The sequence below is a fragment of the Cyprinus carpio genome, chromosome B23, assembly GCF_018340385.1.
Source record: "Cyprinus carpio isolate SPL01 chromosome B23, ASM1834038v1, whole genome shotgun sequence".
Classification (NCBI taxonomy): Eukaryota; Metazoa; Chordata; class Actinopteri; order Cypriniformes; family Cyprinidae; genus Cyprinus; species Cyprinus carpio.
The window spans coordinates 27,479,812-27,551,900 of NC_056619.1; the positions used below are offsets into that span (position 1 = coordinate 27,479,812).

At 39.9% G+C, this 72,089-nt stretch overlaps 3 protein-coding genes and 1 pseudogene across 7 annotated transcripts in view; 2 read left to right on the forward strand and 2 right to left on the reverse strand.

Moving 5' to 3' along the window:
• The window catches only part of LOC122141901, a 2,640-nt gene extending 1,523 nt beyond the window's left edge, over nucleotides 1–1,117 (forward strand). The window contains exon 7 of the mRNA XM_042750569.1: nucleotides 341–1,117. Within this exon, the coding sequence (XP_042606503.1) occupies nucleotides 341–517 (177 nt within the window). The 3' untranslated portion in view covers nucleotides 518–1,117. The remainder of the gene's footprint in view (nucleotides 1–340) is intronic.
• Nucleotides 1,118–1,941: 824 nt separating this feature from the next.
• LOC109077977 (cGMP-gated cation channel alpha-1-like) lies at nucleotides 1,942–8,990 on the forward strand. The gene is made up of 9 exons (XM_042751041.1): nucleotides 1,942–2,175; nucleotides 2,585–2,709; nucleotides 2,819–2,881; nucleotides 2,964–3,008; nucleotides 3,090–3,212; nucleotides 3,406–3,510; nucleotides 3,601–3,707; nucleotides 4,063–5,213; nucleotides 8,115–8,990. The coding sequence occupies exons 2-9, from the start codon at nucleotides 2,624–2,626 to the stop codon at nucleotides 8,376–8,378; spliced, it is 1,944 nt and encodes a 647-aa protein (XP_042606975.1). The 5' UTR covers nucleotides 1,942–2,175; nucleotides 2,585–2,623; the 3' UTR covers nucleotides 8,379–8,990.
• A 13,205-nt stretch (nucleotides 8,991–22,195) lies between these two features.
• LOC109061347 (ras GTPase-activating protein-binding protein 2-like) lies at nucleotides 22,196–44,650 on the reverse strand. Of its 5 annotated transcripts, none has more exons than XM_042750157.1 (13): nucleotides 44,556–44,650; nucleotides 44,205–44,345; nucleotides 44,052–44,133; nucleotides 39,999–40,172; nucleotides 38,282–38,369; nucleotides 35,383–35,494; nucleotides 35,095–35,311; nucleotides 34,931–35,020; nucleotides 33,423–33,516; nucleotides 28,813–28,863; nucleotides 24,294–24,422; nucleotides 24,100–24,218; nucleotides 22,196–22,925 (listed from the first exon to the last, which is right to left on the reverse strand). In XM_042750157.1, the coding sequence occupies exons 2-13, from the start codon at nucleotides 44,297–44,299 to the stop codon at nucleotides 22,743–22,745; spliced, it is 1,434 nt and encodes a 477-aa protein (XP_042606091.1). In that variant the 5' UTR covers nucleotides 44,300–44,345; nucleotides 44,556–44,650; the 3' UTR covers nucleotides 22,196–22,742. The 5 variants fall into 5 exon arrangements, with proteins under 5 accessions (XP_042606091.1, XP_042606092.1, XP_042606093.1 ...); XM_042750158.1 differs by having other exon boundaries at nucleotides 44,205–44,339; nucleotides 44,556–44,627; XM_042750159.1 differs by having other exon boundaries at nucleotides 44,205–44,333; nucleotides 44,556–44,574.
• Nucleotides 44,651–65,296: 20,646 nt separating this feature from the next.
• Nucleotides 65,297–72,089, reverse strand: part of LOC122141902 — a 14,469-nt pseudogene continuing 7,676 nt past the window's right edge.

Consider the following 72,089-nt stretch of genomic DNA (forward strand, 5'->3'; position numbering starts at 1 on the left):
TAAATTTAACTGAACTGAACTGAACTGAACTAAAAATTAAAATAATCTTTTAAAGACTTTCTTCTGTGGAGCATGAGGAGATGTTTAGCCAAATGTTCATGCTGCTTTTTCCCCTCACATTGAAAGCAGACAGTGACTGGACAGTGCCATTTTTTCGTTATAACAAAGCTATCAATGAGTTTTTATCAGTTTTGAGAGCATCACGTTCTACTGAGTATGTACAGTAACGTAATTTTCATGTTTGTGTGAGCTATTCCCTGCACGTCTTCCCTAAAAGACACAGTTTATGGATTGTCCCATGATGAGATGTGTGTTATTACAACATCTCTCATTTTCTCAGGTGATCTATATGGTTCCCATCAGCGTGGGTTCACCCAGCATGGGTGTGATGGAGGGCAATCCTGGCCCTGAACCCCTGCAGGTCGTGGGCACCACCACCCCTGCTGTGGCACGGCTGGATGCTCGGGGACAGCGGGGACAGACAGAGATGCCCGCTCCTGGAGAGAAAGTCCTCTGACCACAAATACGCCACAGGAAAAACACCTGCTGATCAGAAAATCAAAGGCCTTTCACTGATGCCTTCTGTGCTGATTCCTAAAATAACTTCGGCTATAATTACAGCTTCAATTTCAGCTATAAAGCAGCTCTACAGACAATATTGGGTCATTATTCAGTTCTAATTATTCAGCAAGCTCAGTTGTTTCCATACAATGAATATTAATTTTCTTTTAAGCCCCAGATTATGTCATTCAATTCTCTTTACTGTCACTGTATTTCAGTAGCGTTCCCAACGATCATTGCAGTTTTAAACCCAACTCTCCTATAAAAGTTTAAACTGCAGAAAACAAGCGAGTAACAAAGAAACACTGAGGTTTTACTTTAAGGTAACAGAGGAGGTTAAATCTGTCTGATTACACACACACGAGACGAATGTTGTATTGTGCTTATCCTTTTTCTCTTATTTGCCTTGGAAAAACTCTGGAGTGAGATTGAACTGCTAATTGTCATTTTCAGGATGTGAGTTACTGTGAGAACTTGGCATTTCCTCTCATATGTGTGACCTTTGACCTCAGTATCATTTGCATTCAGTGGATTCGTTTATTTACATTAAAGTCTGGTGCCATCCTCTGTTTGTGAGTTTCCCAAGTCATTCAATGTTTATTTAATGATAACATTTTTTTCCTGTAGTAAATAACCTAGAAGTTTTAATCTGTTCTATTATTTAAAGAATTGTGGGTAAAAATAGTAAACTTAGTGAACACAAAGTGACACAAAGTTGTTTAAGATTCAGACTGTAGGGGTTGATGTTATATAACAATACAGCAAAGTACTTTTAAAAAATAAAATGCAGATTCCCTAACTATTAGATAATAACAATAGTTATTAGAGAACTATTTTCACATTCACAGGTAAAATAATGTGATCATGCTGTGAGAGGAAGACTGTAATGAGTAGTAATAAGCCTGTATCTGTTTCCTCTGGTAGAGTCTTTAAGGCGGATGAAGTGTTGAGTTAACCTGAACGCTGCAGGATTAACGGGTTTATGGTAATTAGTGGAGAGAGCTGACCTGGCACATTATCAGACAGATAATCTCTCAGCCTGCTGCACTCAAGGTGAATGTCGCAAAATAACAAACACACTAAACACACATATTATGAGAGCCAGATCAAGACACACAGAGACCAATGCTTCACTGTAAATTTGTCTGTGGCAGAGCGGATGCAAACTCTTACTCTGATCGACACAACCTCGAGACTGAGAGCTCAAACGAGGGCTGCATGAACTGTCTCTCAGTCTGCTGGTTGATATTGACTTCATTAGGAAGTCTGTGGTTTTTCTGTCTCAGGTTCTCAGTGGATTTGCTCAGGCCCCAGTGTGTGTGAGCGTGTGTGTGTGAGAGAGAGATAGAGAGAGAGAGAGAGAGAACAAGTGACCTGGTGGCTGTCATCTGTGTAATCCCAAATCCTGCTGTGCCAGTCTGAAATCCTCTCGTGGCCCGCGTACGTTGGGAATACTCAACAAAATTATCAGCATTCCAGGTTTATCGCAAACATATTCTCATGCTTTTGTGTGTGAGAGAATGACCTCATGCTTTCGCTGGCACACCTGTAATGGTGATGATGATGATGATGATGATGTCAGTACGACGCTCAAGTGTGTGAAGGCAGCAGAAGGTGAGTACCGACGGATCACCTGCTCGATTTGTTATTATTATTTCATTTTATTTACATAGATTTACACTTAATCTTTGTCCTTTCAGTTGAAAATAAAAGGGTTAGAAAATAAAAGATGAGGCTGCAGAGACCATGCTGCTTGTGTTCATGACATACTGAGAGATTTTTACTGTAAAAATTTCAGCAGAACGGAAATCTGGTACTGCATGTTGTCTTTCTTTTTTAAAACATGGGACATTGTTCATTTTGGTAAAAGTGTTTATTTGGCTTTTTCCATTTCAAGTTGTCCAGTTAAAATAAATTTATTATAACTGGTTTCTGATACTGAAGCATATGGAAGAGAATCACAATCTCAGTTGCTGTGAACACAGTTTCTAAAATGTGAAATTCTAAAATGATTTTTCTGCAGTACTGTGTGACGGACAGGTGGCTTGACCAATCAGCCGGTATGTCTGCTCGAGTGAGGCCTCTGGCCCCACCCACATTTCTTCAGGAGAGGTTGGAGCAGGTTGCGTTGGGCGCAGAGGACATTATGTGAGCGATGCATTATGGGTGACAGATAAATGGATTATTATCTCGGATAGAAATCAGTAGTTAATGATTGATAAGTTATCAGTTATTGATTTGACTTTTTTTCCTGAAGAGAAGAGAAGCACCCAGAACCTGGAACTTACTTCAACTCCAACAACAGCAATAACAATGAAGAGTGAGTTCATACACACAAACTACACACACTTATGCTTCAGGTGCTTTGACCGCTTTAATCTTTATGTGACTTATATTCACAGAGAAGAAAAGAAGAAGAAAAAGAAAGAAAAAAAGGAGAAGAAAGAGTAAGATGAGATGATTTTTCAAACATTCGCTTTATTCATTCATTCATTGATGGTTTACTCTACATATCTGTATTATTCCAGGAAAAAAGAGAAGGAAAAAAAGGAGAAGAAAGAAAAGAAAAAAGAAGCAGAAGAGAAAGAGAAAGAGAAAGAGAGAGAAAGAGAAAGAAAGAGAGAAGAGAAAGAGAAAGAGAAAAAAGAACCGTAGGTTCATCTTTGTTTAGACTCTCAGACTCCATCATCTTTGTCTCTTTGTTTTTGATATAGTATATTTGTTAAAGGTGAAGCATGTGATTTTTTATGCCATTAGAGAATTGTGATCTGTTCGTTGGGAGACTTGTTGGAACTGTTACTGTTCTGCATTTAGTCTCTATAACTCTATACTCTTGCGTTCCAGACCAAAAGAGATTGAGGTCGTGGATCCAGCGGGTAACATGTACTACAACTGGCTCTTCATGATCACGTGTCCTGTGATGTACAACTGGGTTCTCATCATAGCGAGGTGCCTGTCACGTCACAAAACAACACTCTGCTCTCCGATAGTTTAGTCCGTGGATCTCAGCTCGACTCTCTCTCTTTCTCTGTCTCTCAGAGCTTGCTTTGAGGAGCTTCAGTCAGACTATCTGATGTACTGGTTCATCCTGGATTTCTTATCAGATGTGGTGTATCTGCTGGACATGGTGTTCAGGACCAGGACAGGTGAGTTCCACCTGTTATTTCATGTATGTTATATGTGCAGCAGCAGTTTTTCGTACATGCGCACAGCAGCATGTTGTGGATGTATTAGCAGCAGCAGCAGCGTAGCAGATCTATTCCGCCAAGACCAAATAAATTAACATTGTCATGTGCATATTACCATGCAAATCCCTCTGAGAGTTGTCATGACAGAACTTACTTTACCTGAAAATTTAGTGTTTATTGTTTTGTATTACTACACACTATTTTTCTTATTTAATACTGTAAAGCTGCTTTTTAACCCAATCTGTATTGTTAAAAGTGCTATATAAATAAAGGTGACGACTTGAAACCTTGGTGTGTTTGTGCTTGTCTGCAGGATATCTGGAGCAGGGGCTGTTGGTGAAAGATGAGAAGAAACTTCGCGATCGCTACAAGCAGAGCGTCCAGTTCAAGCTAGACCTGGCCTCTATGGTTCCAACTGACATCTTCTACTTCTACTTCGGTCTGAACTATCCCGAGATTCGCATGAACAAGCTACTGAGAGTCAACCGCTTGTTCGAGTTTTTCCAGCGCACCGAAACACGGACTAACTTTCCCAACCTGTTCCGAATCTCCAACCTCGTCATGTACATTGTGATCATCATCCACTGGAATGCCTGCATGTATTACTCCTTCTCCAAGGCCATCGGCTTCGGGGCGGATAAGTTTGTGTACCCGGACATCTCGGACCCAGAGTACGGCCGTTTGGTTAGAAAATATGCATACAGTATGTACTGGTCCACACTCACGCTCACCACCATCGGCGAAACGCCACCCCCTGTCAAAAACTCAGAGTACTTCTTTGTGGTGACGGACTTCTTGGTCGGCGTGTTGATTTTTGCTACCATTGTCGGTAACGTTGGCTCCATGATCACCAACGCAAATGCGGCACGAGCAGATTTCCAGGCTCGCATCGATGCCATCAAACAGTACATGAGTTTCCGAAAGGTCACCAAAGACCTGGAGAAACGGGTCATCAAGTGGTTCGATTTCTTGTGGACCAACAAGAAAGCGGTGGATGAGAGGGAAGTGCTGAAGTACCTGCCGGACAAGCTGCGGGCGGAGATCGCTATAAACGTCCACCTGGACACTCTAAAGAAGGTGCGGATCTTCGCGGACTGCGAGGCCGGGCTGCTGGTGGAGCTGGTGCTGAAGCTTCAGCCGCAGGTCTACAGCCCTGGAGACTACATCTGCAAGAAGGGTGACATCGGTCGCGAGATGTACATCATTAAAGAAGGAAAGCTGGCTGTGGTGGCGGACGACGGAGTCACGCAGTTTGTGGTGCTGAGCGACGGCAGCTACTTCGGCGAGATCAGCATCCTCAACATCAAAGGCAGCAGGGCAGGCAACCGGAGAACCGCCAACATCCGCAGCATTGGCTATTCTGACCTCTTCTGCCTGTCCAAAGATGACCTGATGGAGGCGCTGACCGAATATCCGGACGCCAAGGCCATGCTGGAGGAGAAGGGACGACAAATCCTTATGAAGGTATGTGGTTCAGTAAACGGCCTTGAAAGAGTAATGCATCAAACTTTGTGTTGTGTCAACCGGCACCGCACAGCATGACGGTAAATAAGAGTGGGAACAAAAAATAAATTCTTCACGTTCTAATGTTTCATTATATAATGAAAACATAAATATTCTCTGAACATTCAAAATGTCAAAATTTTTTATATGTTTTAATATTTTTTCTTGGTTATTCAACCATTAAAGCAGTGGTCGCTTTAATGGTTGTATGTCATTTAATGTTTAATGTTATTTTCAGTAGCTAGTGAGTGATAAAGAAAAATACATCATGCACAGAAATTTAACAGAGGCCAGAGATGCTGAAGACGAGCACAAAGATGAGAAAATACTGTAACAGGCAGAGAACAAGCTCACTGTTCACAATGATCGAAACATAGGAAGAAAATATAAATACTGAATTGGGGGTGTGGGGTTATATTAATGTATCACTGAAGGGAACTGTCCTGAGAAAAGTTTTGATGGCAATGGCATTTTCTTCTCCTCTTATCTCCGTATAAAACTTAGCGCTGCTTTGTTTACAGCGGTAACCAAGTAAACACTACAGTCGTGGCCAAAAGTTTTGAGAATTACATAAATATTGGAAATTGGAAAAGTTGCTGCTTAAGATTTTATAATAGCAATTTGCATATACTCCAGAATGTTATGAAGAGTGATCAGATGAATTGCATAGTCCTTCTTTGCCATGTAAATTAACTTAATCCCAAAAAAACCTTTCCACTGCATTTCATTGCTGTCATTAAAGGACCTGCTGAGATCATTTCAGTAATCATCTTGTTAACTCAGGTGAGAATGTTGACGAGCACAAGGCTGGAGATCATTATGTCAGGCTGATTGGGTTAGAATGGCAGACTTGACATGTTAAAAGGAGGGTGATGCTTGAAATCATTGTTCTTCCATTGTTAACCATGGTGACCTGCAAAGAAACGTGTGCAGCCATCATTGCGGTGCATAAAAATGGCTTCACAGGCAAGGATATTGTGGCTACTAAGATTGCACCTAAATAAACAATCTATATGGCAGCTGGTTCCTAAGCGCCACCTGCTGCCAGAGAGTGTATGTGCGCCTCATTCAGACATGCTGTTTTTGTTTCATGCAGATATGTTTTATGTATGTATATATAAATAAATAAAACCTAAAGTAAGACCATCCTGTTTTTGCTTTAAATCCTGAAATAATACAGTCTAATTTAAAACAACTGCTCATGCAACATGTGTGAAGCATCTTTGTTTGCATCGTGATTAAAATGCAGTGGTTGCCTCTAATTTCAAATGGCTACAGATATTTTTGCTAAGGCCAGTTTATTTGTCATAAAGCAAATAGATAATAAATAAATTTGCTTTGAAAAAAAAATCAGTATCAGCCAATTTGCAAATCACAAATTAAAATACTAAATAAAAGGCCTCAAATTGGACGTATAATCTGGGCAGTCTTTTTCTATCAATTCTTCAATAGGTAGATCTTGACTTTCATAAAAGATGAGGTTAGGGATCTTGGGCCTAAAAAGGTTGGTGACCATTGCGTTAAAGGAACATGCTAATGTTATGGGGATGTTATTTTTGAATATTCTCCGGACATTTTGTAGTACAGCACAGTCAATGGCACTTATATGTGCGCTAAAGACAGCCAAATTCTGCATGCTGGCAGTTACTCAAAAAAGTATATTAACTAGTAAACCTTTTCTAGTAGTATAAGATCAAAGAGCAGTCGTGGGCTTCATTGCACTCGATATGTGTTGTGACAAACCTGGGCTTCTGCTCGATTTTGCAGCGCTGACAGTGTGTGCTGATATTTCGGTGTTTTCCCTTCCAAATGCTCTACTCAGGCATTATGCATGCTGTCTGAAATGCATTTATGTGACCCTGGAGCACAAAAGCAGTCATCAGTAGCACAGGTATATTTGTAACAATAGCCAACAAAAAATTGTACGAGTCAAAATTATCGATTTTTCATTTATGCCAAAAATCATTAGGATATTAAGTAAAGATCATGTTCCATTAAGATATTTTGTAAATTTCCTACCGTAAATATATAAAAACTTTATTTTTGATTACTAATATGCATTGCTAAGAACTTCATCTGAACAACTTTAAAGATGATTTTCTCAATATTTAGATTTTTTTTAAAACCTTAGATTCCAGATTTTCACATAGTTGTATCTCAGCCAAATATTGTTCTATCCTAACAATTCAATTCAGTTCAATTCAAGTTTATTTGTATAGCACTTTTTATGATATAAATGGTTGCAAAATAACTTTACAGAAAATTAAGTTTCTACAATATTTAGTAGTAGCTTATCAGTGGTGACTGTCAGTAAATGTACATATGGCAGAAATTGACGGAAAAATCCATTAAATATGTAATCAAACAGACAATGAACACTATTAACAGTAATTATTATAAGACACAATCAAACTTATACCAAAATGTGGTAGTTCTGTATGTTGTCTCTGGGTTAGCATCATCTGAGGTCCTCTGAGGGGTTGGCATCATCTCTTCTCAGGTGTTCTGGATCCAGACTGGAGCTTGTGTAAATCCTAGTTACCACGGGATGTAAATCCAGCAGAAACAGAGAAACAAACAGAGACATAATTAACATAGCTGCTGTTCCAACCAATTAAAATTAATTAATTTAACCCAAGCTAAAGAATAATAATGTGCATTTGATCCGATATAAATTTAACAAACCATACATCAATGGAAAGATTATTTATTCAGGTGTATGTACAATTCTCATTTTCAAAAAAAAAAAAAAAAAAAATTACCATTATGACTGGATTTGTGGTCCAGGGTCCCATAAACACTAACCGGAAGCAATAAAAGTGTGGATTCACTCTTTTAATGTTTTATCATTTTTATCCATAGGACAATCTTTTGGATTTAGAGCTGGCCAAGCAGGGTCCCGATCCCAAAGACATGGAGGAAAAGGTGGTGAAGATCGGCAGCGTGTTGGATGACCTTCAGACATGCTTCGCCCGGCTCTTAGCCGAACATGAAGCCACACAAGGGAAACTGAAGAAGCGCATGACTAAATTAGAAAAGAAGATGACAGACTCTGGTGGAGCGGCACTTTCTGAGATAATGGACCCGGATCTGGCGACTGCAGACAAGAAAGAAGAGAAGGAATAGGACGAATGCTGCAGTTAATCAAAAACCCAGAAGAAAAGAAAGCATACGTTGAAAGCTGCAGACAAACCTGATTAAACAAATTAGTTTTAGAACTTTGAACAGAAGCCTTGTATATTTTGTGGTCCGCCTGGTTTGGACTGCATTTGTGGGGATGGATAAAACCATAGATACACATCAGCTCTGTCCTGCCCAACATCAGATTTATCCTGAGCTGTCAGTCTACCACAGCAGTGTGTGAATAAAGAAGAAATCTGATAAATCTTTGTTTGGTTCTTCCGTCTACCTGCGACTGGTTGCATGCAAATGTAAAAAAAAAAAAAAATGATTGGTGTTCACAGCTTTTATCTGTGGTTAGTACTGATCATATCATGTGTCATTTATTCTGTCATGTCTATCATGAGAGAATATGAAGATAAAATGAATCTGTTTTGTTAGCAAAAGTCTGTATGGTCTAGTTTCACTCAAACCTCTTGTAATCAACATTTATACTTGAAGAGTATAAACACTAGTAATGATGCTGCTCTAGCAATATCAGTTAAAACTTAAATCAGAGAACCAAATGGGCTGTAAAAAAAATTCACATGCATCTCCAATAAAGAATTTCTGACCAGACCCTTTCATATGGCATTTGTGTTTTGACGCTCTTATTCTACATACACTACCAGTCAAAAGTTTTTGAACAGTAAGATTTTACTATTTTTTAAAATTCTCTTCTGCTCACCATGGGTGTCACTAGGCCATTTTAGGGGGACTATAGCTGAGTGTATAGCTGAGCTATAGTAAATGACTACTCAGCCCCCCTAAAATTTTGCGATTAGCTCCATAAACTGTACACAAATTCATGATCGCCACAGTCCCTTTTAAATTTCATAATGAAAACGGCGGCAGACTTCGCTCGACTCCTCCCCGTCTTTTAGCACATTCTTTTTCAATCCGCAGACCATGGCACACGCACAGCGAGAAACAGAGGATAAGGTGTGCGTTTAATGATAGATTGTTATAATATCTGCATCTGTGCAGTTTTGTTCTTTGCCATAAATACAGTTTACAAAATATCAATCGATTCCCCATCTACTGTAGCTTAAGTTTTCGCTGCGTTCACACATTTCCTTCAGTGAAAATGAATTACATGAACACACACTTTATAAAACAATCATGTTGCCACTTTCATTTGAAAATGTAACTTTCAGTGTAATACATTTTCCAGTGCATGTGGCAAAGAGGTTTGCATACTTGAGCTAAGGAAAGAGGTTTGTACTAGAAATGGAAACAGTAAAATTTTGTGTGTGTACAGTAAACAAGTGTATATGTGTGTGTGTCTCTCTCTGTGTGTGTCTGTGTGATCATGAAGACTTGTATTTGGCTTATTCAGTTATATGTTATACCTATAAATGCAATACAGTGGAATACTGCTCTTTTTGGTATATACATTTTGCAATATATATATATATATATATTATAACCCCCTAAAATGGAAATCCTAGAATCGCCCCTGCTGTTCACCAAGCCTGGGTTTGTTTAAACCAAAGTATAGCAAAAACAGTAAAACTCTTTTTTTTTTTTTTTATTTAAGTTTTTTTCTATTTTTTTATTTGAATATATTTTATAATGTGTTTTATTGCTGTGATTTTTTTGCTGTTTTTTTTTTCACCATTACACTCCAGCCACATGATCCTTCATAAATAATTTGAATATGCTGGTTTGCTGCTCAAAAAAAAAAAAAAAACACATTTAATGTTATTATGTTGCAAACAGCTGAGTAGAAATTTTTCAGGTTTTTCAACCATACTGACTCCAAGTTTATGAATGGTATAGTGTAGTGATTCTCAAAGGGGGTGGTATCAGGGCGTTCGGAGAGCATTGGGGGGCACTCAAAGAAATATTTTTAAAAGGGGGGTGCTGGGGGGTGTTTGGTTAAGGCGAGTTTTTACCAAAGATGTATGAGCTGAAACTTGCAATAGAAAATTAACTGCAACTTCCCGACGCAGTCTCTACACTGGAAGCATCAAAGTGAACTTTCCAGGTAGCGGCGCAGTAGCACAAGTGCGTGGAATGCATCAGAGAACACAGCACCCATTTACTGTGGTTCGGTACACTTTCAACTAATTTTTTTTGTCTCGAACAAGACTGTATGACATTCACATTACATGGTTTGACTGATTTTTATGTAGAAAGGGAGACAGCGCAGAACATTAAAAGAAATTATCATTTATGTTTTCATAACCGCTGACCTAATTCAAAAACTAAAATTAAATAATCTTTGAGAGCAAGGGGGCCCCCTGGTGTATTGGGGGCCCTAAGCAGTTTGTGTATTTTGCATATAGGGAGGATCAGCTCTGCTTATGAAACTAATGCTAATGATATTTCAAGTCCAGTCAAATCAAATGTCATGCATGTCATGTGGCATTCAATGACATGTTTTTTAAAATTATATATGGGCTAATGTGGGCTATTATATGGGCTTTGATCCAAGATCGCGCCGAGCATGGCAGCCATGTTGCGAGCTCTGAGTAAACTCTGCAATTTGTTGCAGGACAACAAACTCTGTGAACTGCGGGGAAGTATCTCATACCAACGAGAAACAAGGGACTAGTTCCAGACTCAGCCATCAAGCTTACGGGGTTCTCCGTGCACCGCTTGGACAGAACAAAAGTACTCACAGGGAAAAGCAGAGGTTTTTGTTTCTTTATCAACAGCTCGTGGTGTGAGCTCATTCTGCTCCCCTGATCTGGAATTTCATATGCTTCTGTGTCGACCATTCTGGCAACCGAGGGAATTTACAGCGGTCATAATCACAGCTGTTTACATTCCCCCTCAAGCCAACACAGACCAGGCACTCAAGGAACTGTATGGGAATATAAGTGAGCAGGAAACCATGTACCCAGATGCAGCGTTTATTGTTACGGGGGACTATAACAAAGCCAACTTCAGAACAATAGCTCCAAAATATTTTCAACACATCACCATCAACACGCGTGGTGATCGTGTACTGGACCACTGATACTCTCCTTTCCGGGACGCCCACAAATCTCTCCCCTGCCCACCTTTCGGCAAATCGGATCACTTTTCCATTCTGCTGCTGCCTGCTTATAGGCAGAAACTGAAACGGGAAGCACCAACCCTCAGGACAAGTCAATGCTGGTCGGACCAATTAGACGCTATACTACAGGACTGTTTTGATCACGTGGACTGGGACATGTTCCGGGCAGCGTCTGATGACGACATAGAAGCGTACTCAGATACTGTAACGTGTTTCATCAGGAAGTGTGTAGAAGATGTAGTGCCAACAAAAACAAACTGCATCTACCCCAACCAAAAACCGTTCATTAATATCAATGATCGTGCAGCCTTGTCAGCATGGACATCTGCTTTCAAATCCGGAAACACTGATGATCGCAAACAAGCCAGTTACAATCTCAGGAAATCTATTAAAGCCGCAAAAAGACAATATAAAAACAAAGTTGAAGAACAATTCACCAATGATGCAGGAAGCATGTGGCAGGGCATCAATAACATCACAGATTTTTAAGGGAATAAACCAGCTACTGTGAACATTACTGCCTCTTTACCGGATGAGCTTAATAACTTTTATGCTCGTTTTGAGGCTCACAACACTGCCCACACAGAGAGCACTCCCGAGGTTGCTGCAGAAGATGTGAGTGCACTCTCCGTCTCTGTCATGGATGTAACCCGATACAGGGTATAACTGTAAGTATATCTAATAGTACACTGTGTGTACTGAGTATATGTATGTGTATATTACACATCTCTTTAAGTCTGTATGACAATATTTAATTGTTTCTGCACTGTCTGGAGCACACTCCCAAGAATTTCACTCACCAAGGCACATGTGCTGTGGTGATGTGAAAATAAAAGTGATTTGATTTAAATACATGCTTTGAAAATATATATTATAAATAAAATATATAATATGCACCACCATTCAAAAAGGAGTCCAGTAACATTTTAAAAGTCAGGTCAAGTCACCTTTATTTATATAGCGCTTTATACAAAACAGATTGTGTCAAAGCAACTGAACAACATTAATTAGGAAAACAGTGTGTCAATAATGCAAAATGACAGTTAAAGCAGTTCAAAAGGGTTTGAAACAAATATCTTCTGCTCTGCAAGGCTGCATTTATTTAATAAAAAATAAGAAATCTACCATTTGAAAATATACTTCTATTTTAAAGGCTTCTTGTGTCAGACCAAGGCTGCATCTTAGACTAGAACACTTTGTTGGCATTAATGGAAGTGCATTAGCATGGTTTAAATCGTACTTATATGACCGCCATCAATTCGTAGCAGTGAATGAAGAGGTATCATATCGATCACAAGTGCAGTATGGAGTACCGCAAGGCTCAGTACTAGGGCCGTTACTCTTCACGCTTTACATGTTACCCTTGGGAGATATCATCAGGAAACACGGTGTTAGCTTTCACTATTATGCTGATGATACTCAGCTCTATAATTCTTCGCAGCCCGGCGAAACATACCAATTTGAAAAGCTAACGGAATGCATAGTCGATATAAAAAACTGGATGACAAGTAATTTCTTACTGCTAAATTCTGAAAAAACAGAGGTGTTAATATAGGGCCTAAAAGCTCTGCATGTAATGACCTAGAACGTTTTCTAAGCTTGATGGCTGCTCTGTCAATTCTTCGTCATCAGTTAGGAACCTAGGTGTGCTATTTGATAGCAACCTTTCCTTAGAAAGCCACGGTTTCTAGCATTTGTAAAACTGCATTTTTCCATCTCAAAATATATCTTAATTACGGCCTATGCTCTCAATGTCAAATGCAGAAATGTTAATCCATGCGTTATAACCTCAAGGTAGATTATTGTAATGCTTTATTGGGTGGTTTGTTCTGCATGCTTAATGTCAAAATGCATCCAACTGGCAACCTTAGTATGATCATATAGCCCTGTTAGGACACACTGCACTGGCTCCCTATCAAACATTGTGTTGCTTAGCACTGGCAATGTAACCAGTTCTGCATGTTAATAGCCCTCACCTGGTAAAATCAGCCTAGAGTTAGCCACCACTGGGACCAGGGCTGTCAGTCCTCAAAAATATACCTATCAAACATTGTATAGATTTTAAACCAGAGCTTATTACGTTATAAAGTCCTGAATGGTTTGCACCTCAGTACCCGGATCTTGTTACATATCAAGCCCTCCACGCCGCTCCATTGGATTGGCAACAGCACCTAGATCAAAGTCCTCTGCGGGCGGCCCTTCTCCTTTTAGCACAAACAGAGACTAGACATAACATTGTTCCGAGGAAGTAGACCACACAACCTGTCATCAATAAGATGATTTCGGGAAGCAGACCCATCTGTCCGTTTAAAAACGCCCCATTACCACATAACACACTAATACACTTCAATACCGTTAAAGGGACAATTAGGTTAAACCGGAAAGAACATTCCCATAAACACCCGATGTACTTGCTACATCGTTAGAAGAATGGCATCTACGCTAATATTAGTCTGTTTCTCTCTTATTCTGAGGTCACTGTAGCCACCAGATCCAGTCTGTATCCAGATCAGAGGGTCACTGCATTCACCCGGATCCAGTATGTATCCAGCCCAGATGGTGGATCAGCACCTAGAGAGGACCTCTACAGCCCTGAAAGACAGCGGAGACCAGGACTAGAACCCCAGAGACAGATCCCCTGTAAAGACCTTGTCTCAGACGACCACCAGGACAAGACCACAGGAAACAGATGATTCTTCTGCACAATCTGACTTTGCTGCAGCCTGGAATTGAACTGCTGGTTTCGTCTGGTCAGAGGAGAACTAGACCCCCGACTGAGCCTGGTTTCTCCCAAGGTTTTTTTCTCCATTCTGTCACCGATGGAGTTTTGGTTCCTTGCCGCTGTCGCCTCTGGCTTGCTTAGTTGGGGACACTTCATTTACAGTGATATCGTTGACTTGATTGCAAATGATTGAACAGATACTATTTAAACTGAAGTGAGCTGCATGATGACATCATTGAATTCAATGATGAACTTCCTTTATCTGTCATTTTGCATTATTGACACACTGTTTTCCTAATTAATGTTGTTCAGTTGCTTTGACGCAATCTTTTTTGTTTAAAGCGCTATATAAATAAAGGTGACTTGACTTGACTTGACTGAAAGTCAGAAGCACAGAATCCTCTATAATCTAACTGTGTATATATAGCACAAAGACTAATTTTCACTGGAATTACAAGAATAACCAGCCCAAAAATGACGGAAGTTGCATTTAAAAATGTTATTTCCAGATTCAAAAAATAAATCCCAGGTTTTCAGTGTACATTTCTGAACCTCGCACGCTTATTTAGCAGATGCTTTAGCATCAATGAGCAGGAATGCAGATGATAAAAGTGAGCAGCAGTCAGTGCTGGGTAGATTATTTACAAACTGTAGTCCATTACTGATTACAGATTACATTATGGAAATTGTATCCAACATAACATGTTGGATGACACATATTATGTAAAGTATTTAGAGTCTAAATTAGTATTAGCTTATGCACCTCAGCTCTTGAGTAAAAAAAAAAAAATTGTATATATTTTTGTCATTGTTCACTTAAAAAAACTGATGTTCAGATCAACGAGGCCTACAATCAATCAGCTCCAAAGAGAAAACAAAACCTGTGCTAACTGAAAGAAAACAAGTCCATGAAAAAACTGAATGCAATATTTGGCAATAATATAGAATAATGAGAGATTTAAAAGTAATTTCTGAAGAGAAACCAACAAGTGTAACATGGTGGGGGGAAATATCCTAACAAAGAACAAAAATTATCCAATTTTGGGGGGAAGTTGTCATGCCCTGTCAGTAATTTTTTTTCCAATGCGATAACATTAACTAGCATTTGATGGGGAAATGAAAATCCTCTCTGGGTCAAAATGACCCAAACAGCATTACCCACATGCAGCGCTGGCGTGTTTCTGCCACAGGACTCTGGTTCTGCCCTGTCAGTCGTTCTGCGAAGTGGCTTATGAGGGATGTGAGCCTGTGCTGCAGATGTTTAACGCATCCTGGCCAGAGTTCCTGCACTGCTCTCAGTTCATCAACAACACGGGAACGAACGCCGAAAACACGCCGCTCTGCTACATTGCGCGTCACGCCAGAGGAAAGCTCTGTGACTGCCCTCAGCACTGCCGTCATGTCTGGAGCGGCCACGTTCTGACTCTAGTCTTTTTGGGATTTTGTCTTTAGCTGCGTGTGGAGGAAGCGATCACTTCCTGTGTGTGACTGGAGTATGCATCCCCCTAAATCTAGTGTGCAACAGATACAACGACTGCGACGACTGGAGCGATGAGGCCGACTGCAGTAAGTGTGTGTGCTTCTCATTTCCTAGTTGTGCATCAGATCCAGCCCCATCAGATATGAGAAAATGATGCAAGGAAACAAAATGCAGACAGAATCGACAGAAAACGGAGAAATCCTCTCAAGGGATCTGCTCTTATGCCGTTGAGGTTTGGTTATTCATATCACTGCTAAAAAATGATTTTCTTCCTTAATATTTTTGTCTTGTTTTCTAGTATAAATATATACAAACTCTGGAATCAGGATGCATTTACTTGACAATATTATGTCTTGTTTTCTGAAAAAAAGTATCCAAATTTTTTAAGTTTTTGCTTAAAGCAAGTATAAATATCTGCCGAAGGGGTAAGAAAATAATGTAATTTAGCCTTTGAATTAAGATTATTTGTCTTACCCCATTGGCAGATACTTATACTAGAACACAAGACAAAAATATTAAGGAAGAAACATTTTTTTTTTGCATTATGAATAAAAATATATGGTTTATTTAAACTGCAAAGGAAAAAACATTACAATTATGACAAATAAAACAGAAGTATGCATAATACATTATCAGTTTTTTTGACAAGAAAAAACTGTGCATCCTTGTCTGAAAGCTTCCTCGTTCCTCACCTCCTCATGATGCAATTACAGAATTGAGACATCCTTCAAGATGACTGAGTGATGGATATCTAGTCACGGCTGGAGGACGGAGGAGCGAGGAAACAAAGATGCATCAGTTTGAGTATTAAGAGGCACCTGTGCTCACACAGTAAAGCGTTCTCTTCTTATTCGTTCACTGTGATCCTGTGCTTCTGTGGTGTGTCCAGCTTGTGTGGATGCTCAGTATCTGTGTGCTACTGGCCACTGCATCACTTTTGAACTGCTGTGCGACGGCTACGATGACTGTGGTGATATGAGCGATGAGCAAAACTGTGGTGAGTTCTTACGTCTGAAATGCTTGGCTTGGATTCACAATTGAAATCAAATTATCTAGGGCGGTCAGAGTTAACATGTTAGCACACATGCTGGCTCACTGCTGGGGTGATGTAATGCGAGTTATGTAATCAGATTACTTCTTTTAAGTAACTAGTAAAGTAACGCAATACTTTTAATTGAGAAAGAGATATCTGAGTTACTTTTGTAAATAACTTTGTTTCTCATGTCTTGAGTGACAGCTCTGGTGTTGCCATTGTGAGAGAAATCATGAGTAAGAGCAGAATGTTGTGTGTGAACACGATCTTACTGTAGTTCTAGACTAAATATGAACGTGTTTACTCATCTCACCTGCACAAAAACACATTCAGTGTTCCTCAAAATCAATAAAAAAAATCAAATGCAGACTTAGAATATTATACAAACCAGCAATAATGTTAAATGTTAAATTAGACAAATACCATTTATGTATTTAATCACATTTTATTAAACAATGTCTTTGCTTCTGACCTTTGATGATCTAATTCAGTCATACTAATAATCAAAACTGACACAATTGGGTTTAATATTTATTATTGCTGTATAGTGTTGAACTTTATTCTCCTGCGTCATATTGTTCATGTGATTAGTTTGAGCAGTGCCCTCTACTGTACAGACGTGAATTTACACTTCCTTCAGCCTGAGGCGCATTCACTTCACTTTTGGAGTGAAAGAGAAGAACTTTTTATATTAAAAATAAACAAGCAAGCCCCGCCCAGATTTAAAAAGTAACTCAAAAGTAATGCAGTGCTTTATTTTCCATAAAAAGTAACATAAGTATTAACTTTTTTAGGGAGTAATGCAATATTGTAATGCATTACTTTTAAAAGTAACTTTCCTGAACACTGTGCTGGTTTGTTGAAGAAAGGAGTGTGTAAAGAGCAGACGACAGGGTCTTTGTGCTGCTCTGATCAACTGGGTCTGAACTTACCGTCAGGCTAGAAAGTTCTGCTCAATAATAAAGCATAATGAATCTCTGCTTGTGTTTTATTTAATTTGAAACATAATTCAAATTATGCAGTGCTGTAGTGTGTGACCCCAATGAAGAGCATCGCTGTGGAGAAGGACGCTGTATTCCTGGATGAGACTGGCTCTGTGACGTAGATCATGACTGCCTGGACAAAAGTGACGAGCTGAACTGCTGTGAGCTGCTCCACACACACACACACACACACACACACACACACACACACACACACACACACACACACACACACACAAACACACAAACACACACACACACAAACACACAAACACACACAGACACACACACACACACACACACACACACACTCGGTCTCGCACAAACATGCACACACATACACACTCTGTCTCACACACACACACACACACACACACACACACACACACACACACACACACACACACACACTGTCTCACACAAACATGCACACACACACCCACACACACACACACTCTGTCTCGCACAAACATGCACACACACACCCACTCTGTCTCACTCTCACACACACACACTCTCACACACACACACACACTCTCACACACACACACACACACACACGAGAGTCAATCGCTCTGCTCACAGAAACAAATCAACATCTGCATCATGTGTCCATCTGGGTCCTGGTCCTCCTTTCAGGCTCTCACGATGTGTTTTAGGATGAGTTTGTTTCTTCATCAGGTTTGTAGAAATGTAGCACTGCATCAGTGTCTCATCAATGGATGCTCTGCAGTGGATGGGTGCCGTCAGAACGAGAGTCCAAACAGCTGATAAAAACATCACAATAATCCACAAGTAATCCACAGCACTCCAGTCCATCAGTGAACATCTGGAGAAGACGTTTTTAACTAAAATATGAGTCTATAATAACACTTTTTCCTGAGAAAAGAAAATACACTAACAAACACAGAAGTGCTCATCTGCAGATCCTCATTAACAGCACCTGTGCTCCACTAACAGATAAAATATGATCATTAAAGAAAGGCTAAAGAAGGAGCAGCATATTAATTATCTATTATATCTATAATATCTGTTGTTATATACCTGTACATATAATTGTCAATTTGTATATTTTTATTCCTTGTTCTATTTTTTTTCTTCTTTTTTTAAATCTGTGTTTTTTGTTGTGTCACTGTCATTCTGTTACGAAAACAAGTTCCTCGTATGTGTAAACATCAGGGGTGGGACCAAGTCATTGTTTTGCAAGTCACAAGTAAATCCCGAGTCTTCGCATTCAAGTCTCGAGTCAAGTCCTGAGTCAAGACAGACAAGCCCAAGTCGAGTTGCAAGTCCTCAACTTTAAGATTCAAGTCATTAGTGCTCTTTGCCCAAATTAGTGTCTCAGTATTAATTACCATATATCAAATTTATAGTAGTTTACATCAGGAAGGTAGGTAGAATATGTTTGACATAGTTCAATTTCATGTGACATGGGTGCCTTAGAAAAACTACTCAAGTAGGGATTGTGCCAAAATAGGACAAGCATTGAAAAAAACTATTTGGTAACACTTTCAATGAAGCCTGTATTTATAATACATTGTAAGGGTATTCTTAAGGCGTTATAATGAATGCATTAAAAAAATAAAATAAAATAAAAACCTTATGTTGTATCATCTCATGAATATTCATAAGAAAAGTTTGAATATATTATAACATTTACTTATTTGTGGTTATAGCTTTTAAGAGTATGATGATTTATAACACAATGAACACGTTGCACCCACTTTTACAATGGATTATATTTCTCATAAATATAATGTATTATAAGTCTCATATCTTGCCATTTTTAATATGCTACTTTACTTAAAGCGGTCAAAGACCACTTATAAGTAGTAATAATAATATTACTTTTTTTTTCCTCTCACACACACAATGAAATGAAAACCTGCTTATTTTTAAAGGTTTAAAGTTTGGTGCAACAGAATTATTAGATAAACCTTGATTTAATCTAGATTTAAAATTAATCATTGCAAACCATTTAGCTATAATTGAGACAAATGCACATTAGGCCTAATGTCTGAAGTGGGCAAGCAGCAATAGGCCTAAAGTGTTTCTTTCACAAAACGAGTATTGGGTATATATAACTATAAAATACTCAATTGTTCTCCCCACTTCCCCAGGCACTCATGTCACTTTCATTTCTTTCGGGATAAATGAATGAATTCACGTTTTAAATCAGTCTGTAGGCCTAGCACACATAGCCCCTTAACTATGCATTTTATTAACTTAACTTTTAACATACATTGTTTTTCTATTAAATGATTTTGTCTTTGTTACTCTTAGTTATAAAGTATGGTAGCACAGTATTTTTGAATGATTGTCTTCATGAGTTTCCTCTCACTTGTAAAGTATGCTTGCAGTTATTTCTTCTAGTTCTTTCAAAGTTCTTTCTGCATTTCTGCTCACATATTTTTAAATCCGTTTCACTGAGGTTCCGAATAATGCCTCATTGGCTTTGATAACACCTAGAAGCATTTATTCTTATGCACACATGGAAAGTATGTTGCAGCTGTTATTTCTATGAAATTATTTTGTCTTTGCTATTCTGTTACTAATAAAATAGTTGGTAACACTTTCTATGAAGCCCGTATTTATAATACATTATAAGGGTATTCTTAAGGCATTATAATGAATGCATAATGCATTATAAAAAAAAACATATATCAATTCATGAATAATCATAACAACAATTATAATACTTCATAATACTTGCGTATTTGTAGTTATAAGTTTAAGAGTATGATTATTTATAACACACAGTGAACACCATATTAAATTTACTTCATGTACAGTATAATGGAGTGTATCATATCTTGACATTGTTTATTTGAGATCTGCACAGTATCTTACTACAGCTTGTGAGTGGTTAGATGTGAGTGTTATCTGAGTGTATCTGCGGAGCTAATGTTGATTAATTGTTGTGAGCTTAATACTCCAACTGAAAAAATGCAATGTTTTATATTGTTACATTTTATTTTGATGGTCCACTTAATCAGTCAACTATAAGCAACTTTGCAAGTACATGCCAACTAACTCTCATTAAGAGTATTAGTATGCTCAAGAATGGTAGAATCTAGTATGGTACAATAAGTTGATGTCCTTGCAAAGACACTTATAGTCAGTTTATCTGTGGGTTGACCATCAAAATAAAGTGTTAGCATATATTTACAATAGCAGACATACTAACACAGTGTCCCTAGTGGCTCAGTGGTAGAGCATTGCATTAGCAGCGCAAAGGTTGTGGGTTCGATTCCCAGGGGAACACATGTTAGGCAAAACAACGTTAGCCTGAATGCACTGTAAGTCGCTTTAGATAAAAGCGTCTGCTAAATGCATAAATGTAATACTCTGATGACTGCTAGTTGATATGTAGTTGCAGTTACTTATCAACAGCTGTCCAGATTTGTGAACACTGAAAATTGCCACAAGATCTCGTAGCATACAGACTCTACACTGTAAAAATAAACTGAGAAAACTTGACTATTGCTCGTTCAAATGCCTCATTCAGCCAAAATTTGTCAAGACAACAACAGATTTCATGTTCAGTCATTTTACATTTAGTAAAACAAATTGTTTTGATAGACAAATACTGCCTTCTAAGACACAGTTTGTAAAAGAAACAAACAATCATGACAAACAAAAGGGGAAAAGTTTAAATGACATGAGCAAACAGCAAAACAATCATCCTATAACAGTAAGAGCATGCTTCATTCATGCCGCAGTGCATGCTGGGAACTCAAGCCCTTAACACTTCAGTTCTCTGACCAGACTGTTCGACTCGTTGGGAGAACATTAGAAGAATTCTGATGGTCTGACATGGGTTTTTATGTAGTTTCATGAAAAGTGCATTTCTTAATATTTGAGACTCAAACGGTTTCATAAATTGGAAAACATAGTTGCTTTTTGTTTTTTTACCATGGTATATTGAATTAATCAGGCCACGGTCCAGTTGCACAAACACCTTCTCATGGATCTGACCACAGGTTAAGAGCAGTCTTGAAGAAAGAACTCCGATGATAACTAGTTCATGCAGCTGACCGCAGAATCTCTAACTGTAGCCGTACTGTACTTACAGTGAACTAATGCTTGTGTGAATATCACCACCTAGTCCTTGACCTGCTGCACTGCAAAAAATTATTTTCTTCCTTACTATTTTTGTCTGGCTTTCTAGTATAAATATCTAGCTTGACAGGTAACATGACCCAAGTTAAAAAAAAAAATATATATATATATATATATATATATATATATATAAAATCCACATTTTGTTAGTTTTTGCAAAATTTCTGCCAATGGGGTAAGAAAAATAATATTGTTTACCTTTGAATTAAGATTATTTTTCTTACACCACTGGCAGATATTTTGACTTCTTTTCTGAAAAAATTTTTAAGAGGTTTTTTTTCATGAAACAAGAGAGAATATCTTCAGTCATTTTACTTATCAAGTAAATGAATCTTAATTCCAGAATTTGCAGATATTTATACTAGAAAGCCAGACAAAAATACTGAGGAAGAAAATAATTTTTGCAGTGCAGACACTTAAAAACCACAGAAATTGGATGAGGTTGCAGTAGTTTATTGAAAGTTGAAAACACATTCAAACAAAAACCTGCTGAAGTCCAGTCTGAACCCAGAACCAGACGCAGTGCACAGTGTGGTGAGAAACACTGCAGAAATCAATGCAAAGAGCTGCACGATCCAGAACAAAGAAACCAGAACCAGACCAGCTCACACCTGGAGCATCCGGATCAGAACCTGTGACACCGCTGCTACACACACACACAAGAATCGAGTTAAGGCACCACCACTGTTTTATTTACTAGGAAAATAAATAAGTGTACACTGAGCACTGATGGGCGAAGCGCTGCCGCTCATCCGTTGTAAAACGTGAGGAATCAGTTCCGTGAGGAAACCCTTCGTGACATTCAGCTTCTGTTCTACAGGAAAAAAAGATCACACTGTCCCGTTCTTCTTTGCAAAATGGTGAGGAGAGTAAGGGAAAGGTAAGCGCAGATGATCTCGGCGCAGGGGAGTCTGAGAGTCATTGATGAGTCTTGTCCGAAAGCAAGAGAGACCCGAGACAGAGGACAGCAGGAACAGAGGAGGGTCAGCGGCGAGGGCCTGTGAAGCGGCTCATCCCCCCCCTGGAGGAGGCTCGGCCCGTGCTGTTTCCCAGGGGGCCCCGGGGCCCGCGCCGGCCCTCCGCCACTCCTCTGGTCTCCCGCTCACGCGCCGCTCTGGTCTTCTTCTCCTCCACATTCAGACGCACCTCCCCGCTGAACATGATGGGCTGCAGGAGACAGGAAAGAGGAAACACTGACTTCCTGTTCATTCATCGGACAATTAAAGGGATTCTGTCATTAATTAAATTTTTGGGTGAACTAACCCTTTAATGACAAGCGGCAGCATGTTTTGACAGTACCTGCACATAAGATAACTAGGTCCAGTAAACAAGTGCAGGTTCTTTAGTGTGCGCTCAGAAAAAGCACAGGTCAGAGCAGCACACCAATGAACCATTTAACCGGATTACTATATAATAATAATAAAAATAACAAAAAACCTTGCTACGTGTGCCGTGTTAAGCTAACTGAGACTTGTCATAGCACTTGTATATCATTGCGCTTTTGTTAGTTTTGATTGCTTCTATTGTCCTCATTTGTAAGTTGCTTTGGATAAAAGCATCTGCTAAATGACTAAATGTAAATGTATATTGATACAGCGGTGCCAGAACTACGATATTTCTTCAAAAGCAGTTTTTGGAGACATTTTTATCGTCCACGATCAAAAATCATCATATTGCACACCCCTACACTCTTATATTCACCTCAAATGATAGAGTTTAGCAATATCACACCAGCAAGAGGGCCATTACTCACCAATATCTGCAACATTGCTCATGAGATATTGTTTTTCCTCAATTTCCCAAATACAAATAGTTCTAATTAAAGCCACGGCAGAGCTCCCACGGTTTTAAGCAAATCGATTGAGTCAATGATTCAGCAACATAAAGACAGTCACTTCATATCTGAATGATTCGGTCATTTGAACGAATTGGTTGAATGAATGATTCAACGATTCACTTATTAAAACTTGCTGCCACATAGTAGCGCTTTAGGTCTAATTTTTTAATAAATCATTTTATATAATTAACTGGAACATAATGTAATTAGATCAGTGAATCAGCATGTCAATACTGACTTCATTCACTGTGTTTTGCTCTAAAACAGACAGCGGGTATATCCTTGATTCATGCTTTCAGTTCAAATAGCAATCTTTTACAGTATTACAGTCAGTTGATCTAAATTAGTGACTGTGCATTAACAGCGGCCTGAACCGGTTTTCCCAGCCCATGTTTTATTTGGGTGGCGCATGAGCCCTGGTAATGCAGCACTCTTCAGGAAATCTGGCTGCCCAACGAGAAACACATCAGAATCAGACTGTTACCAGTTGAAATCCACACAAACCTTAGCTCCCAGAATCCTCTGCACCGGCTCGGAGTCGTCGAACACCACAAAACCGAAGTTGGGCAGTTTCCCTCCGACGCCTTTGGTGTTGATCCTCATCTCCACCACGTTCCCAAACGCTGACGAAAACAGAGCGGCGTGAAGTGGCAGGCAAACACTCGCCAGGGTCAAAGGTCAAAGGGTAAAGGTCTTACTCATGAAGAAGTCTTTCAGCTCGCCCTCATCAATGTCGTGAGGAAGATTTCCAACGAAGAGCTGATGACTGTCTGGATAACGAACAAACCGGCGGCCCTCCATATCACCGGCATCACCGTCACCGCGGCCTGAACACACACACACACACACAAATAATTCCGTGTCTCAGCGAGGGACTTGCATTCAATGATTCAGTTTGTTGAACTAAAAGTTAGATTATTCTATCTAATGCACTTTGAGACTACAACCTGAACTTTAAAGGGGACTCAACCCTCTGTGATATTCTGTCTCAGTCTAAATTGCATTCACACTCGTGTTTTAGGAAGTCAAACAAATTAGAATATTATAACAACAACGTCACCTTTATTTATATAGCGCTTTAAACAAAAAAAAGATTGCGTCAAAGCAACGGACCACATTAATTAGGAAAACACTAATAATGCAAAATGACAGTTAAAGCAGTTCATCATTGAATTCAGTGACGTCATCATCTCAGTTCAGTTTAAATAGTATCTGTGCAATAATTTGCAATCAAGTCAACGATATCATAACAACCACCACCACCACCAGTAATAGCCATATATTGTAAAACAATTGCACTGTAAAATATATTTCATAGGTGTATTAGTTTTGCTTTACACCTGCAGTTCTCAATTCCAGTCCTCGCGCACCCTGCTCTGCATATTTTGTATGTTTCTCTTATGGTTTTAGACGTTTGTTCTATTCAAACGCAAGTGCCCTGCGAAGTGGACATCACAGGATATTCCACCATGATTCCAGTTCGAAGCGAACGTATATGTTCCATTCAAAGTGCACTGAAGTGTGTGAGACGTGAATTTAAATAGTATTTATTTACAGAGGTATATGATGTCAAACTTGTCCGTGTGTGAAGACATTGCACAGCACAAATCAATGAATGAATGTTCAGAAGTGAAGTAAACTTCAACAGATTTCCCCTGCTCAGGGAGTAGGGAGCAATGAACACTGTGTAGGGAGCATGTCAATGGGAACCCAGTTCATGCACGGAGCTCACTTCTAACGAGCTCAGTGCTTCCCACAAGTATGAAATGTACTTGCGGTGGTAGCCAGGTGGCTAATCCTCCTATTACCCACGGCACAAAAATGGTCTACTACATGTGACAAATAACAAATGTGTAATTTTTGACAATATTTTAATTTATTTAAATTAGTTTTAATTACATAGGCTACTATTACATTTAATTACATACTAATATTATGCACTATAATATGGATTGTAAACAGAGCTGGGTAGTAATGGATTACATGTAATCTGGATTACGTAATCTAATTACAAGTACTTGAGTTTTGTAATCTGAGTAAACTCATTTTTAAAATACTCGTAATCAGACTACAGTTACTTGTATGGATTACATGATTACATATTTACACAATGGTAATAAGTTGTTTACAAATCACTGATTCTCCTAAATTTCCTTAATTATAACCTTTATATTTTTTCATAATAAACCTGCCGCTTATATACGTTCATGATTCTTCGAGTTTTTCCGGCAGAGAGGGGGAGGGGTGTCAGAATCGCGCTCAGAAGAAATCAGCTACAAGATAACGGAAAATAGCGGGGAAAGCAGCCTTTAATCACTGGATGTACTGACATCATTTCATTTAAAAAAAGAAAAAGAAAATGTCACTGTTCAGTGTAAGCTCTGCCTACCAAGGATTAATTTGCTGTCCACTGAAATCTTTGACCTAGCAAATTATTGCTGGGAATTTCATGTTCTTTAATATATTTTTTGTAATGTTGATTTTTCTTCATTGTTACTATCATATGCACTTCAGGTGTTTTGAGATGAAATATATGACTTAGAAATGGTCTTTATATATATATATGTGTGTGTGTGTGTGTGTGTGTGTATGTTTTTCATTGATACAGTCATATACACTTCTAGAGTTTTTTTAGATTAAATATTTGACCTAGCAATTATATTGCTGTGAATTTCATGTTTTTCAATATTGGTTTTTGTAATGTAGCTGTTTTCTAAATTTACTTAATTATAAGTAAATATGCTTTAAAATCATAAGATGTGATTGTTTTATTCAGTGTTACTAGCAAACACTAACGGCAAGGTACATTAGTGTTTGTATTTTGTAAGTATTAACTGTCCATACATTGCACTTGAAAAAGAAGCTATTATGGCTCTTGTTGGTGAATTAAATATATTTTTTGGACTAATTTTTTTCTTTGTATCTGTCAAAATAGTACAAGATTAGGCTAATTCAATTTATGTGATATCAAATAAGGGTTAGCACAAATGTAATCTAAATGTAATCCAAAAGTAATCAGATTACGTTACCAAAAATGTCTAATCTAAGAGATTATATTACTGACTACAAATTTTGTCATGTAATCTGTAATCAGTAACTGATTACAATTCATAAGTAATCTACCCAGCTCTGATTGTAAATTATGCAAAATTACAGCATTTAAATGGTAGAGTTCTCCTTAATTTGTTGTAAGTGTTTCTCTCAGTGAATGGGACACAAATTTTACTAGTAAAATCTACATATTGGATAATATACGTCAAATAATGTTCATAGTCTTTTCTTCATGTGGGTAAGCATTCCAGCCAGAAAAAGTTTACTATTAATGGAATGGAAATTTAATTAAATACAATTACTTGTGTAACCAAAATATCAACAATGTCCAGAGAAAAAAAAAAAAAAAAAAAAAAAAAGACAAACCGAAAAACTTTTAATTGTAAACAAGCCCAAAAAACACTGAGACTCTTATTTTGAAATGTCTATGCTATTGCGGGCTGATCCTTCAGATGAGAGAGAAAATATGAATTCTTACAACCGTCTAAAACATATTATATAAAGGTCATAAAGTAGACATTGTCATAAATCATCAACTCGAGTGCATATGATTCATCCTTGGTTGAATGTGTGATTTTTATTTATTGGGAATATATGTGATGGATTCTGAAGTGCTGTTGCGCTAGACTGTTGAAAGCGCAACAGCTCCGCCTTAACAGTGCGCGCACATCTATTTTAATTTGTGACTGAAGCGCCCACATTGTCGAGCCATGTCTGTGAAATATCCACCGTGTCTCTGCAGCGCACTTGGTGGACGTCAGCGGGAGTAAACAGTTCTTGCGCACACAGAACAAGCAGATACGAAATGAGGGAGAGGGGAGATTTTCCACTACTTAATCGATCACGGTTTGTTTCATTATTGAAAGTGAAAAAAAAGTGACGTGACATACAGCCAAGTATGGTGACCCATACTCAGAATTCGCGCTCTGCATTTAACCCATCCAAAGTGCACACACACACACACCGTGAACACACACCCGGAGCAGTGAACACACACACTGTGAACACACACCCGGAGCAGTGGGTATCATTTATGCTGCGGCGCCCGGGGAGCAGTTGGGGGTTCGGTGTCTTGCTCAAGGGCACCTCAGTCGTGGTATTGCCGGCCCGAGACTCGAACCCACAACCTTAGGGTTAGGAGTCAAACTCTCCAACCACTAGGCCACGACTTCCCCCAGTTTTTATATCCGCCCAATTATTTTTGCTTTTATTATTTTTTTCCTCAAAAAAAGTATGAGGATAAAAATAATAGAAGCAAAAACGTTTCTCCATATATACTTGGGCGGCCGTTAATGTACCTGGGTGGCCCGCCCAAGTAAAGTCGATGTGTGGGAAGCACTGGAACTGATTATCTGAATCAGATGTGTTAAAGAGAGACGTGCAAAATATGCAGAGCTGGGGGGCGCAAGGACTGGAATTGAGAACCGCTGATTTACACTAAAGTAGGGCAATTATAATACTTCTTTCCTAATTTCTACACTTGAAAGAGATATTATGAATTTGGACTGCATTTAAACCACTAGCTGTCAGCAATTCATACTGGAATTTAAGCTTTTATTTTGATGGATAAAGCAGTGGAGCTTTTATTTTGAAGGAAACTCCAGCTTCAGTGAAAACAGGATTACAAAAACATGTCTCACTACAAATCTAGTGAAATGCTGTATTCATCTGCCACAAAAAATAAAGCATAACTAAACGAGTTCAGTGCATTCATGCAGTGTAAACGAAGCCATTCTGAGACGCAGATAAAAACACCGTATCACGAGCTGATCATCTGAATGAAGTGTGCGCTTCACTTTAAAACACATAGTGACTTGATGAACGGATTAAGCATATTGTGCTTGCAGTTTTAGTTTGTTTGACAGATACTGTGCCAAAACATAAAGGCCCAAAACAATTATATTTTATTTTGCCCAGAAGACCTATCGTTTCATATCGTCATGTGACCATGATAATATTGAGGCAGTTTTGCTATCGCGATACCACTATATGGATAATATCTTTACATTGCTAGTGTTTAGAGCATCACACATGGCATCATGATGCAGCAGGTGATTCCCGGACTACAGATTAGTGTTATGATGGAGGACACACACCTGCACTCATTCTGGTTATTGAATGAATGATGAACCTGAGTTAACGACAGTCACATGATGGGAAACTCACCCTTAAAACTGACGTACTGTTTCCCACCCGGAGTGTCTGAGCCGCTGCCGTCTGACAGACAACAACAACAGTCACATGAAAGGAAACCATTTACAAAATCAGCCTGTAATTAACTAATTTAATCCCACTCAGTCACAATAGTGACCGTAAAGAAGGTTTTCATTTATAAAGCTCCAAAAATGTTATTGACTCGATTGTCATGCGTATCTTTCAGTGAAGCACGGTTCTGTGATCTGCAGTAAATCTCCATCCAAAGGCCAGAGGGCTCTCTTGCGCTGAAAATCCAAATATGCCCCGGAATTGCCAGGAATCCAGGAATTGCCTATCGCTGCAGCTGAATAAACAGAAGATTTAACCGCTTGATTCAACGTGACTAAAAACACGACTACGGCAATATATGGTTTATCTGAGTTCTTATTATAATTTTCATCATAATAAAGAACGTCTATAATGAAATGCTAATTAACATTAAGTTTAAGAAGCCACATCATCTCACAAAAGGATTTATTTCAAACACTCAACTGACGTTATGAAGTGAGTTTGGAGTAAAAACATGTTATTAAATGTGGTATTTTCACGTGCTCTCAGATGAAGCAGCATTTACTACAAAGAGCCATAGTTCAATGAGAGGACAGGCAAACAGCTGTCGTTATCGCGAACGATTTAATCTATTTCATAATCCTTTGATTATGAATGTGATTTTGCATAGCTTGTCAGAGAAATATGGCTCTGTGTAGTAAATGCTGCTCCACCTGAAAGCAGGTGATGGAGATTTACTGCTAATCACAGAACCGGTTTTACTGACAAAATGTGCATGACAATCGCGATTAATCGCATTCGATTAATCGTGCAGCCGTAGTCTCAATTAAACGTGCAGTCACATGGTAAATGCAAATCGTCACATGACCAGAGCAATTTACTGCCTGTTTGCACCATGAGAAGATGACTGCATTAAAGCGCGTATGTCAAAGATATGACAAAGAATTTTGGTATTTTATCTTTATATATGAATTCACAATTATTCAGTTTTGTTGAGAGTTGTCACAGAATGAGCAAACTCATTGAACTGGCTGTCTGATGTTCTCTGGGAACATCGCTCTAGACTCATAGCCGCATAGAGGAAGTGGCGCAAATCAAAAATCTCTACTGGCCTTAGTGTGTATCAGTCACTCCTTACTGGCCTTAGTGTGTATCAGTCACTCCTCTCCTCCTCTGTAAAGGTCTCAACTGCTAAAACAAAATACTCTCAAAAAATTAACAACTGCTCTGACTCTCGCACACTTTTCAAACCTTCTCTTTTCTTCTTTGTCCTCCTCTTCCTCCTCCATCAACTCTTACAGCTGATGACTTTGCAATATTCTTCATAACTACAAATACACACTCTCTCTCCTTCTCCTCTTCACTCCTCTGAGACGGACGTTTCCAAGCTTATCCTTTTCAATCACCCTACTTCAGGCCATCTTCTTCAGACATACCTTTGCTTACTCACGTTATCAACACCTCTCTTCACTCTGGAACATTTCCCTCAGCATTTAAGCAGGCTCGGGTAAGCCCAATGCTTAAGAAACCATCTCTAAATCCAGCACTTTTAGAAAACTACAGACCGGTATCCCTTATTCCATTCATTGCAAAGACACTTGAGCGAGCTGTGTTCAACCAGCTCTCTATGTTTCTTGTACAGAACAACCTCCTGGACAGCAACCAATCTGGCTTCAAAAGCGGCCACTCAACTGAGATTGCCCTGCTCTCGGTTACTGAAGCCCTGCGACTGGCAAGAGCAGCTTCAAAATCCTCAGTACTCATCTTGCTGGACCTGTCTGCTTTTGACACCGTTAATCAACATATTCTCCTGTCCACCCTAAGAAAGATGGGCATCTCTGGAACCGCACTCCTGTGGTTTAAGTCCTACCTCTCAGGTAGGTCCTTCAGGGTGTCTTGGAGGGGTGAAGTCTCTAAGTCACAACTTCTTGCTACTGGGGTTCCTCAAGGCTCAGTACTTGAACCACTTCTCTTCTCCATCTACATGACGTCATTAGGATCAGTCATTCAGAAGCATGGCTATTCTTATCACTGCTACGCTGATGACACTCAACTCTACTTCTCATTCCAACCAGATGACCCGACGGTAGCTGCTCGCATTGCAGCCTGTCTGACAACAAGGTTGAGTTGAAGGTGATGATCCTTCATCCAATCAGAAATGTCTAAGACAGAACTGCTCATGGTCTCAGCCAACCCAGAACTTCATCTTGTTCTCTCCAGACTGGACTATTGTAATGCTCTCCTGGCGGGGCTTCCTGCATGTACTATCAAACCTCTGCAACTGACCCAGAATGCAGCAGCGAGAGTTGTCTTCAATGAGCCAAAAAAAGCTCACATTACTCCTCTCTTCATCAGGTTACACTGGCTACCAGTAGCCGTTCGCATCAAATTCAAGGTACTGATACCTAAACTCACTAGTTCAAACTTATGTGCCCTCCAGAAGCTTGTGTTCTGCAAGTGAACGGCATCTTGTGGTGCCATCCCAAAGAGTCACAAGATCACTCTCACGGACCTTTTCCTGGACTGTCCCCAGCTGGTGGAATGACCTCCCAATCTCAATCTGAGCAGCTGAGTCTTTAGACATTTTCAAAAAGAAATTTTTTTTTAAAAAAAATTCTAATAGACATCTTTTTCGCCATCACCTGACCAATTAATATTAGTGCTTACCCATTCTATTCTACTCGTCTTGGTCTAATTTATTTATCATTTATTTATAAAATATTTATAATTTGTTTGTTTATTTCTAACTTCTAATTTATTTATAATTTATATTAAAACAAACTTTGCAATGTGTACTGTGTTAGACTAACTGATATTTGTCATAGCACTTGTATACTGTTGCTCTGGATAAAAGCATCTGCTAAATGACTAAATGTTAAATGAGTAAATATGCTGATGGTCACAATAGTGAGAGATGGGATAACACAGTGCATGTAGGTGTATACATCTTATACATCCAACTGCAGCTATTAGTGAAGATTGCACTAAAATGTTGCAATGAATTACTAAGTTACAAAGTACAAAGTTACAGTGAATATTGCATTAAATTCAAAGTTAAAATGTTACAAATTAAGTTACAATATAGATGTTGTAATACTGGTAGCACTAATATAACAATTTTGAAATACGTTGATGGTTGTATTTTTTTATCTCAGTATTCCTGTCAGTGTTGTATAAGGGGTTTTATGCATAATAGTAACCCTAGAATGTGATCAAACAGTTTAAAATAGCTAGGCTGACATATAACCATTTTTATTACTGCAGAAATATGTTAATTCAGTATAAACATTATCCCAGCAGTCACAATTGTGACTGACCATAAAACCCAATTTTTCACACTTTTCAGTGAGTGAGTGAGTGAGTGAGTGAGTGAGTGAGTGTGAGAGAGAGAGAGAGAGAGAGAGAGAGAGAGATATTGAGAGATGGAGTGAGGGAGAGAGAGTGTAAGTGTGTGGTGTGTGTGAGTGTGTGTGAGAGAGAGTGAGGTGTGCCAAAAGGGTGAAGTGAGTGAGTGTGAGTGATCCTTTGGTAAATTGTTGTTGTGATTTATGTGTGTGTTTGTGTTTTTTGTGTGTGTGTGTGTGTGTGTGTGTGTGTGTGTGTGTGTGTGAGTGTGTGTGTGAGAGAGTGAGTGAGTGTGAGTGTGAGAGTGTGAGTGAGTGTGTGTTGAGAAGTGAGAGAGTGTGAGTGTGAGAGTGTGTGTGTGTGTGAGAGAGAGTGAGTGAGTGAGTGAGTGAGTGTGTGTGTGTGTGTGTGAGAGAGAGAGTGAGGTGAGTGACTTCAGGGTTCAGGGTGTGAGAGAGAGTGAGTAAACTTTTTCAAATTTGTGTGTGTGTGTGTGTGTGTGTGTGAGAGAGAGTGAGGAGAGTGAGTGAGTGAGTGAGTGAGGTGTGTGTGTTTGTGTTAGAGGAGTGTGTGTGTGTGTGTGTGAGAGAGAGAGAGTGAGTGAGTGAGGTGTGTGTGTGTGTGTGTGTGTGTGTGAGAGAGAGTGAGTGAGTGAGTGAGTGAGTATGTGTGTGAGAGAGAGTGAGTGAGTGAGTGAGGTGTGTGTGAGAGAGTAAGTGAGGTGTGTGTGTGTGTGTGTGTGTGTGTGTGTGCGTGAGAGTGAGTGAGTGTGAGTGTGTGTGTGTGTGTGTGAGAGAGAGAGAGTGAGGTGAGTGAGTGAGTGAGTGAGCGTGTGTGTGAGAGAGAGTGAGGTGAGTGAGTGAGGTGTGTGTGTGAGAGAGTGAGAGAGTGAGTGAGGTGTGTGTGTGTGTGTGTGTGTGAGTGAGTGAGTGAATGAGTGTGTGTGTGAGTGTGTGTGTGAGAAAGAGAGAGTGAGTGAGGTGTGTGTGTGTGTGTGTGTGTGAGAGAGTGAGAGAGTGTGTGTGTCTGTGAGTGTGTGTGAGAGAGAGTGAGAGAGTGTGAGTGCGTGTGTGAGAGTGAGTGTGAGTGTGAGAGTGTGTGTGTGTGTGTGTGTGAGAGAGAGTGAGTGAGTGAGTGAGTGAGGTGTGTGTGTGTGTGTGAGAGAGTGAGGTGAGTGAGTGAGGTGAGTGAGTGAGTGAGAGAGAGAGAGTGTGTGTCTGTCTCACCTCCTCGTGGTCCTCGTGGATGAAAGCCTGGTCTGTCGCGCTGCTGATCTCTGGGTAATGATGACTGAGTGTCCTGTTTGAGCTCCACCCGCGGCTGACAGACAGACAGACAGCGTTAGCATCACAGCGTTGTCTTCTGCAGAGCTGCTTTAAAGTCAAGTCAGCTTTATTTCTATAGTGTTTTATACAATACAGATTGTGTCAAAGTAGCTTTACAGTATCAAATAGGAAAAATGTGTGCTGATAATGCAAGAGGGTGATAGAGAACAGTCAGTTTTCCAGTTAAAGTCAGTGGACAATACTGCCAGAAATTATTTTACAGCATTAACACTGATATTATCCTGTCTATTACTGTGAAGCTGCTTTGAATCAGTCTGTATTGTATGATGCGCTGTAGGAATAAATCGGAATTGACTAAAAGTGCATGTTTCTCTGACTCGAATCCTTCATACTTCAGAGGTCCAGTGTTCATAAAACAGCATATTTCACTGCTAAACATGGACACGGAGCGCGCCGTCATTAAAACCTACTTAAATCTTGTGACTCGAAGCACTACAACTACTGACCACAGGGTTTCTGCAGGATTTCTAAGCTCAAACTGAAGACTTTATGACCTTTAAGTCCTGCACAAATAAAATTAATACCATATGAGCGGGGTAGGGCAATGTCTATTGTAAAGTATTCAATTGTAATATGACTAAAAAGCATGACTGTTCAGATACAGCATGACTGTTCAGATACAGTTCACAAAAACAATGTGTTGTACATTCAGAGATGGTATTCTGCATATCTTGGTTGTAACGAGTGGTTATTTGAGTTACTGTTGCCTTTCTATCATCTCTAACCAGTCTGCCCATTCTCCTCTGACCTCCAACATCAAGGCATTCTCGTCCACACAACTGCCGCTCACTGAATATTTTCTCTTTTTCAGACCATTCTCTGTAAACCCTAGACCCTCTTTTTTTTATATAAACTAATATTTATATTTAATATTAAATCCATTAAAAAGTGGTTTGAATGAATGATTCAATGACATAAATACTTTGCATGTTTCATTACTGGAAGAATCAGCTCTTTTTGGTACGAATCTCTTGAATGAATGATTCAATGACAAACACATTTTTAACAGTCACTTGTCTCCACCTAGTGGACAATCAATGCATTCAACACAAACATTATTTGAAGACTTGCTCTATTTTGATCGCTATACCAGAGACATCAGTGTTCGTAACCAAACTATAAACTTTCATCCCAGTATTTGTGATAATATGACTGACTGTAAGACAGAAATAATACTGTGTAGCTGAAAAGACTGTTTCTTACCTAAACATGCTAACTGCTCTCTGTGTCAGCGGCAGTGTGAACGCAGATCTGACTTTTTCTGAGGTTTAAGAGACACCTGCAAATCGCTGGGTGTTTGAATCGAGATCGCAATCTTTTAAAGCTTAATTGTGCAGCTCTAATGAACAGGAAACACTCATATCCTAATGTCACTGTCTGTGTGGTACCTGAACACCAGCTGCTTTCAACACAAGAGGAGAGACTCCAGCGCCGGCCGGAGGAAGATTCTTACTGGTCACCAGAGCCCAGGAGAACGCCTGCAGACCATCATCACACACTTGATCAGTCAACACACACACTCTCACACACACACACTCCCACACACACTCACCTTGGGTGGTTCTGGGGTAAGAGGGGGCGGAGTCAGAGCGATGCCAGGGGTGGAGCCTCTCTCCTCCTCCAGCAGTTCCTCCTCCTCCAGCTCCGTCTCAGCCGTCTGCAGCTCTGCTCCCAGGTTAAGCTCCGCCTCTGTTTCCTGATTGGGCTCAGGCTGGGGCTCTGGCTCCGCCTCAGGCACCACCACCTCCTGCTGCTCCTCGACTCCATTGCTGAGAACACAAACCAGAGTATCTGATCAGAGTCAGAAAAGAATGTGAAGCACGTGATCTCAAGCTGCTACCTGACGGGCGCCGGCGGCTCGTAGTAGGTGCTGCTGTTGGGCCGGTCCGGAACCAGGTCAGGGGAAGCGGGAGTCTCCACCTGCTCTTCCTCAACCTCCTCTTCCTCAGACTCTGATCACAGACACACAGCACACACTTACACCAGTGCCAGGCACTTCTACAGAGTGTTTACATCTAATTTAAGACCTTTTTTAAGAGCTGCACAAATAAAACGAACACCACAAACCCATATAAGCTCAATATAAATCAGGAATCTCAAAGCCTTTGACTTCATTTAACAGACTGTGTGTATGTGTGAGTGTAAAACACTTTATTTACATGTACTGAAACTGGTTTACATTCTCATCCATCAATACACACGAACTAGAGGTCCATCAATACTGGAGTTGACAGATATTAGAGTATGGTTAAAGAAAGGCATTTAAAAGATTATTGTGCTGATACTTATAAAATCTATAAACTGAATGTGTTAGATAATATTCGTAGTCTTTCCTGTAATGGGACGGTTCAGAGAGAAAATACAAGAGTTTATGTTGATTTAACCTGCACCCCCCATTATGGGACTCACAGCTGAAAGTGCCCTACCTAACTTAAAATTGTAACAGTTCTTTACTTCAGTGTGTTACACAAATAATTTTGGTGTCTTTGGAAAGAAGACCCTTTGGGCTGTACTTTTTTTTCAACCAGTTGATAATGCTCAAAAATAATAAAAAAGTTATAGACACTGAAGTGCCTTGTATTTTTTTTATAACACTTTTAAAAAAATTTTATTTGATATAAAAATACATGAAATCAGTCCAGGAGCAATCTAGAAAAGTAATGGGTTGAAAGTCAAATGTCTCATGAGTTTCTATTTCAAATCTGAAGGAGATACCATGAAAAATTAGATTCCTGCAACCATGTCTAGCCCCCCCCATCTAACCCACCCCGGCCAAAATATAAAAAAATACTTACCAACTGTATTGAAGGGTTCTACAAACTATTTTAGTCATTAAACATACCACTGCATATTTTCTTCAATTATAAAACAATAGACAGAATCTTAGACATCATATAAGTGATTTATTTGAGCGCTAGAAAAATACAATAAGAATAATTTGAGTAAGAAAAATAAAAAAAGATTTTTTTTATTTTAAAAAAGAACTTTGTACGCCAATTACAGAACATCCTGAGATTGCTAGAAATGCAGCATTTACAACGAATTACAATGAAAATACGTGCTGATGTGCTGATGGCCAGTTATAGAGATGGTAATCATATAAATGGGCCATTAAGTCAATAATCACACTCTATTCATATAGATGGCGTAGACATTGATAGCCGTGATTACACTAATAGCGAGCTGATTTGCGCTCAAACAGATGGTAATCATGCAGATACAGGCACATTCAACAAAAAACACACCCACACATTTATAAAAAGTTGAAAAAAAACAAAAATAATAAAGAAAAAGGTGATCGCTAAGTTCCGCCTCCATCAGATGACAGGTGCGTCACGAGCCGTCACGAGAGCGTCAGAATTCAAATAAACAATCTTCTATCTTTAACTTTTTTTTAGTGGATCGTCTCATTCTGTTTGTGACACTGTACGCTACAAAACCATGACGTTTTTTTACTACCAAGACGCAGTTTCTGAGTGTGAGTTATTCCATAACGGACACAAACAATACTGTCCCTGAAGAACTGAAACGTAAACAAAGGAATTACCATCCATATTACAATGTTATTGCTTCATTGGACTAAACGTGCTCCATTAGATGTCGTTCAGTGTATACTTACCTTTCTAACTAAACCGGGATTTACAGCTGTGGATGTGCTTATAACTCGTTATTACGACGAATCTGGTATGTACTGCATTTTCATTCTTCATGTTTTGATGTGTACTGCTTACACAAATTTAGCAAATATATTCTTTATAAGCTTTCCACTGAAAAAACAGCGATCTGTCATCGATGCTTGAGGCTTAGATCTTTATAATGATATATAGTTTGTCAAGATGAAATTTGTCCTGTTTCATTTAATCTATACGTAAAAAATGACAAGTGCAAACAAGGGGAGTTCAGGACGCCGGCGTCGGGGTGCAGGTTAACAGGTTAAATGCAAGATACTGCTGATTGTGTCACCCTAACATCAACGATAGCCAAGAAAGACAGACTTTATGCATAATGAGGGGCTTTTAATTATAAGCCTGAAACACATGGGAGATTTATTTTGAAATTTTTATACACTGAAAAAAAATTGGTGGCAATTTTCGATCAGAAATTGCTAGTAAATTTCACAATTACAAAGAAACAACAACACGGTGAATTAAATGTATTAAAATTTAAAGTAGTAAAAAGACGGAAACAGTATTTTCTTGCAAAACAAAATAACAATAACCAAACATACAAGTATTTTATGTATAATGAGGGGCTATTAATCAAAGGAATCCAAAATGCAGAGGACTCTTATTTTGAAATGTCTTTGCTTTACTACTTCCAGCTGCTCATTTAAACAGATAATGACAAAATATGCATCTTACATCCATCTACAACAAATTATAATATAAAAACTACAGTGTAAACACTGTCAGTTCATCAGCGGTGCTTCATAAATGTGTGATGTTCACTGATTGTGAGCAGCTCTGAAACCCAATCCTGTTGAACACTGAAATGTGCAGCGCTCACATTTATTTACTTCAATCAGAGCTTTTTGATGCTTAATAATCAGATATCTGTATCACAGCAACTCAGTTCCCAACCACAAATGTAAGAGCTCATAATATGATGTGTGAAGATGCAATGCCATGTAAAGCCAGACTGATCCTGCTCAGACCACCACAGCTGTAATCATGTACATGAATTTAGACCTAAATAACACGTCTGCCGCGGGTAAACATGTGTGTGCTCTGTAAATTTACCTCCCATCTCAGCCTCAGAGTCTCCAAACACCTCCTCTTCATAGCGGAAGATGTCATTGTGCACATAGAACTTATTGACAGCAGAGCCCTAGTGAAAACACACACACACACACACACACACACACACACAGTGTCGGAGAAGTGTGAATCTGGAATGAGAGCACGTCTGTCGTCACTAGGGTTGGGTGCCATTTGAGTTTGCTTGATTCTTATTCTGCTTATCGATTCTGATTATCATCAATTCCTAGTTTCTATTCCTAGTTTTTTAATAAGATTTTAAAAAATTAGGTCAAACCTTTAGATGTACATATTTATTCTGTCTTTTTACAAAGCGTTCTGTTGCAGCTGAATAACATGAGCAAACAGCAGCAGCCCACAGAACACTACAAGAGGAACTTTTGCCTATGGTTTTATCACACAGCGGGTAAAATAAGTATTGAACACATCACCATGTTTCTCAGTAAATGTTTCTAAAGGTGCTGTTGACTTGAAAGTTTCACCAGATGTCGGTAACAACCCAAATACATACAAACAAAACAAATACTTTCAGAAATTAAGTTCTGTGTAATAAAATGGAATGACACAGGGGTAAAGTATTGAACTACTGAAATGTATTTAACACTTCGTACAAAGCCTTTGTTGGTGATTCCAGCTTCAAGACGCCTCCTGTCGGAGAAACTAGTGGCATGCATTGCTCAGGTGTGATTTTGCCCATTCTTCCACACAAACAGTCTTCAGATCTTGAAGGTTCTCTGGGCCTCTTTAGATCTTATTTTCAATTGGATTCAAGGCAGGTGATTGTCTGGCCGTTCTAGCAGCTTTATTTTTTTCTCTGAAAACAATCAAGAGTTTCCTTGGTTGTGTTTGGGATCATTGTCCAGCCCTGTTTAATCTTCATCACCCTTGTACTGTAGGTGTTGGGACTGAAGCTAATATTAATTACCAATGACTGACTTTCTAATTACTGATAGATTTCTGCTGGAGTCTTGGCTTTCCATGACTTTTTTCACCTCCCTTTCTTCATGTGTTCAATACTTCCCCCCTGCGTCATTCCACTGTATTACACAGAACTTAATTTCTGAACTTATTTGTTTTGTTTTCTTTGTATGTATGGAGTACTTGGGCTGTTACCGACATCTGGTGAAAATTTCAAGTCAACAGCGCCTGTTAATAACATATTTACATGTTCAATACTTATTTTACCCGCTGTAAATATTACATTCAAACATTAAACTATTAAAGAGTTAGATCCTTCAAGGTATCCTGGAGAGGTGAGGTGTCCAAGTCACAACATCTAACTACTGGGGTGCCTCAGGGCTCAGTTCTTGGACCACTTCTCTTCTCTGTCTACATGGCATCATTAGGTTCTGTCATTCAGAAACATGGTTTTTCATATCACTGCTGTGCTGATGACACTCAACTCTACCTCTCTTTCCATCCTGATGATCCATCGGTAGCTGCTCGCATCTCAGCTTGTCTAACAGACATTTCTTGCTGGATGAAGGACCATCATCTTCAACTCAACCTTGCCAAGACAGAACTGCTTGTGGTTCCAGCAAACCCATCGTTTCATCACAATTTCACCATCAATTACCATATATAAGCCTAGACATTTTTTTTTTTTTAAAAACACCTTGCTAAGTGTACTGCGTTAGGCTAACCGAGACTTGTCATAGCCAAGCCTAGTCGTTTCACACACACACACACACACACTCACCTCCGGAGCAAGGATGAAGGTCTGCATGAACCTCCTCATGGGCTGGCCGCTGTTGGACAGCTCGCCCATCACCTGCACCACCACCCCGTCCCCCAGTGTCGCATGGGCATCCACGTGCCTTATCTTAGTGTGACACTCGCTGAACTGCAGTGACATCACCTTCTTATGGATCTCCTGCGTGCATGCACACACACACACACAGACACACTCCTGTCAGTCACTGGTGCTGTGTTCCGTGTTCAGACTGTACGAACATGATCTCAGCTATAAGCCACGTCATAATGCAACGTCAGACTAGACGTGTGCATGCGCTATATCAACATAATGAACATGCACGATATTGTTATCAGGAGCACCTCAAAATACTGTGAATAATTAATTATAAATTATTCAGAATGCATTTTAAGAATATTGTTCCCATCAGCTGGTTAAATGCACAACACTGCTGCATGCTGCTTAAAGACGTGTGTGCACTCATGTAAACAAGCACGGATGAAAGCACGTTCACTCTCTGACAGCAGATGGCGCTGGTGGGACAGCAGAAATGCAGCCGTTACCCCCGAAACCCTGTAAACAAAGCAGCTGCTACTTTTGGTTTCTGAAAAGGATTTAAAGCAACAAGCAAGCAGTAATTACGGGAGAAGAATTGTTGAATAAATTATTATTGTTTTCTTTGTGCACAAAAAGTATTCTCGTAGCTTCGTAAAATTACGGTTAAAACCCTGATGTCTCATGAACTATTTGACTGATGTCCTTACTACGTTTCTGGACTTTCAGTTGTGATTCTTTGTTGGTCACACTTTACATTAAGGCTCCATTAGTTAACAATAGTCATTAGTTAAACTGCTAATGAAAAATTCTTCTAAACATTCATTAATTTTAATATCACACATTGTTATTTAATGAACTTGAGCTAACCTGAACTAACAGTTTTATTTTTAAACCAAGATTAATAATCAAATGTAGCTATTGTTCATTATTAATATTAATGCATTAAGATCTTTTTGTAAAGGGTTACCTATTGGTCTTTATAATTCTTTTGCACTTTAATCTGTGTTTAATTTTTTTTTTTTTTTTTTTTTTTTTTTACTTTATACATTCCTTGTGTATTGCTTTATTATATTTAAATGTTTGGTTCTTTTTGTAATAAGAAAAAAGTTATTAAGCCTGTTATACTGTATTATGATAACACTTTTTTGCAACTAAATTTCAATATTGTGATAATACTGTATACTGTATAAAAAAGCATCAGCAATTAATCCCAACATGAAAATGTCACTTGTTAAAACGGACTCGTGTGAGGTTCACATTATCGATCTGTGACGCGTTCAGTGATGGTGAGCCGCATCACATGCAGAAATAAAAACAAGAGCATTTATTGAAATCCGAAGACGATGTGTGTGCAGCGAGTGGTTGTTTGTTGCTGTCGCACTAATCATGTCATCAGCTTCTTCGATCGGTTCGTGATTTGACGGTTGTTGTGTAGAAGTACTGGAGGACTGGGCCAGAGACAGGGTTTCTGCAGGTTTAAAGACTTTAAGAGCTTTTTAAGACCAAGTGAAGAAAATTTAGGGAATAAACTGAATAGAACACAATTTGTCAATATGATATCTGAAAGTAAATATCTTATATGAGCAACACTTCAAAGTCTGAAAATAAAAATTCCAACAGATCTCCATTACATTTAATTCATTTCACTAAAAAAGTCTTGAACTGCTCTGCTCACAAATCACTAGAATTTGGAAATCACTGTTGATGTACTTCTGATCACACTGCTCCTCTTCCTCAGTATTTCAGTTGTTTTCCAGAGCAAACGTCTAAAGATTCTTAAATCAAGACACATTCACTGGGGAAGCAGAATGACAGAACATGACAAGTCTTGCTTTCCAAGAAACTAATCAAAATGAAGTGAGTTTATGATCAAATAAAGAAAAAATGTCTACCAATGGAGTCAAAAAAAGCTTAATTTAAAGGGAAAACAAGGTTTCATTCCCCATCGACAGATACTTGCTCTTGATTTGATCATAAAATCACTTGTGTTTAATTTCTCAGAAAACCAGGGTTCATATCTTCTGTCACTTTATGTCTCTAGTAAATGTATCTTGATTTGAGAATGTTTAGATATTTGCATTAAAAGCCATGACTTTATGAATTTAAAGGGGACGTCAGATGAAATTTTAGTCTTTTATAGCTTTTTTTCTTTTGCATTTAGTTGGGTTTCCTGCATGTCTGCCGGCTCAGAAAAGCACAGCCACTTCGTTACCGTCCCTCTGAATCAGAAACTGTCATCCAGCGAGTCGTTTCGATTTACAGCTGGCTTCTATGTAGATAGCCAGCTACACTGCGAAAAATATTTTCTTCCTTAGTATTTTTGTCTTGTTTTCTAGTATAAATATCTAAAAATTCTGGAATTAAGATGCATTTACTTCACACGCAAAATGACTGAAGATATTGTATCATGTTTTCTTTAAAACAAGCAAAAACATCTGCTAATGGGGTAAGAAAAATAATCTAATTCAAAGGCTAAACAAGATTATTTTTCTTACCCCGCTGGCAAAAACTAAGAATTTTTTTTTTTTTTCTGAAAATAAAACAATATATCTTTGGTAATTTTACTTGCCAAGTAAATGCATTTTAATTACAGAATTTATATACATTTATACTACAGGGTTTCTGCAGGATTTCTAAACTCAAATTTAAGACTTTAAGACCTTAAGACCTTTTTTAAGCCCTGCACAAATAAAATTAATACCATACGAGAGGGGTAGGGCAATGTCTATAGTACCATATTAAACTGTAAAATTACTGTAAAAAGTATAATTTTATACAGATACAAGTTTTTCAAGTCAAATTCTTGCATTCGGGTTGTTACAAGAACATTAAATCAGTATCAACAAAAATGTATCTTTGCAATGCAGAGGAAACACAGAAGCAGCATTAGAAGTGTCATTTAGATGCATCTACACACGGTTTAATGCAGCTCTGAGGGACATTAAATACTTTAACCTGCAGTTACAAATGCATAAATAATGTTTTGATATTTTCAACATAGAAAACGGATGTCTGAAATTATTTTAAAAATGAAAAGGTACCTTAAATGTGAAATTAAAACTGCCAGTAGGTGGCAGCAAATCACTGTTAAGAGAGTCATTGCGTTTGAACGAATCATTTAAACGATTGATTCATTCAGGAACAAAACAGCGTCCTGTTGCTCAGAGACATAAAACAGTGCTGTGGCTGTGTCTGAAATGATTTTGTTGGAGAAATAGAGCAAACACAGGAAATATGGTGCCTAACACGTTAGTCTCGTAATGTTAACTACTTGTTTATTGAACTGTTGTATTAAGTCAATATCACATTTGTAATCATGCTTACTTTTGGAGGAAAAAACTGCACTCTTCGCGTGATATTAACTATATGAAATTATATAAATATACACATTTTCTGCCCCCATCTTAAATTATATGATAATTCTAAATGCATTTTAATAGACTGATTCATGCAGTGAACGCACTCTAAATGATCACGCGCACTAGTCTTACCTACTAGACTTCATCATCTAATGTATGCGTGCACTCTGTAGGTGTGGTAGTTCTTATCGATCCACCAGTTCACATTTAAAGCTCTGCCAGCAGGCGCAGCACCGGACTCTGAACGCGCAGCGCTTGTGTTTATTCAGTGAAATCATAACGTTAGCCTTTTGAAGTTTAATCGTCACATTCAGCCATATCGCAATTCTGGTCTTTCCGTCCCAAAATTTAAGACTTTCTTGTACAATTTAAGACTTTTTAAGACCCCGCAGAAACCCTGTACTAGAAAACAGGACAAAATACTAAGGGGGAAACTTTTTTTTTTTTTTTGCAGTGTAACTGAAGAGGAATCATACCAACTTGTGGAAAATGGGCATTGTATTTCCCCTTTAAAGCTTTCTGCTGCGATTTAAAGTAGTTTTGTCCTTAAATACTTTGTGAGAAGCCCTGTAAATCTGTCAGACACTGAGGATACACTTGAGCGTGCTGGTCAGTAACCGGCCGATCAGACTGAAGAACTCACCGCCTGACCGAACACGTCCTCCTCCGGCTTCCCACTGCTGTCCTGACCGCCGTGAACATACGAGGAGCTCCGGCCGTAAAACCTGCGTGACAGACACACACCGTGAGCCGAGCGCATCACTGACACCTGCAGCTCGGACCGCCCTCCACTCACCTGTGCAGGTAATCCGGAGCTTTGTTCAGGAGCGTGTAGTACTGCCGCACAAACTCACGTCCTACGAGCAGGGGACTCGGCTTCTCCATCACCATCTCTCTCTCTCTCTCACACACACACACACACACACACACACACACACTAACACACACACACGAGACACAGGTCATGACAACACTTTCATCATCTCTGTCAATCTCACTGAAAAACACAGAATATGAATGAACATAGAACAACAGACAGACAGATAGATAGATAGATAGATGGCGTGAGGTGAAGGTAGATATACGTGCGCGCCGCGGACGCAGACAGGCGCGTGCTTTAGCTTGATGCTAGCGGCGGCTAACTCACCGTCTGTGACAGGAACAGTTAAACGCACACTCACACTGCAGCGAGCGGCGATCGCTCCGCTCCTCTTTATCCGGTAAAAACACGCCCACGGCACCGAGCCCAAATATACACACACAGACGCACACGTGACGTGCGCGCGCCTGTGACGCAGAAGAGCGCGACTTCGGCCGCGGTCACGGCAAACACGCGCACGGCCCGAATAAGCACTTTCGGTTTTAATTTCTATTAATACGTGATTAAGAAATTAAATAAAATTCCATATATATTGTGAGCTTTGCTGATGTGTGTACGAGCGACCTCCCAAAGAGATTATATCTGAAAATACATAACATTTCACACAGTATCAGAGTGTTTCCTCGATATAAATTACTTTGAAAGAGCTGTTTTTAAACTCTTATGGCTATTTTATTGGTTTAGGTTTGACTTGAATGTGCTCACATATTCAAGTCAAGTCACTTTTATTTGTAGCCTACAGCACTTTACAAAACAGAAAAACAACAATGCTGTCAATTTCATCAAATGACACAAAATCTGCTGTAAAGCATCTCTAAAGATTCAGTTTAGATTCAGTTCAATAACTGCATGGAATCTCGTATCACTTCTATACAGGGGGACATGCAGTCGCAAGTGTATCTTCCTCTGCAAAAGAATAGTACAAAGCAAATAGTATCTTTGCTCGACTGTTTACAAGAAATTAAGCTATGACTGTTCTTAAATTTTTAAAATCTGAATGAAGACAAAACTGAAGTTGTGTGGTTTGGAGCTCCAACTAATTTATCTGATTTGGGCAGTTTAGCCCCTTTTTGTAAGTCAGTATTGCGAAATTTAGGAGTTCTTTTTGATAGTGATATCAAGTTTGAAAAACAGATTTCTTCCGTGGTTAGTCTTGTTTTTATCACTTGAGATTAATAGCCAAGGTGAAACCATTTTTGTTCATGCGTGATTTAGAAAAAGTCATTCATGCCTTTGTATTCACAAGGTTAGATTACTGCAACTCATTATATGTTGGGATAAATAAATAATTGCTTAACCACTTACAACTGGTCCAAAATGCTGCAGCGAGGCTTTTGACAGGTTCTCATAAGAGAGATCATATTACTCCTGTTCTGAGTTCTTTATAATGGTTACTGATCCCCTATAGAATTAATTTTAAAATTTTGTTTTTTGTCTATAAATCATTGCATAGTAGGGCTCCACTGTACTTGGTGGAACTAATTGAGAAATATGAGCCAAAGCGGTCTCTAAGGTCAGCGGCATATTTTCATGAGACATGGGGGGCGACAGAGCAGGTAAAAATAAATAAATAAGTAAATAAATAAATAAATAAATAAATAAATAAATAAATAAATAAATAAATAAATAAATATAATCCTCTGCCACAGTTGTCGCAAAGCGGTTTTCTATTATCTATAATTTCACTGTGTGGGAAATTGGCAAATTGGCGCCCTGCTTGCTGAGAAGGTACCGTGTATGAGACAAAAGTGATGCGCACGCCGAGAGAGAGAGCGAGAGTGCGCGTGAAGTCCAGAAGCTGTGTGAGAAGGGGAAAGTGGAGCGGGGCTCGGCGCGGGGGACAGTTCACCTCTGGGTCACACATCTCGACTTTCTTTCAAAAGATGCAAATTTCCTTTAACGGATCTGGATATTAGAAGCGTACTATTAGTGTGTTATGTGTAAGCCAGGTTAAAGAGATAGGTCTTTAGTCTAGATTTTAAACTGCAAGAGGGTGTGTCTGCCTCCCGAATAATGTTAGGTAGGTTATTCCAGAGTTTGGGCGCTAAATAGGAGAAGGATCTGCCGCCCGCAGTTGACTTTGATATTCTACGTATTATCAAATTGCCAGAACGCAGCGGACGTGGAGGACTTTAATGTAACTATAATGTAACAAGAGCTCATTCAAATATTGAGGTTCTAAACCATTCAGGGCTTTATAAGTAATAAGCAAGATTTTAAAATCTATACGATGTTTGATAGGGAGCCAGTGCAGTGTTGACAGAACCGGGTCTAATATGATCATACTTCCTGGTTCTAGTAAGAACTCTAGTTGCTGCATTTTGGACTAACTGGACGTTTTGTTTATTAAGCATGCAGAACAACCCCCCAATAAAGCATTACAATAATCTAACCTTGAGGTCATAAATGCATGGATTAATATTTCTGCATTTGACATTGAGAGCATAGGCCATAATTTAGATATATTTTTGAGATGGAAAAATGCAGTTTTACAAATGCTAGAAACGTGGCTTTCTAAGGAAAGATTGCTATCAAATAGCACACCTAGGTTCCTAACTGATGACGAAGAATTGACAGATCAGCCATTAAGTCTTAGACAGCGTTCTAGGTTATTACATGCAGAGTTTTTAGGTCCTATAATTAACACCTCTGTTTTTCAGAATTTAGCAGTAAGAAATTACTTGTCATCCAGTTTTTTATATCAACTATGTATTCCGTTAATTTTTCTAATTTGTATGTTTCACCGGGCTGCGAAGAAATAATAGAGCTGAGTATTCATCAGCATAACAGTGAAAGCACACCGTGTTTTCCTGGATGATAATCTCCGCAAGGGTACTGGAAATTAGATTAGATTAGATTCAAACTTTATTGTCACTGCACATGTAGGTACAAGGCAGCAAAAATGCAGTTAGTTTTAAACCCAAAAGTGCAATAAGCCGTAAAAAACAGAATAAAAGGTCTACAATATGTCAAAACTATACAGTTTAGTATTTGGAAAAAATTTACAATTTTAAATACTATCAGCATGATATACAGATAGGTGACTTGAACATATTATACAGATAAAATTTTTGTAAAATGTATTACCCTTAGGCAAAACTATGAACTAGAAAAATTTCACATTGAAATTTTGGAAAAAAAAAAAAGTAAAGTGATAAAATATTTCAGTGTAAAAAGGTTATTCAGTGTTCCTGGATAAAAACAGTAGTGAAAATTTAAACAAGTTTTTTTTTTTTGTGTTTAAAAAAATAAATAAATAAATAAAGCCAGTTTGTAGGGGAAAAAGGGGGGAGGGAGTTGTGGGTTGGGGGGTTTTCAGGGGGGAAGAGTTCAGAAGGGGACAGTTTTGGGGGGAAAAAAAGCTGTTCCGGGGTTCTGTGGCCCTTGGGTCCGGGGGCCCTCCTGAAGCGCCCCCCCGGAGGGCGGGGAAGGGTTTTTAAAAACCATTGGTCAGGGGGGGGAAACCTTAAGAAATGCTGGGTGGGACTAACGGTTTTTCCTTGGATTTTCAATAGAGGAAGGGGTTGCCCCTGTGTTCGGGGGCCTTTTTTCACCCCCCCTCTCATTGCTTTCCCGGTCACCCCAAACCGTGCATTTCCCTCCCAGATTTGTGATGCAGCGGGTTCAGGATGTCTCGATCGCCCCAAAGGGAAAAAATTTCCCACTAGGCTAAAAGACACGGGTTTTTCTTCAGTGTTTTTGGGGAAAAAAGGGGGCTTGGGGGTTTTTCCCTTGCCCGGGGTTTGGGGTGTTTTGGTCCAGGACACCCCCTCCGTGTGGGGGTTCCCAGGAACTTGAAGGGGGAGACACTTTCAAAAACCATCCCTTAATGTGGGGGGGGTTCATGGGGTTTTTCCCTTTCTTTTCCCTAAAAGTCCACAATGAGCTCCTTTGTTTTCTGGTGTTAAGGAGCAGGGGTTATTGTCACGCCCCAATTTTTGGGCCATTTCGAAAACCTTTTTCCCCCTGTGGGCAGTTCAATCTTTGGGGCACTTTTTGGGGCCCAATCCCCGGGGGGGTCGTCTGAAAATTTAATGATGGAGTTGTCCATGCAAGTTTGGCAGTCTTTGGGTGTAGAGGGATTTAAGAAATGGGCTCAGCACACAGCCCGTGGTACGCCAATGTTAAAGTTTGGGGGGGAGCGGGTGGGGCCAGACCTAACGGCTGAGGCCTTTTGGTCGAAAGCCATGATCCGGGTTGCAGAGGGAGGGTTAATGTCCAGGCCCTCCAATTTTGGGGTTTCGGGCTTAAAGGGAAGAGGGTTTTAAATGCTAACTAAGTCAAAAAACCCAACACCCCGAAAACATATTGTGTTTTTTCGTGTGTGTGAGTGCAGAGGCGCACTGGAAATACTGCTCCTCTTTTCTCCTGTTTCTGCGGGGTAGGAAAATTGATGTGGGTCCAGTGTGGGTGGGAGGCAGTTTTTGAGGTGGCTAGGACCAATCGCTAAAAGCACTTAAAATGGGGGGTTTGGGGTGCTACAGGGGGGGGGTAGTCTTTTAACACATGGGGGAGGAGTGTTTGGGGTACTGGCACAATGGAGGGGAAAATTTAAAAAACATTTTGGGCACAGTTGCTTGGGGGGGGACAGGTTGAAAATGTCTGTGAAGACCCCTGAAAGCTGTCTGCACATGCTCTAACCCCCGGGTCCGGGAAATTGCCACCGGGCCGGCACCCCTTGTGTGCATTAAATTGGGGGCCAAAAAGCAGGGGGGACATCTAGGAGGTGATTTTTGAGGGGGGGTTGGTGGTCTCTGATTTGTGGGGTTTTTGGGGGCCCGGGCCCTTGGGGTTCGCTGTTAAAGGGGCAAAAAAGGGCATTTAGCTTTTAAAGGGAAAAGGAGACGCCCGGGGAAACCATTGGGGGGGTTTGTTTGGGTTTTTTGGGCATGATGGCCTGGATGCCCTGCCATGCGTCGGGGGTCAATTGGAAAAGGGGGTTTCCGAACCTTCAGTTTGTAGCGGGTACTTGGCCTTTTTGATCCCCCTTTCGGGTTACCCTGGTTTTACGGGAGGCCCTGAAACGTCATCTGCCCCTTTAAGGCATGTTGCGGGTTTTTCACAGAATTCGCACCCCTTTTTTCATCCAGGCTTCTGATTAGGGTTTTTGTGATCGTTTTCTGTTTGAAACCACTGTCAATGGTGGGTTGATGTACCCCTACAAGGGGGTATAGGTATCAATTTTCCTGTGAGAGCCACGGGCAGCCTGGAAGCAAATACTCCAGTCCGTGTTTTAAACCTGTCCTGAGTAAAGGGGTTTTGCCCAAGCGGCCACCTTTGATGGTCCTCATGATGGCTTCAAACGGTTTATGAGGGGTGAATACCCTTTTTTGGGGGAGAAAAAAAAGAAAGGTGATAAAACTGTCCCAGGGGGGGGGAGGGGGGTCGCGGGGGGTAATTTCCCTCAATGTTTTTTTGGGAAAAATGACCAAAGTTTGTCTCCCTTGGTTTTGGCCCGGGAAAAAAGCTTGGGTGAAATTTGGGGAGCACGTCTTTTAAATTTCAAGGGGATTTAAAAACACCCGCACCCAAAAAGCAAATCCGGGGGAGCATCTGTTTTTTACTAAGGCGCGGAAGTTGTTTCCCAAGGGAAGGGTTGGGGATTTGCTCCGGTGGGAATATAGATTTCAGTTATTATGGTTTGGGAAATGAAACCCCGGCCGATAAAAAGGTCCCACATTTAAACCCTGGAAAAATCTAGGTTAGCTGAAACATTTTCTCCCCAAAAATGACATGTTTACACCAAGCTTTGTTAACATAAATTCCCCAACCAAACCCCCCTTTTCTTTCCGGAGTCACGCCCGTTCTTTTGCCCGGGCGTTTTTTAAACGTCCCCGGGTAGCTCAATAGATTTCGGGACGTTTTGTTTTAAACCATTTTTTCCCGTGAAAAAACCCGACATTTCATCCCAAAAAAACTTTTTACTGTGGGGGATGCAAGTCGAACTTTATCCATTTTTTTCACCATGACCGACATTAGCGGGGGAAAATGCTCGGTAAAGAGAGCCGGAAACGGGTGTTACTTTTGCAGCTCTTGACCTCCCCCCTTCCCCCCCCCCTTTTTTTTAAGGGTTGACGCCGCCGCGACCAAAATTTCCGGGGCCCGGGGCCGGGGGGGAGTGCGCAACCCCCGGGTGTTCTGGCGGTCTAAAGGGAAAGGGGTCGAAGATTGGTGATAAAAGGGTTTTAAAAGTCCCCCACCGATATCCAAAAAATCCCTGGGTGTATGGGAAATTTTTAAAACAAAGTGTTTTAGACGAACAGACCCCAGATGAGCAGGAAAAATACTGCAAAAATTTTCAAAAAAAATGGAAACGTGAGCCTTCCCATTGGTAACGCCCGCCATCTTTGGGTTTAAAGGGAGTATATTTCCCCACAGATTTAAATTTTTTTTTCCCAAGAAGGAAAATAAATTTTAGGACACTAACCTTTTTTTATTTTTCTTGAACCCGAAAAGGGGGGGATTTGAGAAACGGTTTTATAAACCCAGTTTTTTGTGGGCAAATTTTGGTTTTTTTTTATGAGAGGCTTAAAAAAGCCAGTTTGAAGGTTTTGGGGATAAACCTAAGACAAGAGGAATTAAAAAAGTCAGAAAAAGGCCGGGTTTACTTCTGGAAGGGACCTCTTTTTGGGGCTTAGATGGAAAAAGGGGCTAAAAATACATGTTTTTTGGGGGAGATGATTTAACCAAATTTATACAAATTTTTCCTCTCCTAAGGAAAATGGTGGAAAAAAGTTCCTCAGGGGGTTATAGGCACTGTCTGATGTGATACTGTAGCTGACCCGGTGCCTTTGGGTTTCAATTTTATTCTAAAAGTATCGATTTGAAGGAAAGTAGTTTTAAAAATCCTTTGTTGTGCGTTGGGAAATGTCCAAAATTGTTGATGCTTTTTTTTTCATTAATTTTGTCCATGTAGAAAAGGGCTGGCATGTACTTCCATGATTAACAAGGGGGCTAACATGTCACTAGCATGTTTCTGCTTTTAGCTGTTACTAGATGTTCTTAGCATGTTTTGCAAGTGACTAGAAAGTCCAAATAGCATATTTCAGTTTTTACATGCAGGGAGGTTTCAGCATGTTTTTTAGCTGATTAGCAGTCGCTAGCACGTTTTTTTTAAACGATTAACATGTCGTAGCTGTTTTAGCATGTTTGCATGCGCTGCATTTTTCTAGCCTATTAGCTTGTTGCTAGCATGGCGTGCATGTTTCTTGCATGACTAGATGCAAATAGCATGTTTCTAGCATTTTTTTTTTTAGCAGATTTCATGTTTTAGCAGGGTTTTTAAAACATGTTACTAGCATGATTAGCAGGGGTTTTTTAGAAAAGCCCCACATGTTACTAGATGATTAGCATGTTGCTAAAAGGTTTTTAGCATGATCGCATGTTGCTTGCATGTTGTTAGCATGATTAGAATGTGGCGTTAGCATGCAAAACCTAGGCATGTCCTAGCATGAATTAGCCTCCGTGGACTAGCATGGTTCGCTAGCTGTTTCAAGCCCCATGATTACCAGTTGTTCCGTCCCCCTTCTAACCACCCCCCCTGTTTCTAGCATGACTAGCGGTTTCTAGCATGTCGCTAAGCATGTTTCTAGCATGATTAACACGGACTAGATGTTGCTAGCATGTTTTAGCCCATGGATTAAATGCGTTTTTTAAGCAGATTAAGCCATGTCTGCTGCATAGCATGATTAGCTTGTTGCTAGCATGTCGGCTAGCATAGTTCTATGCATGACTCGCTGGGAACTAGCATGTTCTCGCATTTTTCTAGCATGATTAGAATGTGTGCTGTTTCTAGCATGTTGATGTCCTAGCATGTTTCTAGCATGATTAGCATGGCGCTAGCATGTTTCTAGCAGGAACTAACATGCGGACTATATGTAAGATTCTTGTCTGCTGTTTCATTATCCTCCATGATAACAGTCTCAGTGCCTTAGGGCCTGTGTCATACAGACCTTGGTTTGGCCAAATTTGATTAGTCTTTCTATTTCCTCCTCATGTACTACCATTCTTCAATCTCTGGTTTTAGTTTATTTAAGTTTGGCCATATGTTTTGGACTTTCTGATTTAGCATGCTTGATCTCCAGTTGTTTTCATGTTCCCCTTGGAGGTTATAATATATGTTCTGTTTTTTTTTTTGCGAAAGTGGTAAAGAGCGATTATTCTTCCATGAATAACCACCTTAGCGGCATCCCACAGAGTACTTGGAGATACTTCACCATTATCATTACTTTGGAGATATAATTCAAATTCATTCTGGATTTGCTTCTGAAACATTAGATCATTCAATATACTTGTATTTAGTTTCAAATTGTATCTTTCTTTTGATTTTCTAAGTGTAGGGTGAGGTATACCCCAGGATACATTCTTAATCCCTATGTAACAATTTTTAATTCTATGTCTGTCTGAGTTATCGAATAAATATTATCTATTATGAGTGTACGAGTGGCAGCCTGAGTAAAAGTAACAATGATTTTCCATTGGTGATGAAACTCTCTCTATATATCGAAAACATACCAATTCTTTAGAACACTTGAACCTTTTTAGCATTTGAATTCTTCCGTTTTAGAGGGAATAGTTGTATTAGCCTGGGTGAAGTTGGATATTTAAGTCACACCACAAATGAGAATTCTATGCAATTGAGGTAGCTATTAAAATTGATATTTTCGCATGAAAAATCTTTTGTGTCCTGACAAGCCCTCTAACATCATGAACCACACGTAAACATTTTTAACAGTTGAAAACACAATATCTAACAAAAATAACACCCTTTCAGTCCGGTTTGCATAAACCTTCCATTGAGAGGAAATCTCCGTCCGACAAGGCCTCTCTTCAGGCAACAAAAACACTTCCAAAAGTTTGATGCACTAATAGTTTCCAACTATCTCCTAATACACTCTGTCCATTGTTATGTTAGAGGAACTTGCTTTTCACTCCTTTTTATCTCAAGACAGTGTCATCTGAAAATGTGCGTGCACGACTGTAGTGGCGGATGCAATAATGGACATATTCCTAAGGATTTGAAAGCCTTGACCATAGACGGTGTGAATCGATCCATTTTTACACATTGCACTGCAAAGATTATCATTTTTGAAAACCCAATGTCTAAATGAGGTTTGGGTAGGTCATCTTTTCCCTAATCAATTAGCGCGCTTGGACGACTGGTAGAAGATGAAAGCTGTTTACTGACCTGAAAACACCATCGATTCTGCTGGAAAGAAATCCTATTTGATATTGTTAAGTCTCCAAAAGCACTTTAATGGAGTTTCTCACAGAGACACAGTTCTTTGGAATCTGATGTTCCAGCTGGCGTACCCTTACAATGTCAGATCGACAACGAAAGGTGACCTCCAGTGGGATTGTACTGGCATAGTACAAACAGACATGTGGTACACCTCAAGCCTAGTTGTTGGGGTGGGTTGCCCATTGTTGTTCTGAGACAGATCATTTTTCATCTCTTGTGCATGTTCACGATTGGTATCTTTTAGATTTTGAAGCAATTGTTTTGTCCTGGGTGGCAGATTTTTATTCATTGTTCTTTTCGGGGCCAAAGTATTTAATCTAAGAAAAAGGTGTGACGTTTTAATATTTTCTCGGCACTGCAGAATATTGCTTTTGGAAGACAAGAAAAAACAGATGATCCTCATCTCTTCTGAACAACTACAAGAGAACAAGGAAAAAAAAATACCAATACATAACCCTACACCATAACATGTTTACGATAATAAAAGTCACCTTAACAGGGGCGTAGAATTAGGGGACACCAGGACGTTCCTACATATGTCAAAGTGCCAACAATGTCCCTTAGAATATTTCGATTCAAAACAATTAAATATTGTATATGTTTTGTTTCGCATCTGAAACACCATTCCTGATATCAAAGTAAGTAATAGGCATACTAGAAAACGCCGCGTTCAGGATGCGCATTCCATTTTTAATGGGGGAATGTAGTCACACCCCAACGGCCCCCCTTGTTTAGAGAACTCACAGTTATTGCCCCCAAATTCAAGACAGCAGCCCAAAAACATTAATAAAAAATTCACTTCAGGAAGAAAAAAGTTGCACGATGAGTTTGAAGTTGAAAAAAACAGGCAACGGAAAAAAAAAGCCCACCCATGGCTTTTATTAGCTCCCCCAATAAAAAGCAACAGACAAAAAGGTTATGGAAAGAATAAAACTTCCAGCCTGGGATTCATTATGAACATTAAAAGAAAATTAAAAAAAAGGGGGAAAAAGATTCCCCCTTAAATTTTTTTCACTTGTTAGGTTTGTTTTTAACTTTTTTTTTTCCCAAATTCAAAAGCACCCCATATTGACAAAAAAACACAAAATTTTTGGACTTTTTTTGACTTTATTAAAAAAGAAAACTGAAATTCACAGGTCCAAAGTTTTAACCCTTTCTCATATTTAGTAGAAGCCCCTTTGTCTAATACAGCCTTTTTTGGGAAAAGATCAACCGTTTTTCCCACCCGGGATTTGGGGATCCCTGCCATTCCCCTTTGCAGATCCTCTCCAGTTCTTGGGTTGTGGAAACTGGTGGACAGCCATTTTCAGGCCCTCTCCGAGATGCTAAATTGGGGTTTAAGTCGGGGCTTTTGGGGGGCCTTTAAAAACATCAGGAGTTGTTGTGAACCACCCTTTGTTATTTTAGCGTGTGCTTAGGGTCATTGTCTTTTTGAAGGGTAAACCCTTGGGCCCAGTCTGGGGCCTGAGCACTCTGGAGAAGGTTTTCATCCAGATTTTCCTGTACTTGCCGATTCATCTTTCCCTCGTTGCAACCATCGCCCTGTCCCGCAGCTGAAAAACCCCCACAGCTGATGCCCACCACCATGCTTCACTGTTGGGACGTATTGAAAAGGGATGAGCAGTGCCGGGTTTTCCCCACAATACCGTTAAAATTTAAAGGGCCCAAAAATTTATCTTGGTCTCATCAACCGGGAAAATCTTTTTTTTCACCTCGGGAGCCCTTCGTTTTTTTCATGTGTTTCCTAGGGAGGCCCCGCCACTCTGCCATAAAAAACCCCCGCCCGGGAAGGGTTCTGGTCTTTTTTTCCCAAGCCTTCCCCTTTAAGGATTTGGGGGCCACTGTGCTCTAGGAACCTTAAGTGCGCAAATTTTTTTTAATTGGCCAGTCTTTGGCCTTACAATTTTTTCTCGAGCTCCCTTTCAGGCATTTTGACCTCATGATCTCATTTGCTCTGACAAACTGTGAGCTTAAGGTCTTATAAGACAGGTGGTGGTTTTCCCAATCAAGTCCAATCAGTATAATCAAACAAGCGGACTCAAATGAAGGGTAGAACCATCTCAAGGGTGATCAAAGGGGTCAATACTTTGGGGCCATGTGATATTTCAGTTTTTTTTTAAAAAATCTGCAAAAAAGCAACAACTGTGTTTTTCTGTCAATATGGGGGGCTGTTTGTACATTAAAGAGGAAAAAATGAACTTAAATGATTTTTAGCAAATGGCTGCAATATAACAAAGAGTGAAAAATTTAAGGGGGTCTGAATACTTTCCTGCACTCCACTGTATAATGTGACTTATGGTAAAAAATATGTAAGTGACACTCTGTGGTGCAGCAGGATTTGGAACATGATTATCGCGGACAATCTTTAACTTTAACTTCAAGTTGTTCAACTGAATGTTAAAAATCAGATTGTTAGCTGAAATATCCACAAAAAAACAAAACAACAACAACACTGAAATAAAAGCGTGCAATTTATGTCAATCAGATGCGCTTGAAAGTTGTGTTCATTACTTCAGCAACAGCAGAGTATTCTTTCAGAAAGAATCATCTTGGGTCCAATTCGATTAATATTAAAATGAAGTGGGATGCGATAAAAAGACACCCAGCACTTGATATTGCTGTTGTTGCACAAAATAAAAATTGTTTAATTATTGTCTGTTAAACATACTAACAACAAATACTACAAAAAACTGGTTTAGGAGTTATGAAACATGTTGGCAAAACATAAGCTGTAAAATGAAGACTTTAGGTGGAGCATAACCCATGGCCTAGTGTCTATCAGAAATGCGAAAATTATTGGGTGTTTGGTGCGGGGGGGTGGGGTGGGGGGCGGGATGTGGGGCCAGTGGTGGCTTTGAGTTGTGGGTACTTGGGTTTATGTCCCCACCAATGACAAAAGGAAACCTACGCCCTTGCCTTAAACAAACATGACAGAATCACACACACATACTCACACGCACACACACTCACGCACCCACCCAAGCACAAACACACACAGCCACAGACACACCCACACACACACTCACTCACGCGCACACACACCTCATGCACCCACACACTCCATGCACCAACACAGGCTACCACATTCACGCACCCACTCCACACACATACACACACACACACAGTAAGCCTCCATGCAGGAGCATCTTATTCATGTCCTCAGGTGCTTGTGAACTTACAGACCGACATGAAGCTGCATGTTTACAGTGTACATATATAAACATCCCATTATCACACTAATGATCAGAAGATGTCAGTTCATCAAACACCCACACACCACACACACATCAACCTCATGCCTGACAGATCCACCAGACATCCCTGCAACACCAGTCCTCTCCGTCGTCCTCTGCGGCTTGTAGCTGTGTATGGCTGGTTGTCCTTTCCTCATGTGTCTGTCTCCCCTATCGTGTGACTACTTGTCTGACTGTCCTGGTCTCAGTAGCTCAGAAAAGGTGGTCGTCCGTGAGGTCTCTAGAAAACAAGAACACACACACATACTTAATTGAGTGCTGAGTATGCACTATGAGGTCTTTTTTCTACCTCACGAGAAAGCCTTTTAAAAACTGCTAGATCTGATTACTTTTTATATCTCTTTTAGAAGAAAACGAAACACAACCCCAGCTGTTTATTCCATCCAGTGGCTACCTAACTGCCACCTCCCGCCTCCCCTCCTTGCCCTTTCCCCCCCGCCCCGCCCTCCGCGGTTTCTGCCCATCCTTTTCTTCCCGCTTGTCCTATCGCGAATCACTGTACCCCACTGTCCCGAATACCTTAGGCACCACTACATCTCTACCTTTCGGAGCGGCCGACACCCCTTAGGCTCCCTCTCATCCTCGTCCCCACCCACAGTATGTTAGCCCCATAATTCCCTCAATCAGTTACCTGCGGTCCCCGCTCTCATTCACCTCGATGAGCGATTCTTAGTGGAGATATAACCAGATTTGTAGAACGAGACACCGCGTCACACCACCTAAAGACACACGACCCCGCGCCCAGACAAAAACCTTCAAACTGTTAGTAAGCCTATTATTTAAAAAACAAAACACCCAACTTACCCCCAAAAAGAAAATGAACAAATCTAGGTGAATTCTATTCTCTAGACCGTCCCGATCTGAGACAATCTCCCTTTTTTTTTCTTGTTTTTCTTTCAAAATGATACTAGACAAGGTTAGTATATCCTCAACAATTATATTCCGTCTTGAGAGAAAAATGGCATCTGGTGAGGATTTCCAGTCAGGATTTAGACCGTATCATAGTACTGAGACTGCTCTCCATTAGAGTTATCAACATAGAGGGCTGACCTTGATGATTACGACAAAAAAATCATAATTGTCGAATTGTTCCCTTGAAACTGTAATTGCGATTATTAATTACGATATCACAATTTACATTGGAATGCTGTTTTATTACAATTGTTTGGATGCACACTGCATGCCGTCATCTTTTATATGAAAATGAAACAAGCTGTGAAACATCTTACAACTGAAATTTTTTTTGTTGCTTTTGCTTATACTATTAAGCCTCAAATGTCAACTATACCATCAGATTGTTGGTTTCGTTCTTTAAATTTATAAAAATAGTGAAAATATGTAATGGTATTATGTTATACGTAAAATTAAAATAATGGGAAAAAAACCCTAAGATAACCTGTAGAAAGAAACAATAATAAAAGCGCATCTTACAAGCACACAGAATAATAGAAGTGGACTTTGGAATGATTAATTGCCGCTTTGAATGATGTAAGTAATTGTTTTTTTTTTTTTTTTTCCCACCCCCCCCCCCCACACCCCCCACCCCCCCATTGTTTATGGAGATCCGTAATATTATAATCGCGATTAGAAATTCGATTAAGTGTGCAGCACCTGTGTAGTTACAGTACAGTATATGGGTGTGTATCTATGTAGTGCTACTGGATCTTAGCGATGCGTTCGACACTATCGACCACAACATTATTTTAAGTAGCACGTAGAAAGTAATGTTGGCATTAATGGAATGTGCATTAGCATGGTTTAAATCATAAGTATATGCACCCCGCCATCAATTGTAGTAGCAGTGACAGAGAAAGAACTAGTATCAAGGGCGATCCGTCTCAATCTATAGTGAAAGATCGCTAAATATTAAATCTGTTTCTTTCTTATTCACTGAGGTCAACGTAGCAGCCACCAGATCCAGAGTATGTATCCAGCCCCAGATGATGCAACCTAGAGACCTCGGACCTATACAGCGCATGAAAGACAGATGAGCCCCAGAGGACAGAGTGACAGCAGGATCACATGTAAAGACCACGGGTCTACAGACGACCACCGGGACAAGACCACAGGAAACAAGAATCTGATTCTTCTGCACAATATGACTTTGCTGCCGGCAGACAGCCTGGATTGAAATGCTGGTTTCGGTCTGGCCAGAAGAGAACATGGCCCCCCAAACTGAGCCTGGTTTTCTCCCAAGGTTTTTTCTCCATTCTGTCACGATGGGGTTTTTGTTCCTTGCCACTTGTTTGGTGCCTCTGGCTTTGCCTTAGTTGGGACAACACTTCATTTACAGCGACTATCGTTGACTTGTTTTCTACAGATATTATTTAAACGGAACTGAGCTGGAGTGATGATATCCACTTTCAATCAATCATGAACTGCCTTTAACTGAAAAATGTGTATTTACTGTTGTCCTTTTGACATTATACACACACTTTTTGTTCCCTATTTAATACTGTTAAAGCTGGACTTTGGCACAATCTGTATTGTTTATAAAGTGCTATTATAAATACAGGTGTGACGTTGACTTGGAGATCAGAGAAATGTCGTCAACTCAAATCTGCAGGACTGAGTGACCATCTCAGAAACTAATCATTGACTTGTACAGACTCGTAAATTATGGGTAATCTGTGTAGATTGTTGTTGGTGTATGGATTGTGAAGGTTGGTGTCTCACCCTCATGCCAGCAGCGGAACATGATGTTGTAGGATGTGCGCAGATGCCCGGTGAGGCCTCACTGTAGAGACGGCCGCCAGCTGTTCACCTCCTCCACCCCTCCAGATTGGAGCGGGTTTTCCAAATGGTTGTCTTTCCCTCCGATGAAGACCCTCACACATCAGCACACCTGTTCACACAAAACACAAATGCATCAGCACACACCCATAACACACACAACACAATCCCTGCACCCTCTGACCTCCAGTCTTCACCACAATGACCAGATCATCTGATTCTTGTTGCGAACTTGTTGATAGGTGAAGAACTTCAGGTGGAGACCATTTTGACGGAAACAACCTGGAAGACCCATAGAGCTGGTGTATGATTGTCCAGAATCGTCACCTGCGGGGACACAGACACGTCAATCCAGTCACAATTCGGGACCCAAAATCTATCGGCTTGCACCTCATTCATATCGCAGTGGAATGTTCTAACAAAACAACATCAACCAAAAAAGCATGATTACTTTTGGTTGGAATGAACAAAGCCGGCAATATCTTGGAAGAGAGAGGAACAACCGGAGAAAAGGAAGGAACATCAGGATTACAGTTTCTTTCAAAAACAAACAAACAAGACTTGATTCACGGACTTGCTGCTTCTTCTTTAAAGGGGTCATGACATGTACTGTAGGGCGTAGAGGAGCAGGGCTTTGTTATTGCTTAAAACATCCTGCAAGTTTTATAATTTAAAATGGCTCATCATCAATAAAAAAAGTCGTTATGTAATAACCCTCAGGAAAAATGGCTGTTTGGGATCTGAGGGTGACAAGATGATGTCAGAGGCGGTCAACAAACATTTGCACATAAACACGCCTCAGAGCAAGGTACATCGACGAATATTTTTTGTTTTCCTCTCAGCATAGGCTCCGCCCACTGGCGTTCACCTGCTAACGGCGAAACACTTGTCACATGAAATGCAAGTATCCCAATCGCCTGGTCAAATGGTAATTAGAAATGACAATCACTGCACTATCTTGTGTTTGCACTGGATACAGACTACAGTACTATATAGCTCTGTCGTCAGGACAAATGCAAATGTGAAGAGAAAACGCGCTTTGACTGTGTTTGGTGTTTTAAACAGCTCATTACCATCTTTTTGTAGAGTAGATATCAGAAGGAGCACAGAGATAAGGGAACAAGCGGCGAGTTATTTTTAATGGTGTCTCAGGATCGTGTCTGAGGATTTTGTTTTGTAATTAAGTCGAGGCACGTGTCAGATGGGAGAGGTAGGGACAGGAGGAAAGAACGGGTTAGTAGGTTAGTTAGGTTAGTGTAGTAGTATGTAGTAAGTTAGGTTACCAGAGAAGACAGAACTATGAAGACAACTGATGAAAAAACGAGGGAATGGAAGGAAACAGAAGAAGACGGAAAGAAGAGGAAAGGATGAGAAGAGGAGGAAGAAGAAGAAGGAAGGGAAGACACGATAACAGAAGAAACATAGAAGAAGACAGAAGAAGGGACAAAAGCGAAGACGACGAGGGGGGTATATTTGGGTTACAGAGAAGGAGGGACAAAGAAGAAAGTTCACGTATAGTTTAGTTACAAGAGAGAAGAAAAAAAAGAAAATAGTTCCACGGCCTGCGTGTTTTGTTGAAATTTGATTGTTGTTTTGTGACAATGGAGTTTGTTGAACTTTGGGAAATATGATGAATAAAGAATTGAACGTGGTTGGAAGTGGAAAAGAGGTGAAAAAGACACGTGACTAGATTCTGACCGCAGCTGCATAACGAAACCGCAACTAAATGATTTCATAATTCTTCATCTGGAAATGACTGTATTTTTATTTTTATTATGCTTTCAAAACACTCACATGCAATAACTAGGAGGCATTGATACTGTTTCCTATGCAATGACGTTTAGCCAATCGTAACAAGAGAGTGCTGATCGGTACTAGGGCTACCCATAAATATTAATGAACTAATCCAGGGATCTCCATCCCCTGCTCCTGGAGAGCTACCATCCTGCCGACTTCAGTTCCAGCCTGCTCCCAACACACCTGTCTGTCAATATTCAAGTAGCCCTGAACACCTTGATTAGCTGGCTTAGGTGTGTTTGATTGGGGTTGGAGCGGAAATGTATTGAACTGTCTACTTTCAAATGAACCAATTCAAATGGAAACAAAATCTCTCAGATATGTATGACACATGCACACAGGCGCACCACTACTGCGGAGTCAGTGTCGGCAACTTCATCTCTAAACCGAGAACAAAGAAAGCACTAGTTTATCAACGAATTATTAAAATGTTAATGGCATTTTCCTTATTGTTTTTCCCTGACAACATTCAAATCTGTGTACTGTGGCAAGCTTTATGCATGGGCTTGAGCACTTATTAGGCTTTGTAGGCAATTAAAGGCTCATTATGATTTAAATGGTTTATTAACAGTGTTGGGAGTAACGCGTTACAAAAGTAATGGATTACAGATTACTTTTTGCTGTAACACAGTAGTGTAAGGCATTACTAATCATTTTTCAGTAGTATTTTACTCTGTATATGTTCAGTAACGCTTGCGTTATAACACACTTTTAGCCCAAAATGTAACTGTTTCAAAGAAAAAAAAAAAAAAAAGAAAAGAAAGAAGAAAAAACAGCAAGACTGCGAGAATCAAAAAATGCTGTAAGTAAGTTCTATTTCCTGTTCGTGGTCAGTCAATAGCCTCGTGTGGTGTCCAAGTTTGTAAATAAATACTAAACGGACAACTTCTGCTATATCTGTTTAGCGATTTGTTATTTCATTCATCTCCCTCTCGCTGGTGGAACCGTGGAACTTTGAATTGTGTGACGTCGCTCCAGTGAAGGCGTGTTTAGGGCGGGTTCTACAGGAGTGCCGCGAGGTTACTGGCTCTGTGCTGAAGGTCCAAGCTCCGCCCGGCTCGCTGTGAGCCCCGGGTCGCACTGGCCAGAGGAAGAGAGCGGCTAGTGGGTGAAGATGGCAGAAGACTCAGTGCGCGAGATGGAAGTATACGCATTTTGTCATGGAATTAGAGTTTAACATCGTTCCTGTTGTGTCTAATATTAATAGACCCAAGCTATTCACAGATATTGGCAGATAATCACTTTACCTCTACCATACTTTTAACAGATTTGGATCGTTTTGATTCTGGCTGTCTTTAATGTCAAATAATAATAATAATCGGCAGGGATCCCAGACCAACACAATTAGGCTCACGTCGCATTTATTATTAGCCCTAGTATTACGAAAATAATGAAGGCTTAATGTTTACAAACATTTATAAAAATCCGTTATAAGTTTCCTCGAAAATGTTTACAAACATATAAAACACAGTGTTTACGTCAATCCAAAAAAAATTAATCTAAGGTGAAGCCTGATGCCTACCTCTCTCATTCAGCACGAATCCAAAAATGTTTTCAATGTTCACGACGTATCTGGATGCTAAATATTAATTAATTATATAGTGTTTGTACTTTTCAACTCGACATAAAAACATCATCCTTCACATCGGCTATATCAGCACAGTGAGGCGCGGTCACGATGAACAGCACATTCTGTACAACGGAGCAGTGTAACCTTTTTATTTGTTTCTTTAACGCTATTTTATTTTGATAATGAACAGGCTCAATATAGCAAAATGTTGTGGTGTGCGCGTTTAAAGGCCAATTTATACTTCTGTGTCGAGTGTACGCCGTAGTGTAGGTCGTAGGGCTACGCACGTAGGCTACGCCGCGTGAGCATTTAACTTCTGCGTATGGTCTGTTTTGCTCTGCAGTTATACTGCCGAACGCTAGTTGACGTGAGAGGGTTCCACTGTGTTTACATTCCTCGATCCTCGCGGGCTTCTACGAACAATGGCGACTGAAAGAGAGCGGATCATGTTGGAGCTGGAGCTTATCGAGGTCCAAAAACTGTTAATTTTAGTTAAATTACTAAAACTAAAAGGCAGAAACGAGAGAAGGTGTCGGAGGAGATGGCTGTATTTCCTCACTTCTTCAATTAATTGTAACTACACTTGGTCCATTTCCATGTTGGCTCTTCACTGAATTTCGGAATTTAAAAATTGGGGGGCGGTCCAGAGTGCAGAAGATCATTCCGGAATGCGTAGGAGTGAAACGGAATATACTACCAAGCCGACCAATCACAGATTCTTGCAGTCCGCGTCGTCGCGACGCGTAGTTACATTTTTGAAGAGGTGCGCGTCAGGGTACGGCGAAGGGTACGACGTAAGGTACACGTCAATGCGTATGCTACGCCGTACCTACTACGCGCACCCGACGCAGAAGTATAATTGGCCTTAATGGGGGCGTCGGCGCAATGGTCATCCAATGCTGGTTGGTTATACAGAAGCAAGACATATTCAAAGCTGTCAAACTTTTTGCAAAATAATTAAAACTGTAAAGCTTTTGCAAAATAAAGAAAACTACTCTCTGCTGTTTTTTCGTTTTCCTTTCCGTAAACTTTAGAACATGTCACAATGAAACCGTGATTTAGCACGATTTTTTCTTTTGTTTTGTTAATCTGTCAATATATTTAAGTGAAATATAGTTAGTGTATATGCCTATATTCCTTTATTTGTAAGCCTATAGTTTTTCTGTTTTCTCCCATTCACAGAAGCGCTGCAGGTGCGTGCGATCTGTTGAATTCTTTCTTACACTATCCTCAGATAAACTCTAAGGTACCTCTGATGAGTTCACAGCTGAGTGATATTTCATTCGCTGGCTTCAGCGTCACATTTGCATAGTACTACTGGAATAACATTATTAACCGGTTAATGGTCATTTAAAATTTTCGATTCTGTTTGGAACTATAAAATTTGATTTAGTTTCTGTTTCTGGTTCTGTTTCCTGTCAAAATTTCATTCGGTTTCCAGTTTTCGTGTTTCATTCCTTGAACCAGTTCAGAGCCCTGATTGTTAGTACGCCTGGATAGCCCACAGTCATTATGCTACAACCATATCGCCCTCTACTGGATGTAAAATGCTTGCAGTACATTTTGTCATTTAAGAATGAAGGGTTAGTTCACCCAAAAAGGAAAATTAGCCTGTTTTATTCACCCTCGAAGCATCCTAGGTGTATGTTTTATGTGTCTACTTCTGTAGTTATTTTGGTGAAAGTAACTCAAAAGTAATACAGGATTCATGTTAACATATTAAAATTCTGAGACAGTAATATTGTAAGGTAAGGAATTACATTTAAATAACAGTAACAAGTAATCTATAATGTATTACAGTTTGGAGGTAACTTGCACAACACTGTTTATTAAAAAATGTCGACCAGAACAGTCCTTTGGTGAGGGCAGCCCTACTGATTACTGACAAGCCTTAAAGGACCTGCCCCTTAAAAACAGGTAATTTTAGATAGAGAGAGAGTGTGTCTGAATGAGGGTTGAAAATAATAATTTTTCCCTCATATTTATTGGTTTTTAAACCCCTTTGATTGGCCAAAAAAGGTTTTTTTTTTCCTAACATTCCTATTATATAATGAAAACATGATTTCTGAATGTTCTCTGAATGTGCAAGGCTTCAAAATGTTTTAAAAACATTAAAATATGAACATCAAGGAAACATACAATTTTATAATTTGTTGATTGTATCATTATGGAAGTTACTTTTGAATGTTTTCTAAATGTTCTGAAACAAGTTGAAACATTTAAAAAAACATGAACTGATAGTGTTTAAAAAAATGTTCCATGAATGTTCTAAGAATGTTTGTTCACAACTTTAAGAGAACCTTGGCAAGAACGTAGTAAGAACATTTCCTGTAAGCTGGGCAGATATCAGAAGAACTGAAGTGGTGATCGGGTCAAGGGTGGGATTGGTTAGGGTGGGTTAGGTTAGGTTAGGTTAGGGTGGGTTAGGAACTGGTCGGGACTCTGACCTGGTCATGCCAAAGTCGCACACCTTCACCACGTTCCTCTCGTTCACCAGGCAGTTCCGAGCGGCCTACGGGGACACACACACACACACACACACACACAGACACAGACACAGACACAGTATCAGTCCCTGATACACTGCAGTCATCCGTGACTGTGTGTCATTTCTGGATTCATCTGACTGCTGAGATGTTGTCTGTAGTCACAGATCTTTGTCGCTGTTGTACATCAGCACAATACACAGAGCAAGCACCAATAATCTGCTGCAGCATCAGCATCAGCTGAACCAACCAGAAAAACAACATTTATGCTTCTGCCGCTGTCTGATCAACTGATCTACATGTGAATTGTGCGATTGTATGTTGTTTTTTTACCTATGTCTTGAGAAAAAACAACAGTCTTCATACTGATCTGTGAAGCAGCATTCTCTATTGTAGGAAGTGCTATAAAAATAAAGGTGACTATCTATTTAGACCTATGCCCTATTTATCTATACATGTTTGTTTCATAGACTGCATGGCCTTAAAACCATCGAACGCCTGAAACTTTTAAAATATGACCAGGCTTTGTCAAGACAACATTAAAGTTTGTTTTGACAAACTTTTTTTTTTTATTAAACTTGTATACATTTTTCAGGAAGAGCTTCAGATGTGTTGATCATCACACCAGTGTACTCCTGTCCGCATGTCTCAAACAGGTCCTGTGTGTTCTTGCCGTGTCTCACCAGGTCTCTGTGGATGAAGCTGTTCTGCTCCAGGTACTCCATGCCCTCGCAGACGTCCTGACACATGAAGAGCAGCTGGACGTGGCCCAGAGTTCTGCTGTGCTGTCGCAAGAAGTGCAGCAAGCAGCCGTTCTCCATGAACTCTGTCACGATGCAGATGGGACGCTGCGTGACACACACGCCGTACAGCTGGACCAGCTTTGGGTGGCAGAGACGGCTGCAGACACACACACAGAGGCAGAGTTTGAGCTCTATAAACTCAGAGTTTAATTGAATCAGTTTCTCACACAAATTCAGAGCTGTTCAGCGGCTCACACTCTTAAAAATAAAGGTTCCAAAAGGGTGTTTTTGCAGTGATGCCATAGAAGAACCCTTTTTGGTTCCCAGAAGGACCTTTCAGTGAACAGTTCCTAAAAGAACCATTGGAAAAACATTTTAAAAATCTAAAGAAACTTTTTCTACTACAAAGAACCTTTTCTCCATTTTGAAAGGTTCCATGGATGTCCAAGGTTCCTAATAGAACCTCTGATGCCAGTAAAGTACCTTTATTTTTTAAGAGTGCAGGTCACTGAAGAAATTTAACACTGAGATATCAGCTGATCGGAGCGCAGTCCACAGACACTGATATTCAGTCAGGGGGCCAGTTCTCCTCTGACCCCAAACGAAACCAGCAGTTCAATTCCCAGGCTGCAGCAAAGTCAGATTGTGCAGAAGAATCATCTGTTTCCTGTGGTTTTGTCCCAGTGGTCGTCTGAGACAAGGTCTTTACAGGGGATCTGTCTCTGGGGCTCTAGTCCTGGTCTCCGCTGTCTTTCAGGGCTGTAGAGGTCCTTTCTAGGTGCTGATAAAGTCTTTTGAAAAACTGGTGCTGGCCAACTTGAAGGACATTACTGGATCCTTGCTGGACCCTCTTCAGTTTGGCTACAGAGCAAACAGGTCTGTGGATGATGCAGTCTGTATGGGACTGCATTATGTTCTCCAACATCTAGACAGACCAGGGCCTTTTGGTTTGTGGACTTCAGCTCAGCCTTTAACACTATCATCCCAAATCTCCTCCTGTCAAAACTAACTCAGCTCTCCGTGCCCACCTCCGTCTGTCAGTGGACCAACAGCTTCCTGACAGACAGACAGGCAGCAGCTAGTGAGGCTGGGAAAATACACATCCAGCACCTGTACAATCAGCACCGGAGCTCCCCCGGGCTGCGTTCTCTCCCCACTGCTCTTCTCCCTGTACACTAATGATTGCACGTCTAAAGACCCCTCTGTCAAGCTCCTGAAGTTTGCAGACGACACCACACTCATCGGCCTCATTCAGGACGGTGACGAGTCTGCTTACAGACAGGAGGTTAAAGAGCTGGATGCCTGGTGCAGGCTTAACCTCCTGGAGCTCAACACTCTCAAAACTATGGAGATGATAGTGGACTTCAGGAGAAACCCCCCTGCACTCCCCCTACTCAAAACTGTCTATTGTAATATACCTCCACATACAATTGTCAATCTGTATATTGTTATTCCCTATTTACTTCTTCTATTTTTATTATTTTATTATCTGTGTCTTGTCTTGTCACTGTCATTCTGTTGCACTGTAGAGCTTGTCACGAATTCCTCATATGTGTAAAACATACCTTGGCAATAAAGCTCATTCTGAGCTCTTCTGTGTTTAAAGTTTTGAAAAAAAGAGGCAAAGTTTTGAAAATGTGTGTATAGCGCTGTCAAAAAAAAACTTTAATATTTGAGACATGTTTTCATAACATTGAAAGAACACACTCTAAGATCAACATTCTTTGAATGTTCTTAGTGTGTTATTTGTACTTGGTGAACGTTATAAGAAACAATAATATTCATGACAAGAAAAAGTGATAATTTTTAAAAATGTACAAATAACCATTATATTTTTGGGTGAAAATAAAGTTGATTGGTAACCTTTAAATAACATTATAAATATGATAGAAAAACTGGAGTTTTAATGTTCTAAGAATATTACAAATAACATTCAAATAACAATATATTTTGGGGTCAAAATAAAGTTAGTAGAGAATGCTCAAGAAATGTTTTGGTAACATTTTAATGCTTTTATAATATTAAAACAAAGTTAAAGTAACATATTTTGGTCAAAGAAAAGTTAGAATAATGTTGTTAGAAACGTTTTTGCACCCTTTAAAATAATGTCATAATTAAGACAAGAAAACTGGACATTTCAACGTTTTAGAAATATTTCTAAACAATGTCCCACAATGTTTTTATTACCTAATTTTTTGTGACTCAAAAACAAAGCTGAGAGATAACAGACATTTCACTCATATTTGCTCACTCCTGTGACATGTGTTTCCATCACACACACCTCCAGATTCTTCCTGAAACGTCTGAGCGACTCCTCACAGAGCAGGTTGAATGAGAAACAGACGCTGAGTGAAGGATTGATAAGAATCTAACGCTCACTCATGGCTCAGGAAGTCTCACACACACACCACACACACACACACACACACACACACACACACACACACACACTCACAGACGTCTACCCACCCACCAACCACACTTTCCAGCTCCTCAGCAACTTTTTCACTTGTTCAGTGTGCGTGTGTGTGCATGTCTTACGTCATGATCTTGGCTTCCTCTATGAAATCTTCTTCACTCATGGCTCCTTCCCTGATGGTTTTAATGGCCACTTTATGCTGCGATCTCCATTTTCCCCAGCTGCCCCACTCCAAACTGACCGCTGCCCAGCTCCTTCATGAAGGTCAGCTCTGACGGATGATCTCCCATTTATCTGCACACACACATCAGAGTGTGATGTAGTCATCAGCTCTAGTCTATTAATGGGTGTTAATGAGTTCTCCTGTAGCTCAGAGAGTAGATCATCAGAAACACTAAGGTCAAGGGTTCGATTCCCTGGGAGTGTGAGCACCGATCAAATGTAAATACTCTGAATGCAATGTAATTTGTAGTCATTGGGATCAACTGAATTCAAAGCGAAGCTGCTTTTTCTGTCCCCATTGATAGATATTTGTTCTTGTTTTAATCAAGGCTTCTAACCCTAACGGACCACATATATTCATTTTTTATTTATTTATCCATAACACCTGTTAAAATTCTCCCCTTCTCTGCAAATTGATACACGTACAGCTGTATTCCTTTAGTTTGATTAATCACATAACATTCATTTAATTTCTTTTGTATTACAAGTTTTCCTAAATGTTATGTTTAAAATAGTAAATGAGGCATTCTATTTAAATTAGCATATATTTCCAGAATAGAAATCTGAGTCCAGGTTCATAGCCGGTCGAGCGGTTGGACCGATATTCAGTTTGCATATCGGTCCAACCGCTTGACCAATGTTGCCATCACCACTACCCTCCACTCAGCACTCACACATCTGGACAAAAAAGATTCATACACGTCAGAATGCTGTTCATGGACTTCAGTTCAGCATTTAACACAATCATCCCTCAACATCTCATTCAAAAAACTGGTCCAGCTGGGGCTCAACATTTCGCTGTGCAACTGGCTGTTAGACTTTCTGACTGGAAGACCTCAGGCAGTACGGGTCGGCAGCAACACGTCCAGCACCATCACACTGAACACTGGGGCCCCCCAAGGATGTGTGCTGAGCCCCCTCCTCTTCACTCTGCTGACCCATGACTGCACACCGTCACGCAACTCCAACATCTTCATTAAGTTTGCGGATGACACGACTGTGGTGGGTCTCATTAGCAACAGAGATGAGACAAACTACAGGAGCGAGGTGAGCCGACTGGCCGGGTGGTGCAGTGACAACAATCTCTCTCTGAACGTGGAGAAGACGAAGGAGATTGTTGTGGACTTCAGGAGAGCGCACACTCAGCATGTTCCTCTGACCATCAACGGTGCGACTGTGGAGAGAGTGAGCAGCACCAAGTTCCTGGGTGTGCACATCACAGAGGACCTCTCCTGGACCGACAACACTGCAGCACTGGCCAAGAAATCACAGCAGCGTCTCTACTTCACTCCGCAAACTGAGGAGAGCCAGAGCCCCACCCCCCATCATGTACACCTTCTACAGAGGCACCATCGAGAGCATTCTGACCAGCTGCATCACTGTGTGGTATGGCGCCTGCAACGCGTCCTGCCGGAAGACTCTACAACGCATAGTGAGAGCAGCTGAGAAGATCATTGGTGTCTCCCTCCCCTCCCTCCAGGACATTTGTATAGTTGTATTTAGATATTTTATCTGTATTTAATGTCCTTCTGTTAGTGTTATCTGTATGCACCAAGGGTCTGAGAGTAACACAATTTGAATTATCTGCATATATGTACTGTACATGTGGAAGAATTGACAATAAAGCAGACTTGACTTGACTTGATAATTCTTGTCTGATTCTGTTGTCATATTAGAGTTACATGTTGTTAAAGGTTTTTCCAGAGGGGATTCTGGATTTCTCTTTTTATCACTCCATAAGTTAAAGGTTTTTCAAACACATTTTCACCATGTTTTCAGGAGTAAAATGTTTATAAATCAATGTGAATGAAATATGAACAAACCTTCAGAATATAGTGAGGAATAAAACTGTACAGTTTGGTGTTTTTAAAAGAAAAAACTCTTTAAATATTTAAATCTACAGATGCAAACTGATAAAGTACAATAAAATAAACACTTAAATGTGTGTTTCAGATGTTTTCTTTTCACTTATCTGAAAGAAGAGACATGATATGGAAGCAAAATAGTGCAAAATCTCAAAAACAGAGCAGTGCATTAAAACACACTGGTTAGTCTGTAGTGTCTTGAGCTTACAGGGTCTTTTATATGTTTTATAGTTTTAATTGGTTGAAATTCTACAAGTGCAGCTGTTGATGATGGTCCTTCATATGTATGTGTGTGTGTGTGAGTGTGTGTGTGTGTGTGTGTGTGTGTGTGTGTGTTTTTTTTTTTTGTGTGTGTGTGTGTGTGTGTGTGTGTGTGTGTGTCTGACAGCTGAATCCCGCTGTGGCTGGCAGACATGTGCCCAAGGGGCTGATCGGATATCGCAGTCTGGAAACCAGCCCTGATCAAACACAGACAGATCATCAGCGGCTCGTTGCAGCAGAACTACAGAGCAGAGATGAACAGAGTTACCTGCTGCATTGTGTCTGTGGTAGTTGATGAGTTCAGGAATAGAGCCGAACACATGATTTTCTGCCAAGAAGAACTGAGCCGTGTCTGTCTGCTTGATCTGGTAGTGCCTCACCTCCCCTTTACCTGAACTGATCAATCAATCAATCAGTCCATCAGTCAGCGAATCCGGTGATCAGTCAGTGAACTGATGGAGAATCTTTACCTGTGTGTGTAAACGGAGACGGTGTAGCTGCTGGGCTGACTGGAGCTCTGACCACAAACCCTCCGTCCTTCCCCTAAAACACACAAGGAAAATGATACAGATGTTGATGATGATGATGATGGATCAACTACTGATGATTGATGCAGGGGCTTCTTTACCTCTTGTCTGAGTAAATGTTCTGCTTCAGCTCTGTTGATGTTCTTGCAGTACCAGCTGATGAAGATCATCATCATCATAACACACACACACACACACACACATATGAACTCTGTCAGTGACCAGTGAGCTCTGAATGAACTGATGAAAATCTGGAGATTATTAAGGAGTGATTCTGGAGTGATTCTGACTGTTTAAAGAGATCTGGAGTGACTCTGATTGGTTAGAGAGATCTGGAGTGACACTGATTGGTTAAAGAGATCTGGAGTGACTCTGATTGGTTAAAGAGATATGGAGTGACTCTGATTGGTTAAAGAGATATGGAGTGACACTGATTGGTTAAAGAGATCTGGAGTGACTCTGACTGTTTAAAGAGATCTGGAGTGACTCTGATTGGTTAAAGAGATCTGGAGTGACTCTGATTGGTTAAAGAGATCTGGAGTGACTCTGAGATTTTTAAAGAGATCTGGAGTGACTCTGATTGGTTAAAGAGATCTGGAGTGACTCTGATTGGTTAAAGAGATATGGAGTGACTCTGATTGGTTAAAGAGATCTGGAGTGACTCTGATTGGTTAAAGAGATAT

Bases quoted from the DNA above. Each gene is read 5' to 3' on its own strand.
- LOC109077977 (XM_042751041.1), top strand. From the start codon at position 2,624: ATGTCTGCTCGAGTGAGGCCTCTGGCCCCACCCACATTTCTTCAGGAG. The intron at 3,213-3,405 runs GTAGGTTCATCT...CTTGCGTTCCAG, and splicing joins GAGAAAGAGAAAAAAGAACC to ACCAAAAGAGATTGAGGTCG. The intron at 3,708-4,062 runs GTGAGTTCCACC...GCTTGTCTGCAG, and splicing joins GGTGTTCAGGACCAGGACAG to GATATCTGGAGCAGGGGCTG.
- LOC109061347 (XM_042750155.1), bottom strand. From the start codon at position 44,374: ATGACCTGTGTCTCGTGTGTGTGTGTTAGTGTGTGTGTGTGTGTGTGT. The intron at 40,173-44,051 runs GTGAGTTCTTCA...GCATGCACGCAG, and splicing joins AGGACGTGTTCGGTCAGGCG to GAGATCCATAAGAAGGTGAT. The intron at 38,370-39,998 runs GTGAGTGTGTGT...TGTTTTCACTAG, and splicing joins CCTTCATCCTTGCTCCGGAG to GGCTCTGCTGTCAATAAGTT.